The following is a 72089-nucleotide window of genomic DNA, read 5'->3' as shown; positions in this document are numbered from 1 at the left end:
CATCATGTAATAAGACAGTAGCAACTTGAAAAAAGTGGTCACATTGTATCCATAGTCAAGAAACAACAATGGGCTGGTGTCCTCGTGCCTAGTTTGATTTCTTGTTTCTCATTCCCTCCAAGAAGTAGTACCTTGCTGAGGGAGTAGAACCACCCACAGTGGGCAGTCTTCCCATTTCAGTTAATAGGTACAGAGGCACCACTGAACTTGGTCCTAGGAGTCTTACTATAAATCTCTTTCTTTATTCTTGTGGTTAAGAAAGAGAGAATCAATCAGTTACTGCTCAGTAGTTAGTAATCAGTACTAGACTTTGCTAACCAATGATTTCCAGGATGTCCTGAAGGGAGGTCTATGACTTAGCTTCTGTTGCCCGGAGAAAATATCCCCCAGTCAGTTGATCCTAGCATCTCTCCAAAGAGAGCACAAGGTAGCTTTTTGTGTTTCTCTACCCATGTTCCCAACATTTCCAGGGTTTTCCTTCCCAAGCGACTGAGGCAAATGCAGCATCTTTTTGTTGTGTGCCTAAGCAAGATGCACAGCGGCAAACGCAGCCAGAGGGCTAAGTCTGCTGGCTTGTGGTGTCTCTGTTTACTTCACACCCTTGGTCAGTTCAGCCCTCAACGTGAGCTCCTCCTGAACACGACGAGTAACCAGCTACACCCCAGCTGCTTATCCAACATTTTATTTTTATTTTTCATTTTTTGTAGCTTGCTAATAAAAACTAATTTTCAGGCTTCATAGCCATTTGGGATCCTGCCTCACAGATTTCAACCAAAACTGGAGATTTTCACAGACATTCACCTCTTTATGACTCTGGGCTGCAGGATTATAATAGTTAGCATCTTAAGTTTTCAGCATGTGACATTAAAGACTGGCAAACCAAGAATCAGATGTTACCCCCTGACTTTTGGGGGACTATGTGGGGAAGCATGCAGTAAACTGAAAAATTCTTATGATATTGGTGGTTGTTCACATCTTCATTAGCTGTGGGACTTTGAACAAAACGTGTGAGAGAATCTTTGTGAATGAGCCCCAGCAGTGACAGACTGTATACCGGGTACAGTCCAAAGTAGCATGGTGTGTAATTCAAACACAGCACCAAATCTAAACACAGAGGTGCTGAGACTCAGGTCACAAAAACCAGAGATTTTTTTTAATGCCCTGCGTTCTGGTTTCCTTTCCATTGCGATGATAAAACACTTTGACCAAAATCCACTTGGTGGAGAAAGTATTTATTTGGCTTATGCTTCAGGTCACAGTTCATCATTGAGGGAAGTCCAGCCAGTAGCTTAAACAGAAGCCCAAAGCAGAACCCATAAATAATGAGAACCTTCAGGGTCCAGTCCCAAGATTATCTTCAGGGTTCAGATTGAATGCTACAGCAAATGGAAGGGACTTTTTTTCTTAGGGTATCTGAGGGCAAACGAATGAACTCTCTCACCTGTGCTTTTCCGAATCAATCTCTTTACTGCTCTTCTGCCTCTATTCTAATTCTCCTGTCCTCTTTCTAATCCCTCCTAGCTTCTTTTTATTCTCTAGTCTAAAAGTTCTCTTCTTTGTACAGAAGCAATGAAGCGATAAAAAAAAACCACAAGAGTTACCTCTCATTAGTCAAAAGCACATTCCTTAGGTAAGCATTAGGAAGTTGAATCATTGGGTCATGGCAACACAAAGTTCCAAGTTTACAGGAGTAAGACCATGACCAGACTGGGGGCACAGGGCCCAGTGACAAATTTTGAGACATAGGTCTTGCCAGTAGACTGACAAGCGAAGATTTGGCATGGTGTTTCATGTAGCAACCTTGGCTGGACATCTGTGACTCTGACCTTGTGCATAGCTGTCAGTTTTAAACTTATGATCTATCAACAGAAAGTCTTTAGTCCAGTTTGAACTAAGTGAGCTAATTGTGTGCAGTTAGTAGTCAAAAGGAACAAAGCAGGCTTTTAAGTGTCTACAGTCCTCATGGGACAAATAGATCTAGTTATGAAACATGTATTCTATATGTCAACATTATATAGCTAAATGAAAAGTCATCTTTCTGACCACCCACAGATATATGTGCCCGTAGGACTGAGATGCAATCATGAGATTACATATCCACATCACATGAGATTACACACTACAATGTGGGTATTGGGGAGACACCAAGCAGCCTTAGCAAAAGTGAGCAGCATTTCCAGAGTCAATGATCCTAAAGGCCTTCATCTGAGTCACTCTTTTGGTGGGTGACATCTGACTTACTAACTGCCATGTGCTGTGCATTTCCATTCCTGTGACACATGGAGGAAGTTTGCTTTCTGACTCACTCTCTGGCTTACTCCTCAGCTCTTGCTTAGCTAGATATAGTCCAGGATCAGCTGCCTAAGGATGGTGCCGCCCATAGTGGACTGGGCCCTCCTGTATCCATTAATAATCAAGGCATACCTGCATCTGACATTGGCAATTCCTTAGCTAAGGCTGTCTCCTCAGATGTCTCTGACTCATGTTAAGTTGACAACCAAAGCTAACATAATATACTAAAAATACAGAACTTTTTGTGCATTAGCCCTCAAAAACTTTAATGGAGTCTTTGGATTAGGGATGCCTGCTATAATTTATTTAAAAATGATAGGAAGAGAAGTCATGCCATATAACAGGACTTACATGGGAGGTTTATTGGAAGAGGAGAAAGAAGAGGGCCAAAACTGATCCCTGGAGACAAGAATGACAGAAGAGAAAGAGATGGGAGGGAGGGAGAGAGAAAGGAGAAAGAGAGAGACGGGAGGTAGGCAAGGCCCACTTTTTAAAAGGGAACATAGCAAATGTGCACAGGGGGTGTTCTTAGTGGCTGCAGCTAAGGATGTATCTTGTCAGGAACAAGAACAGACCAGTACAGATGCCTGAATACTAACAATGCCCAGTGGAAATCTATTTTCCACATATTCCAAGCAAAACTAAAACAAAAACAACAACAAAACAAAAAAAATACCTGAAATATCAAAGGTTTCTGGTCACACACACCTTGGGCATGGGGCACTTACCAGAGCTGGTTTTCTTTCCTACTTCCTCTAATTATTCAATAGACCAGGCTTAGCACGGTCACCCTCCTCTCTGCCTCACCGTCCCAGCTCTGTGTGAAACACGGGGGACCGGCTTTCCCCGTGACTTTCCAGCTCCACACAGAGGAGAGCTGCTACAGTTGTCACCGCTGCCATGATTGAGTCTTGGCTATAGAGTTGTGGAGATATTTATGGCTGCACTAAGTAATGAGAAAGGAAAGGCATAAAGGGGAAAGAGGATGAATTAGAACCTTCCAGAAGATGTGAGAGTTGTATTAGCTGAATACAGCAAGGGGGACAGTTTATTTGAGAAGGCAGTCTGATGCCTGGATTGAAAGGAAAGGAAGTTTGAAAATTAATCTTCCTTTTGAACCTGGATGATTTAGAGTTACCCCAAGACATTGGTGGTGCTCACTTGTGAGTGTGTCCGTAGGAATGTGTCCAGATGGATAGGAAAGCCCATGAATGAGGCCTCTTCAATCGACCTGGCCTCCCATGTTCTCACAAAAATCTCCCTTTTCTCTGATGTTTTTTGATGCCCAGTTGTCATATTTCTCAACAAGGGAGTAGACTGGAACCTAACTCACGCAGTGAGGTTTTCACTATCGTGTTAGATAGGAGCTCTTCCGGAGGCGTTCTCGTCTTAAAAAGACCACTCCTTAACATGTGGGTTGATTTGCTAGGACATGTGAAACTAATGACAAGATATGACTGCCTTTGGAAGCTAATATGACATCAGGAGACAGGCATAGGAAAATAATCTCAAGCCTGAAAAAGTGTCAGTCCCAAGGCTACCCCTCGGTAGGGACCAGACTACTTCTGGGGCTTTTAGGCATGGGTCTGCACTGTGCTTTAAGAGGCACATAGACATAGTGAGATGCACTGGCACCAGTGACGAATGAGGGTTCAGGGAGGACTGCGGACGCCCTGGAGTCTTGTCTTTAGGGAAACATGAGACCAGTCCATACCACGGCATGAGGAAGCAGTGAGAAGCACAGGGAGGTGTTTTTCACACTCTGAGGATGTGAACTGCCCAGAGATGTATTCTATCCTCAGGCAGCTCTCATGGTGATTCTAGCTCAGAGGTGTCATATGAACCTTCTATGCTTTCCTGCCCTCCTAGCCTTTCCCTCTAGGTACGAAACCTGAAAGACCAGTCTGTGGATGAGAATGGCCCATTGGGTAGGAAGGGTTTCTTCTTGGGGATTTGTATCCTGTTCCCCAATCAAATGCAAGGCTGGTCATCTTCAGATGAGGGGGAAGAAGTGACCCCCAGGGGGCAAAGCTGTGTTCTCCAGTCGCCTGGCAGCAGCTGGAGGGAATGGGCCTTTGTTTACTGGGGTCCAGCATGTGTCCAGGGAGAAATCATGTTATCACTGAGGACTGAATGAATACCAGCAAGGTAAGGTGGCACAGTGCCATCTGGACACACTGTTTAGGTGATGAAATAGATTTGAATTTTGGGGGAGGGTATCAAATCAGTTTTACTTCTGAACCCAGAAATTCCTTCTTTCCCAAAGAACTCTGAGCAGAGAAACTTACAGCAGGCATTTTGAGGCCATGCAAGCATGACGCAAGCTTGCTTTTGCTTTATAGAGGAGTTGTAAGAAGTTAACTTTTCTGCAAACTAGCAAGACAGGAAAGAAAGTCACATTTGATAAGGATTTCCTACTTTGGGGGCAGCTTGGAAAAACTATCGTTGCTGTATGGACAACCTCTTATAAACTGAGAGCTCAAAATCCAGGTTGAGGTGAACATGGCCAACAGGAGAAGACAGACTCCTTTGATGTCCTTTACTGTGTCTTACTGTGCAAAGCTGGGATCTATCTACAAAAGCAAATCAGCCAGCATTTTCTGTAAGCCCCGGTTAGGGAACTCTCTAGGCTTTCTGAGCCATCGGGCTCCTTTTAAAAATTCTCAGTCTTATTGGAGAACTAAAGGAACCAGGAATACTGGATTCGTTTCTCTCTTCCTTTCCTTCTTTGTTACAACAACGAACTACTCAAAGAAGACAACACACACACACACACACAAACACACATGCATACATACACACACATTTCTTATTTGGCCATAGTTCAGGAAGCTGAACGTCGAAGATTGAGTGGGCCCATCAGTTTGGTGTCTTGGGATGCCCAGAGACAGACGGCATTACAACAAAAGAGTGTGCAGGCACAAGGGTTCGTTCCCAAAGACTGCAGTCAGAGGCCAAGACCGGGAACAGGTTCGTTCTTTTTGTTTGTTTGTTCGTTTGTTCTTTGTTTTTGTTTTTTGTATTCTTTTTTGTTTTTCGAGACAGGGTTTCTCTGTAGCTTTGGAGCTTGTACTGGAACTAGCTCTTGTAGACCAGGCTGGCCTCGAACTCACAGAGATCTGCCTGCCTCTGCCTCCCGAGTGCTGGGATTAAAGGTGTGCGCCACCACCTCTTGACTCAGGTTCATTCTTGTAACAAGTCATTTCCTTGAGAAGTAATAGGGTGGGTTCCCATGAGAACTACACTAATCCCTTCTGAGGGCAGTGTTCTCAATGCTCCAAGGACCTCAGTGAGGCCCATCTTTAAAAACTTCTTCCGTTTCTTACATTGCCACCCTGGGAACCAAATGTCCAACCCATGTGCCCCCAGAGGACAAACTGAAAGGCACCCAGACTCTGTCAAACTCTATAAACAAAGGATATGCTGAGCTCTGTTAAAACTTACTTCCACATGCAGCTGTTGGGCTGATTTAACCATGACTTGTTTACTTCTGTTCCATGCTTTAATCCATTTGCTGCTGTCTGCTGAAGCCAGGGAAGCTAGGAGGAACTGCATCTAGAGTCTGAAGGGGTCTACCTCCGGGTTTTCTCGTTCTCTCCCCCGTGAGAGGCCACATCTGACAACATGTGTGTGACTGTCCTGAGGGTTCCACTATTCAGTGCCCAGGGCTTTCATTGGTGGCTGCTTTCATAGGCGCCCACTGTGGAGCTCCCGTCAGAATTCCACGTCCCCAGGAGGAAAGCGGGTGTTTGGTACCAGCCACACTGGGTTTTTGCAGTTTGCGTGCGCTAAGCCACTCATCGCTTCAGGGACCTTTCAGCTCCCCGAAAACAATACAAGTGGCCGTTCTTGCATTAAAGATCTTGAACTTCCGACCACCTGTTTTTTGTTGGTTTTTTTTTTTTTCAAGAAACTTGAGGTCATTCTCTTTCACTGATAAAGTCACCTACAGTTTTCCAATCTTCCCTTGTTTCTCCTCTGACTCAGAAAATGAAGGATCCCTTTCACTGATGGAGGCTCCACCTCTCCTCTCTGTCCTTCCTGCCCCATCTCCACTTGATCACTTAATCTCTTCGCTCTTGTTTTCAACCTTCCCATTCTCTTGGGCTTTTACCCTCAGCACTAACACTGCCAGTCTCTCTTATCATCGAAGACCTTGTCACACAAAACATTCTAGTATTTTCTATACTCAATGTCCCTTTTCCTTCTCATTTCATTCAAATGTCTTGAGGAATTATGTCTATTAGTGACCCCTCCCTCCCGATTCAGTCTTCGTTATATTGCATTTAACTTCTCCCCACACAGTTTTACAGAAAGTGAGGTGCCTGTGAACACTTAATTGCCAAACTCAATAGCTACTTCCTCTTCATTATCTTCCTTGATCCCTCTGCTAAATTTAACCCCATGAATCACTTCTGCCTCTTTGGAACTCTTACCTTCCTCCGGTTTCCATGACGCAGGAACATAGCTGTCCTGGTTCCTCTCATCTCATTGGTGGACACCTCATCTTTTTGTTGGTGACCTCAAGATCGGTTGTGTCTTTTTCCTTTTATGCATACTTTTCTCTGGGCATCTAACCCCGATCTTTTTACCATTATCTCTCTAACCACTGCCTCCAGCACGGACAATTCTCCCAAGTCCCAGATCTGTATATTCCCTCACCATCTAGAAGTTCCAAAGGGGCTGCAGATTTATCATATCTACACCCAAATATTGTTTTCTCTTTCTGGGATTCCATATCTCAAGTATAATCATTCTCCGGATATGTAAGATGGAAGCCACTCAGGCATTTTGGTTTCACATACTCTGCTTCTTTCAAATCAACAAGTCCGATTTACCCCTAAATATTTCTTTATCTCTGTGACCAGTGCTCTACTGCTGTCCTCTGTTGTTTCTGGGATGGTTTCAAAAGTCTCCAGTGGTTCTTCCTATGCTTATCTTACTTACCTCCAACAATGCATTCACTCAACAACGTTGAGGAATATTTATATGTTCTAGGGTTTGGGGATACAGTGATAAAGGAAAGTCTCTCAGTCACATAGTTCAGCTTATGGGAGGGAGGGAGAGAGAAAGAACTCAATAATAATAAAACATGTTCCAAATATAAGACAATAGAAATGAAAGTTAAGGTGACTGACTGGTTATAGACTCTTGGAAGCAAGACTAAGAGATTCGTTTGCACCTTATAATCCCTAAAGCTGGCTTACAGTAGGCACTCATATATATATATATATATATATATATATGTAGATATATATGTAATAGATATAGATAGGTAGGCAGGCAGGTAGGTAGATGGATGGATGGATGTATGGATAGATAGATAGATAGATAGATAGATAGATAGATAGATAGATGATAGATAGTTGCTCAAACAAATCCAAGTCACAAAGTCAGTTTGCCTAGGATGTTTTGAAAGTGTCTCTTGACTAGGATGTTTGGAAGGTGTCTCTCATCACGTAACTTTGAACACCTATTTAAAGAGACACCGGCCACATTTACTTCAGACATGGGAAGCAAAGACATTAGTGATGTCAGAACAGATTAGATCAAGTGTACTTTTCTTAAAGAAGACTCTCTAATTTCTTGTAAAGTCACGCATACAATATAACACCTAGCTTTCTTCCTTGGATAGTTAGTACTGTGTTTAATTAAGTGTTAAGAACAGACTTCTAAGTGTCAAAGGCAGGTCCTCTGCTCGCATGTGCACTATTAGCAAGCGATGTGTTCATGTTCATTATCTCATTAACGCTCTGCTCTTAGTCTTTGAGGTGTTTTTATTTTTTCCAGCAAGTACCCATTAGCCCCAAACTTCTCAGAGTTGCTATATCTCTCTTATAAACACAAACAAGTTACTGTATCTGATCTGACACCACAAAATAGGACCAACAGTCCATTCCCTTCCCAGTTCCCGAGAGCCCCTGGGGGTGATGAAGGTTGAGGGATGTCAGGTGCAGGTATTGGGATGTCTTCCTAGTTATTGTGATTACTGAATATCTCTCAGACATGGGGAACCACACCAGACCCTGAAGACACTCATAACTGGACATGTCTCTGTCAACCTTTTCTATGCTCAGGGTACCCTAGGCTGCTTGAATTCAGAGTCGTTTCTGTGATTATGATCTCTTAAGAGTCCAGATGTGTCAAGTGCCCCATCATCTGGGAGCGGATACTTCCATTGCTGGGGGTGGGGAGTTTCCTACTCAGCACAGATCCCCAAATCTCGAGAGATGTAGGAAGTAGCTGTTTTCAATGAGCTGTTGGGCTTTCCTCTCCCCACAGTGGAGATGGAACCTAGGGTTTACAGTGGTAGGCAAAGCTTCAACTTGGAGGCATCTCTGGCTTGGATCTGCTAAATTCTTGAGGTGCCTGTTTCTCAGGTCGAGGAAATTTTGGCAAAGTACAGATGTTCAGCTTTTACCATGGATAACTCGTTCCTGGAGCGATGGAGTAAAAGTAGTCACTCCCTCTGGCTGTTGTAGCTCTTGGAGCACTTGTGTGGAGCAATACAGAGTAGCAGCCTGGACAGAGGTCCCCGAATCTCTTCCCCTCTGTACTGGGCAGGGAGACATTGTTTCCTCCACTGTGGGTCAAGTATTTTCTCCGGGGCGAGTTCCTAGAATCTGTTCCCCACATTTTTAGTCTCTCACTTCTGCCTTTCCTGATGTTTTAGGCAGGGTTACAAAGCGCACTGGAGTTGGGTGTGATGGTTCATGCATGCATTCCCACTTTGACTTGCTTTCTCAGCCTGAGAAACAGATGACACTGAATTTTCCAATTGTGAGCTGAACTAGAGCTCCGTTGGGGAGCACTTGCGAAGAATATGAAAGGCCCCATATTCAATTCCCAGTATGGTGTGTGTGTGTGTGTGTGTGTGTGTGTGTGTGTGTGTGTGTGAATTTTCCAAACACTTTATGGAAAAGATCCACTCCCTGCTCTATCAAGATATTCAAGGAAGAAGGAAGCATCGTACTGAGTAGGAAGGCTGCTCAGCAAGGTGGACTCCTAACTCTAGATGGCGGACAGGCTCTGACATCTTAAGGGGTTACTATCCAGAAGACAGCTCTGAATTCAGTCCGACAGGGTACCCCGAGCACTGTGGATGTGCAGGGAGACATGACCCCAGTCACTTTTCTGCTACCAGTTGACCTGGCTGCTCTGTCCTCAAGTCTGGTAGAGATCTCTAATGCCTGAAGGAAGGATCCTTGGGAGGTTCTGGTAGGAGGGGAGAATGAATCTGAGGTCTATGTAGTGTGTTCCAGCTTTGCCTGGGCTACAGTGTCTCAGAAAATAAAACAAGTGAATTGGCTCAAGTTTGCAATCCTCACTGAGTCATCTATAAAATCCCAAGTACTCAATACTAGATGCAGTGTGCTAGTAAATGCTTAACCACTAATGCTGAGGTGTAGACTTTGCCAGTTTCCATGGTGTAAATAATTGCACCGCAATTCAATTTCACACAAGCCAATTTCAAGTTCACAAGGAGAACGGATAGTCTTCCCAACATTCCTGGAAATCTAGCAGTTCGCTTTAGGGAGCTGGCATGAACTGACTCCAGCAGGGTTTGGTGAGCAAGCCTCCCTGTATGTTCTTGAGAGAGCAGTATGACCAGTACAGCAAGGGCATGGCTGCTCCCTCATCATCTTGGCTCTCTGCCTAGCTGTTGGGATGTCACTGTCGATATCAGACAATCGCACGAGGGTGGCATTGGGATGTGCAGTCCAACATGAAAACACGGATGATCCCTATTCATCAAGATGTCTGACAACTCTTCAGGGCCTTTGGCCAGTGAGTCATCATTCTTTCCTGCTTGGAGAAGGGCACACAATGACACTCAGAAATTGGATTGCCAATAAAAGCTGTCGCGAGCAGAGAAACAGACTCCCTTCCCATGCAGTGGGTGGAAAACGCTCCGAGAGAAGAATGGGGTTTGATAATGGTGCTCAGCGTAGTCTTGAATTCATTAACCAAAGCCATCTTTTGATTCTGGTCTGGCTTCGCCTTTCTATAGGTAGAGACTCATCTCTTGTTACTATTTCTGAGGGATAATGCTTTAATGTTTCTGCTTGTGTAAAAAAAAAGAAAAAAAAATATTTTTCTTCCCAAGACACACTCAGAGATGAACTCATATTTCACTCTTATTTAACCATAATTGGAAGCATAACAAAGGGTCCTGGGTTCAGTTCTGCAGCAGCAAATGGGCTTTACTGAGGATGAACTCATCAGGTCAAGGCCTGAATACTCCTTAACTGTGAGAATCTCACATAGAAAGGGCGCCCTCAGCAACTTCCGTCTTCTAATGTGGATATCTATGTCAGATGGGGCCCAGTCCTCTGTGTGATCAAGGGATCCCTCGACCCAGAGCTCAGCTGATGTGGCGGCACAAAGCCAGCTGTGCAGGTCACAGGACCTACCACAAGAATTTGGTGATGGGCAGCGAATCCGGCCTGACTCACAGTTCAGCCGTTCCAGGTTAGCGTTGGGTTAAGGTTTACGGTCAGGGCTTCTTGGACACCAAAAAGATGAATAAGGCTTCCACAGCCAGGCTGACTGAAAGGGAAGGGGCAGGGACCAAGTGACACTGGGGGATGGCCTGGATCAAAATCGCAAGCTGTGCTTTGCTTTAAGTTCCATGCTCTCATGCACAGTTTTAGAGCTCACTTTATTTAGTTTCTGTCTGTCCATTTCACTAGTGACAGCAGTTCTGTTGAGCGGGCATGGTGGTAGCAGCTGCAATATGGTTTGCCAGGAACTTGGAGGGCACTGTTGGTTAAAACCGGCTGGAGATACTGACCTTCCACTTGGGCATTTGCAGTGTGCCATGGGTGACTGTTTGACACTAGAGGACTGGAAACTCTACCATTAGATGGCACGAATGTCACCAGTATTCTTTATATCTCTCTGTGAAGAGCCATAAAATTTAATTTTTCATGCTTAGGCCATGAATTCCTTCACTTTCCCCTGCCTTCAGTCACTGGCCTCAGCTCACCTTGCTGCTTTATCCCACAAGTACCTCTAAACCGTCACTCTAAACCTGGTCAAGCTGACATACCACTTCTACCCTTGTATGCAAAACATACTCATCCTGTTTCTGAAGCGTGAATAAACTTCCCTTTCTGAAAAATTATCACCTTAGTGACTTCCATACTGTGTAGCGGTGTGGACCTCCCTCGGTAAAAGAGACTCAGAGGTAGGAAACTGAACATAGCTTCAAGCATCAGTCTTACAGAAGAATGTTGTTGAGCTCAGGGGAATTTACACAGACAAGATGAAAAGGATTGGGACATTTCATTTTCTGAGTGGATAGACACATGAGGTCTCCAGAGATTTAGAATTGGTATGATATATCTTCTCTGTCATCTGTGTATCTATGTGTTCTTCTGTACATCCATCTGCACACACACACACACACACACACACACTCTATACACTCACACTTACATACACTTTATTATCAAAAAGCTCATGGAACTATTGAGAGTGAGAAGTCCCATGATTTATTGTCTTCTAGCTGAAAACTCATGACAGGCAATGAATAATTTAGTCTAAGTCTGAAGGCCTGTGGACCAGGGGGATCATGGAATAAATCTCAGATTCAGAACCAGGGAAAATGGGGTGAGATGTCCCAGTTCAAGCAATGAAGCGGGGGAGGGGTGTGTGTAGAGAGATGAATTGCTTCTTTGCCTTTGTTTTCTTTAGGCTGCAGATGGGCTGAGTGATGTCTATCCACTGGGGAGGACTACCTGACTCACTTAGATCATGCATTCAAATGAATTCAAATGCCAAGTTCTGCTAGAAACATCTTCACAGAAATGCCCCCAGATAATGTGCAATCGGAATACTCCACGACCTGGTCGAGCTGACATACTACTCCCACCCTTGCATGCAAACATACTCATCCTGTTTCTGAAGCGTGAATAAAGCTCTCAGGAGCAGTCTGGAAGGACAGCACACCGATGAGGGACTTTCCCCAAAAGACAAAGATGGCAGCTTATTTGCAAAGAAGTGCTTTAATGAGAAAGAGAGACTCTGCTGAGTGGTACCCAAGTTAGGACGGTATTTATTGTGAATACGTGTACATGTAGCTAGAGAAATTAAAACAAAGGTAACCTAGTAGGTCTATGTGTGAGTGTTCTACAAGCCTTCCTTCCCTGACTTGATACTGTGAAAAGACACCCATAATGAGTATCTTTCTACATGACCTGATTAAAGTCAGATTTCAGAAAAGAAGTTCAATGTGGGATGGTTAGATTCCAGGGGTGTCAGCAGAGGTACAGAGGTACAATGGATAACACACCAAACTACAGACCAGGAGATTCCAGGGGTGTCATAGGAGAGCTAGGAAACAACTATCAAGAGAAGGTGAGTGCCAGTGAACCCCAGAGCAGTTTGCTGTCAGATGGCCCACCTATGGGATCTTTATGTTATTCTCATTTTATAGATGGTTTCTTGGGTTCATAGCCTTAGTTGAGATCTAAAGATGGCTGGTGTGTGGCCAGCAGAGGCAGAAATACACAGGTTTATGAAGCTGGCCATACTTCCCGTCTCTGCAGGGCTCATTTCTCCAACCCTGAAGCTGATCCACAGTCTGCCCTCAACCACATGAGACCAGAAGACCCAGCGATTAGGCACCACATCCATCCACTGCTTCCCAGAGCTCACTCTAGTAGAGAAAACCGTGAGGAGACTTTTGCAGTCATAAGTCTCAGCCTAGGGACTACCTACTTAGTTCAGGGAACACATTAGTAACAGCTTCTGATAATGGGAAAGGGTTTTGCTGACATCATGGTGGCAGCACCTCCTAGACTCACCACCCAGCCATTCTTTCACTCCCAGTTCAGTGTCATTACCCTAAACCTTCCTTTCCCAGATAGAATTACTGTTGTCTCAGCCACTTAGATTGCACCATGGACATGCCTGACTTGACACATTTAACTTCCCCGAGGTAAGAGCTTTTTCTCGAGTTTGAGGGGCTGACCTCTTCTTACAAGGCATATCTGAATAGTGGTGGGTTCACATCTGCACTTGGGAAGACAGGCTCAAGTTGAGCGAAGTCTCCGCATTCAGGAGCTCCCTGAGCTTGTTTTCTCCTTTGCAATCACAGCATTAGGGAGATCATGGCTACTGGAAGGCTCCTGGTCTGCCACCTCACTAAACCTCAGTTTCCTGCTCACCTGGAGCCCATTAGTGAGAAGATACACATTTTGTGACCTGTATTGCTTCCCACTTCTAGCCACCACGTATTCTCCCTGTTGAGTAGTGCACAGAGTTGTCAAACAACAGGCCTAATTAGCTCCAAAAGCCACTGCGCTTTGAAGACTGGGACCCCTCATGACTGACAGTTTAGCTATAGATATTACTAATGAATGTTTCAAAGTAATTTTGGAGCCCTTTTTTTTCCAGAGTTCTTACAAAATCCGCTTCTGTCTCTTCACAGGGCTGGATGTTGGCTGTGAATGTATGGTGCATGCTTGGGACAAGATGGGACTCTTACCAATCCTAGCTGCTAGTGGACAAAGGCTGCTAACATGGACATTGCTCGCCCTGGCGTGAGAAGCTAAGATTGAGGTCTAGTGCGTAGGAGAGAATGGAAGAGTATGGCTCCCAGAGCTGAAGGTCAGCTCCATTATCTTCTGGGGCTGGGAAGGATGGATGAGTTCCTCCGAGCCCAGGGAAGTGGTCTAACCACCCAGAGTAAGGTAAAACCCCCAAAGAGTCAGTTTCATCTTCCTAGCGTAGTGGTTAGGTAGTCATTGACACAATATATACACCAGTTTAACGCTTGACTTCGCTATTTCTTACCTGTGTGACGTTGGATAAGGGAAGTTATGGTTCCATGCTAAGCGCGGTTCCTACTGTGCACAACAGAATACCAGTAGTGACGCTTACCTCAGTAAGTGATTAGGAGGCCTGTGCCTTAATCAGAGTTATTTATTCCCACCCATGCTGAGTAATCTTAATTGCATTTTCATTGAGATCCAGCATCACCTAGGAGACACGCCTCAAAGTTTGTTGGTGAGGACATTTTCATAGAGGCTTAAACTGAAGAAGACCCACCCCAAATGCAGCTTCACCATTCCACATACTGAATAAAAAGGGGAAAGAGATAAAGCCAACTGAGCACCAGCATCGACATCCCTTTGCAACGTTACTGTTGACTCAATGTGGCCAGCACCTCACACTCTTGATATCACAAAGTCTCCACCATGATGGACTGTGCCCCCTTGAACTGTAAGCCAGAATAAACTCTTCCTCCCTAAGTTACTTCTTGTCCCACATTTTGTCACAGTAATATGAAAAATAATGAATACATCATCAAAATCTAGGAAGCACACTCTTTATGTCAACAGTTTTATCTATTGGGTAGGCTGCTTCCTTCTCTCCACTAAATTGTGTTCATTTTTTTTTACTGTAATGTTCAATTAAAATGCTTATTTTCTAGAAAGTAGAGTTCATCAAACCTTGTATGGCCAAAGTCAGTATTGTCTAGACACATGTGTATGTGCACAGCAAACACAAACTCATTACAGAAAGCCACAGCAGCAACTCATTTATAACTAACAGTTACATACTACCTACCATGTTAAAAGGCCTGAAGAAGACAGATAAAGTCTCTACTGTCCTAAGTTAACTGTATCCTAGTAATGGAGGCATACTGAATTAAGAAAAGCTTATTGTGTATTTATTTAAGGTAACACATTCCAGAGAGAGAATAATAAATAATTGAAAATAATTTGAGTGCCATGGGGCAGCATTTGAACTGTGTAAGAGTTGACGTATTAGCTCAACTGCTGTGACAAAACATCACAGGCTGGGTATGTGAAAACATAGGAACTTATTTCCTCTCACTTCTAGGTGCTGAAGTTCCTGCAGGGATGATTTCCTTGGAGGTTCATAGAATTTTGTCTTCTGTCTTCACATAGTCTTCCTTCTTTCCTTGTTTGTGTTTTAATCTCCTCTTCCTAGATGGACATCAGCCACGTCAGGATGCAGTGCATCATATTTTTTAACCTTAATTACCTCTTCATAGATCCTATCACTAAATATAGTGACAGTCTGAAGCACTAGGGGTTAAGACTGGCAGACATGACAAGGGGGATGGTAATGGAAAGATAAAAGATTATCTAATGATGTCACTTGAAGATCTATAGAAAAAATATCCAATGGAAGGGTTTTGGGGTATCACCTTCACTGAGGGCTCCAGTTACAAGCTTTAGCCTGTTAGGTAGGCCAGAAATGATGATGTAATTTCTTGTTGAGTTAACATAACCACTTCTGCCAACTATCTTTGATACCCTGACCATAAGACTCATGGCTCGAGTGGGTCACAGTGGGCACACAGAGCAGCTGAATATCATCTTGAAGGCTATTGGCCTCACACCACCGAGAGGATGCTAAGCAAAGAATTAGTAATTATGGAGTTATACATCTCAACCAGGGACAAACAAATCATCAGTCTACAGCCCAGGCTGGTGACTGGGTTAACACAGGAAAAACCCAAATGATGCTACCAGCCTGCAGAGGACCTTGACACTTCTATGTACATGTAATCCAGCTCTGAAAGGAGAGAGAAGCTGAGTCCACTCAGTGAGGTAGCAAGTTGGAATGATCTGAGTCAGCTTGAAGATGTAGGTGAAGGGTTAACTGAAGCTCAGGGCCAGCCACTGGAACTGGGGCCACCATCCAGGAGCTTCATCCCTGAAGAAGACTCATTCTCCCTTTCCTAGCAGTCATAGAGTGCCAATAGCTCCTTCCTTTTCATACTGGAATTTTGGCTTGCTTGATCTTGTGCATAGCAGCTATAATTACATGCAAGGAATCAAGAGTGCATAAAACAAACAAACAACAAAACAATAACAAAACAGCTGGGCGGTGGTGGCTCACGCCTTTAATCCCAGCACTTGGGAGGCAGAGGCAGGTGGATCTCTGTGAGTTCGAGACCAGCCTGGTCTACAAGAGCTAGTTCCAGGACAGGCTCCAAAACCACAGAGAAACCCTGTCTCGAAAAACCTAAATAAATAAATAAATAAATAAATAAATAAATAAATAAAACATAACTAAGCAAACAAAAAAAACAAAACAAAACCCACAAACAGATAAGGAAGGTGATTGAGGATACGAAAATAAAATTCAATAAAGGTATAGAAATTCTGAGGAAAACCCAAACAGAGAGAGGAGGTTTTAAAAAATTCAAACAAGATTTATAGTATTTCTGTTTAATGTTAGTCACCAAGGCTTATAAGGTGTAAAGGTTCCAGTGCTTTCTATACAGAGGCTTAGAGCACCTCTTCACTCCCAAGACTTGCTAACCTGGGACATGGTCTCAGTACATCTTTTCATTGAAAAGTTTCCAAGACAAGGAGCTGGTAGAGGATGGAGACCCCAGGAGTAGGTGGTGTGCTGGGTGTGTCAATGTACACAACATTGACTCACATGGACAATTAGTCCTTTCAAATCATTTTCAATCTTTTTTGATTACATAAAAAATCAGACTTTCTGGTTCTTAATATCCAGTTGAATCTTCTTTTATGATCTAGAGACAGGCTCTAGCCTGCAAGCTTTGGGACACCAGTAGAATTCAGTGAAACTTGTTATCGTTGCTTTATTTGATTTTATTCTGTTTATCCCAGGTGATAGCTTATTTTCCACAAAGAATTTTATTAGCAATTTAAGGGTAAAAAGTGATTCAGTTTTATGTGGATATTAGCTTTCAAGTCTTTAAAAATTGAGCTACAATCTGTACAACCAGAGGTTAGGTATAGAGCAAGGGAACTGGGGGGAGGGAAGGATCTCCTGAGGAAGGTAAAATATAATATATAGTTATGGACAGACAGGGCAATGGGGTTGTGGGGATTGAAATGAGAGAATTAAATAAAAGGGGGGAAGGAAGAGCTGGAAAGGGAGGGAATATGGGTAAGGACAGTTAAAACTAAGGGCCATTTGAGGGGTCATGTGGAAGTCCACTACAGTATAAACTTCTTAAAATATATACATATATGAAAGAAATATAAATGGAATCACAAAATAACAAAAGAGACAAAGCCCCAATTAGACATTTATTGTCACCAAATGAAATCTTCAGTGCCAGGAATAGGTGACATCTAACTAAGTTGTTGGCCAAAGGGGCCCAAAGGAAACCCCCAAACAACCTAGGCTATTGCCAAAGCTACTTGTTTCTGTCCACAAACTGACAGTAGGTTGTAATGCTGAAGACAATACCTACCAAATTCACTGAACATGGAGAAGTCGAGCTGGTGCCTACCTAGAGCCTTTATCCCTACTGACTAGTGTTCATGGTACTATAAGGTACTTGTGGTAGTTTGAATGTAATTGACCCCCATAAGTTCATAGGGAATGTGGCCTTGTTGGAGGAAGTGTGTGTGTGTGGACTTTGAGGTCTCCTATGCTCAAACTATCTCTAGGTCAGTTTATTTTTATGTGTCCTATGGATCAAGATGTAGGCTCTCAGTTCCTTCCCCATCACCATGTCTGCCTGCACGGTGTCATGTCCCACCATGATGATAATAGACTAAACCTAAGCTACCCCACTAAATGTAGCCTTTATAAAAATTGCTGAGGTCACGGTGTCTCTTCACAGCAATAGAAACCTAACTAAGATAGAAGTTGGTAGCAGGGACTGGGGTATTGTTGTGATAGGCCTGACCATGCTTGTGTTTGAAGGAATATGCACCATGGGACTGTGGATTAGAAAAGCTGTTGAATCATTTAAGTGCTTCTTAATGGGCCACACTAGTAGGAGCATGGAAGACAGCAGTGCTGAGTGTGACTTGATGAATTGTGGGGCCTGGCTAAAGAGGTGACAGAGAAGAATTTTTGTGTGTTGTCTAGAGATCATTTCTATGATATTTTGGTAAAGAATGTGGCTGATTTTGTCTTTGTTCAAAAAGTCTGCCTGGAGCTAAAATGAAGAGTTTTGGATTAATTCAATTGTCAGAAGAAATTTCAAAACAACCTAGTATTGACTTTGTCATCTGGTTATTAGTGTTAATCCTAATGAAGATTTATAGTGGAAAAAGAGCAATTGAATGAGAAAAAAATGTACAATTTGAGGAGAAAAGAAGCAACAAGGAGTAGAATGGAGCTAAATCCTGTGTTCAAGGAGATAAACAGATTAAAAATTTGAATAAAGGGAGTGGTGACCTCAGGGCAAGATCCCACCCAGCTAAATTAATAATTTGTGAAAATGAATTAAAGAAAAGTTTAGAGCCTGATGTGGTGATGCACAGCTCTAATCTCAACACTACAGAGACATAGGCTGGTGGATTTCTGAGTTTGAGGCTAGCAAACCTGATGTACAGATTGATTTTCAGGATAGGTAAGCTTAGGCAGTGAAGGTAACCATTGAAAACAGAAAGTTAGCAAAGTTGTAATTGAATGGGGAACCATGTTTCAGCCCAGAAAACAACAGAAATTGGCAACTTTGGCCACATGGTTCTGACTTTAAGGATAGAAGAATGGGGTTATGGAATATTTCTCTGTGACTAACGAAAGTCACCAAGGCCAGGCGTGTGTCAGGGGTGTCCCTGCATGGAGGCCTAGAGGGGCCATTGTGTGAAGCTGAAGCCTGGATTGCCTTGGAGACCCTAAGATGTTAGAGATGCCACAGCCATGTGATACCTGCTGAGAAAATCTGCTAACAGGTAGTGGAACCAGCCCAAGAGAAAGAAATGTGCTGCAATCAACAAAGCAGAAAGAGTTGGAGATCTGAAGAGCATTTGACATCAGACACAGAGATGCAGAGTTTGGAGTTTGCCCAGCTGGTTTTTGGTCCTGTTTTGGTGCAGTGTTCCTCACTATGATCCTTTCCTTTTGGAATTATAATGCCTATCCTATGCCATTATATGTTGGAAGTATGTGATTTGTTTTTTGATTTTGATTTCTTAGGGAATTATAGTTAAGAAATTGCATGAATCTCATAAGAGCCTTTGAATTTTAAAACATTGTTGAGACTGTGATAGACTATGGGGACTTCTGAAGTTTTACTAAATACATTTTACATTATGATATTGTTACAAGGTTATGGGGGCCAGGGAGTGGAATGTGGTAGTTTGAATGTAACTGGCCCCCATAAGCTCATAGGGGGTAGCATTATTAGGAGGTGGCCTTGTTGAAATAGGTATGGCCTTGTTGGGTAAAGTCACTGTGGCGGCAGGCTTTGAGATCTCCTATTCTCAAGCTATGCCTAGGTCAGTTCACTTCCTGTTGCTTGTGGATCAAGATGTAGGACTCTCACCTCTTCCAGCATCATGTCTTCCTGCATGCTGCCATGTCCCACCAGGATGATAATGGACTAAACATCCGAAACTGTGAGTTACTCCGTTAAATGTTTTCCTTTATAAGAGTTGCCATGGTCATGATGTCTTTTCATAGAGATAGAAACCCCAACTAAGACAGTACTCTTCATATTACCAAAGGAGAAAAGTAAACACCAACCCATCTACAAATCCTTCAGCCTACAGTGGTGGCTTGCCTTCATCATATCCTGATACAACAGTGGTACTGAAGTTGTGGGAGTAACCCACCACTATCTGACTGGATTTAAGACTCACTGTATAAGATGGACCTCCATGCCTGGCACAGCTTGGGTAGCCCAAATAAAGGAATACAGAAATAAAATGACTCCTCACAACATCCTGCTATTCTTCTAGATCAGTGTCTTGATCCGCCATCATCAGAGAAGCTTTGTAGATGGGAATAACTACAAAGACCCTTAGCTGGGCAATGTGCAGAGAGTACATGACCTTGGAACATTTAATCCTAAATGGAATGTTTTCATCTAATCTCTCCCCTCAGGGCTCGGGAAACTCTGGGGGAGAGGAGGTAGAAAGATTGTTACGAGTCAGTGGGGATGGAAGACACCAAAGAAACAAGACCCTCTAGACACAACAGGGCTGACAGATATAGAAACTCACAGAGACTGTGGTAGCATGTACAGGGCCTTGTTTTATTCTATGTCCTATCTTGGGTTTTCTTTCCTTCTTCACTTTGGTTGCCTGCTTGTTTTCTAATGACAGAGTCAATGAAAGGGGGTGGAGAGATTGGGATGGGTGGGGAGGTGGGGAGGATCTTGGAGGATTTGGGGAGGGGAAATGTGACCAGAATATACTGTATGAAAAAACCTATGATTTAAAAATCTAGCATGATTTTTTTTTGCTACATGTAATGTATTATTTAATAAATGTAAATGCTATAGTTCTTTTCCTCTATACATTTGTAGAAAAATTCAAAGAATATTTTCACATCCTAAAAGTTACTATATGAATGAAAGACACATAAATATTAAATATGGAAATAAGAGCGAGACAATTTTAGGAAGATGAAGCATTTTCCTTGTAGTTTTAGTGAAGTGTTGGTTTAACAGATACAAAAAAATTCAGACTATTCAGTATGATGTCAGGGAGTGACCATCAGTTACTCTCTTATTAAGAGTCTGTGAGTCTAATTTGTTCAGCTCTACATAAGATCAGTAATCTCTAGTCTAAATGTTCTATAAAGCAGATCAGCAATAACAGCTTCTTGTTATTAAAAAAGTGACTCAGTTTAATAAGCAAAAATTCTCCAAGTCTTCTGTGGAAAAAATATTCCTTGATGGTAGTGTGTGCATGGTGGATGTTTTAGAAAAACTGCAAAGTACAATGCTTCATTTGGCTATGTGGTCTACATGCATTTTCTAGGTTAGAGATTGCTCTCTTGTCTTTAGTCTCTGGAGCTGGAGGGAGAAGTCAGGACTCCTTTCCTCCCTCTGGAAGTCAGCTGGGTCTCCTGCCAGACCCCAGTGCTCTGCAGTCTGAGAGAATGCCTGAGTGTGTGCCCTCTGAGCACGACACTCAGTGGCCCCTGCTCACCGGGGTCAGCTGGGACATTCTCTTGATGCTGTTGTTGTTCTCTTGATATGGTTGCTGTGCTCTTGACGCTGTTGTTCTTGCTCTCCTATGTGTGGCACTTCATGTCAGGTGCCAGTTCTCCTCTTCCTCATCTCTCCTTTTCTTTTCTTTCCTATTTCTCACCTTGATCTTCCTTTATATTTCCTGGGTGACCTTTTCAACTTTGAACATTTGTATCTCTTACATTGCTTACTTTTGTTTTCATAAGATTACTTTCTATAGAGGTCTTTTTTTTTGTTCTAGGTATGTTTGTTTTAGGGCAAATTCTTAGTTCATAGATGCGGTATTTTATATTTCTTAGGCCACACTTTTAAAAAAATATATATTTGGCTTTGTCATACTTTCTTCTTTCTGAATGGTCTTTGTTTCTGATGGGATTCCGTCCCCCCCTTCCCCCCGATTGTAGTTTGTCTTTCATTTTCTCAAGTGTCCACTGAGCCCAATATCCACAGACTTGTAGAAGGATGCGGACACTTCAGTACCGTGATGGGTAATCTTCACTTGACGTGTTGAATAGGTCTAAGTCACTAGAGACATACCTGTGGGAGTGTCTGCAAGGGCATTTCCAGAGAGGATTGAGTAGGTGGACAGTCTGTCCTGGACGTAGGTAGCTCAACACCTAGGCTTGCGGGCCCAGGTTAGTAGAAGGGGAAAGCCTGATGAGTGTCTGTCTTCCCTTCGCTTCCTGTGCCTCTGAGACGTGAGGTGCCTCAGCCTCCAGCTGCCATGGGGCCATTTACTTCCATGCCTTCCCTCTCAGGGTGGATTTTATCCCCGTCAATCAAGAGTGACTAATGCCCTTTTTTTGACCTGCATTTTGCTGTAGCAGTGAGAAAGTTCACACAATGGCCAGAAGTAGAAGTTTGTGAGCTGCTGAAGATACGATAAAAATATAGTATCTACATAAACTCCTTGGCAGTATAAAAGGAATGGAATTCTGATCCTGGATGGATCAGAGAATGCGCAAAGTGAAATAAGCCAGACATGAAGGACAAGGGTTGCACTGTCCCGCCTGTAATAGGCATCTGGTGTGGGAAGAGTCAGAGAGACGGAAAGTGGAATATGGGTTGCTGGGGGCCAGGGGCAGGACATTGCTTAACGATTGCAGAGTTTCTGTTCAGAGTGATGGAAAACTGTGGAAACAGGTAGTGGTAATGGTGATTGCGCAACTTTCCGAATGTATTTCCTGCCAGGGAAGCATAAGCTTAAATGGCACACTTTATGCTGTATATCCACAAAAGGTAAAACAAACACAACAGAATGAGCAGAGAAGCCCTGAGCTGGTGTGTGGGTTTATCAACACATTTGCTGAAGGAACCCAGGCTGCAGATCTTGTTACTGAGAGTCCTCAGAGCTGGCTCCTTCGGGCTAAAGTTTACATAATCAGATTATATAAAGTATACAGATTTTTTCTTGATTCAATTTGTTCTTTGACAACTTCATACATGTATATAGTAAATTCTGTTTAGTCTAACTGCCCCTTACTATCTCCCTCCCACACCTATAATAATATAATATATAATGATATTCTTCCTCCTCACTCCCTATACGTCCATTTTCCATGTTCATGCCTTCTTGTTTTGTTGTGGGACCCACAGACCTTAACTGGGATGATCTGTATGGCCATGGGTTTGAAACTATTTATTAGCGTCTGGTGGGTTCACTGTTTGATACACAACTGAAGACAATGACCATTCTTTCCCCAGAATCTTTCGCTAGTTGATCAGGGAGAGGTAGAATCCCATGAGCTATGGTTGGTGGTTGATAGGTTCAGTCTTCAGCAGGTCCAGCTGCTGTGAGACTGTGTTAACAATGGCTGAAGATAGCATTTCGCAGCTTTTCTCCCTGTCCCTAGCTCTTACATTCTTTCTGCTTCATCTTCTACAGAGTTCTTTTAGCCTTAAAAGGGGCGGTGTAAATGTCCTCTTTGGCACTCAGCATTCATCTGCCACTCTCAGCATCTTGAACATGAATTTCTGTATTCATTGCCATGCACTGAAAAGAGAGACTTCTCTGATTAAGGCTGAGAATTGTCTATGGATTGAAACATAAATAGAGAACAGTTTGGTGCATACCAATTTAGCTCATCAACAACAGTGACGGCCCCTCTATGGTCTGCAGCTTACCCAGCTATGGGCATTGGCTACATTTACAGTATCAAGTGTGCATTCCCTCCCGTGGGAGTGGGTTTTAAATCCAACCAGAGTGGTTGGTTACTCTCATAACATTTGTGCGATTATTGTACCATTAGGCACATCTTATCTGTCAGGTTGGTGTTATAGTTCATTGAGTAACTAAGATCACTGACACCGTATCTCTCCCAGGACCACTAATAGCACCTACTGGCACTATGAAAACCTTCTAGGAGAGTAGAAGCTTCCAACTCAGTACCAGTATATCCTGTCTCAGGCAACAGGCTTTTAGCATCTTGTTCTTGTGAAAAATCAGGAAGAATGGTGTAGTGGTTTGAATAAAAATGGCCCTCATAGAACCATAGGAAGTGGCACTATTAGGAGGTGTGGCTTTGTTGGAAGGAAGAGTGTCACTAGGGCGTGGGCTTTGGGGTCTCAGAAGCTCAATGGCTGACAGTTCAATTCCTGCTGCCTGCTGATCCAGATCTATGTAGAACTCTCAGCTCCTTCTGCAGTATCAAGTCTTCCTGCACATTGCCATACTTCCCACTATAATGACAATGGACTAAACATCTGAACTGTAAGCCAGCCCCAATTCAATGTTTTCCTTTGTAAGAGTTGCTGTGGTCATGATGTCTCTTCACAGCAATAAAACCCTAACTTTATAAAGTTTCTTTTTAAAATTCCATCCCATATTTGACTTACTTCTATTTGTGCCATTATTTGATCTCTACTGTACTCTTCTCCTTCATTTAAATACCTACTCCTCCAAAGAAGTGTGTGTGTGTGTGTTCCACAGCACACGTGTAGTCAGAGGATACCTTGCAGAATTCAGTTCTCTCCTTGCATTGGGTCCAGGGGATTAAACTCAGGGCAGCAGGCTTGGTGGCATGTGCATTTAACAGCAAAGCCTCTTGCTGGTTCTTATCGACTAGAGTCTCTTCTGATAATACATATTTCTTTTGCTCTAAAAATTTGTTTGTGCATTGTGTGCATGGGTGTGTAGTTGTACATCAAGCACATGCATGTGTGAGAATGTGCTGAGGGTTGGGAATACCTAGTGGGAGCTGGTTCTCTCATTCCATCATTTGGGTCGTGGGAATAGAACTCAGGTCTTCAGCCTTGGTGGTATGTTGCCACCTACTGAGCCATCTTGCCAGCCCTTCTTTGGCTTTTAATTTCCCTTCAAGGTTAGACTTTCCTATACTATATCTCTTTCCCTCTATCTCCTCTATTCAGTGAACGGTGAGAGTCGTCTCTTCAGTGTTATTTATGGCTAAAGAAATACCCCAGTGTTGGAGAAAGGCAGGGGACATGGGCGGGGACACAAAGAGGCTTTGGCAGACAGTTGGGAGAGCAATCAATCATCTTCCGGGCCCCTTGCCTGACTTTGATACCCCAGTCACTGCGGTTCCCGCAGACCTCTGGGTGCTAGCATCATGGAGAATCTATTTACCTGATGAACTAAGGTCTTCTGCCCTGCTCAGGTAGAAATGATTTGAAAAGCAGCTGGCACAGCTGTCATCCTTGAAGACGTGTCCCGTTTGATTCTGTTGGCTCTCTGAATCACCAAGCATCTCCGTGAAGGGGGATAGGGCTCCCTCAATTGGCATTTGCAGTGGCAAATCATGTCTAGGAGAGCTGTCAAGGAGTTCTCAGCACTGACAACCTCCTGGGGTAAACAGACCAGCTGACCATCGTTTATTTATGCCTTCAAAGGACTCTGGAAGCCCAGGTAACAATGGGCGGAAGAACGAGCCTGTCATGTATTAATAAACAGGAAGGCGGATCATGCGAGGCAGGTTCTCTTCCAAGAGGGATCACCAAGGACTAATGGGCTCCCTGGAGCTTCAAGCCAGGCCAGCTCTAATGACTTATTAGTGAGGCTACTAGGGAGGAAAATTGAATTTTTCCCTTTCTTTTGCTACTTTTTGTTTAGAGAAATAAAGGTATTCCATTAGCAAATCCTTTCAGAGAAGGTGGAGGTACTGTCTACCAGGGATGGACTTGGGACATACACTTGGGTGCTGGTACTTTTTAAAGTAACTGAAGTATTTGAGCACCCATGGGATGCCAGACGCTGTCTAGGCATGGGGGACACAAAAATGAGGACAGTGGTAGTCCCTAGGAGTAGTTCATTCTTCCCAGGCCCAGGGAAAGGTTTTTAAAAAATTGTGTGCTTCTCAGAGACAAAGTGTCCATGTTGACTGGCAGGGGTTTATGGGCAGGCAGTGGAGTCAAGGGCAGAAGACAAAGATCTGAGCCTGGGTGGGTTAACACCACAGGAATCTGCCTCCTGGTGCTGAAGGGTGGGAGTCAGAGACAGGATGTTGGCAGGGCTGGGTTCCCTCTGACTCCAGCCTAAAATCCTTCCCTGCTTCTTCCTCACTTCTTGTGGTGGCTGTCAGTCCTCGACTTTGACTGACAGCCGTGTCACTCCAGTGTCTGCCTCCAAATTCACTTGGTAATAATGTCTCCACGCCTACCTGTCTTACAATAAGGGCCCCAGCTGTTTACAAATGGGGTCACAGTCTGAGGTCTTGGAATCAGGGACTTCAGTTTCTTTTTATGGAGGACCCAAGTGAAACTGTAATGGATGAGCGAGTAAAAGCAGGGTGTTGGGGAGGCTGAATGGAAGAGTCCTTGAGGTGGGAAAGACTTCCTGCTGGGATTTGGGCCAGCACCACGTCCTGCACCAGGGGCGGCAGTGTGAATGGGACATTAATTCAGCTCGACACTGGTGGCTTTTTGTGGAAATGACTGAAAAGCAGCTATGACTGTAGTCAAGACTTAATACAGGCTTTAATTTTAGGTGGTTACAAGAATATAAACAAAAGTGTAGTAAGCACTTTATTAGGAAAACAAGCAATGTTTAGTGTAGGTGGCTGGGTGGTGATTTCCCAGACATATAAGGCAGTTGGGGGTAAGGTCCCAGAACTTGGGTGAGATGTGATCTGGAAGGCTTTCTCTGAACAAAGTACCTGAGGAGTCAGCCAGATGGTTCAACATCCTTGTTTCTCAAACAGTTCCTGTTTCCACTCTTTAAGAAGCCTCCCTTAGGCTGGAAAGCAAACTGTCTTTAGATCTCTGAAAACCCAGCACAACTGCCTTCTCAAAATCCATCACCGGAAACAGCCTTAAAATCACTTTCTGCTTTGTGTGCCCAACCTGGATCAGTTTACAGAGCTTCCTTCGGGTTCAAGGACAGGTGCTCTTAGCATTTTGATCCCCTAAATACGGTTGGAGCTGGGGTCACTGGTATATGTATCTCTTGAGTTGCTATATATCTCTTGGAGATTTGGAAGACCTAATTGTACTTTCTCAGACCCACTGTGACTCACTAGGGGAGGGAAAAGAGCAGAGCTGAGCAAAGAGAACCTGTTAGTTTTCATCGGATGGGTGTTTGTGGATACAAGCAACTTGGTCACTGGTGCCAGGATTTTCTCTGGGTTTGCTAACAGGAAGTGCGGCTCCATAGCTGTGGGCTGAATTTGAAGGTGCGTGGTCCAGAATCCTTTATTTGGAATGTTTCCACACCTCCCCCCTCTGACATAATTAGCCCAGAGACTTAGGAAGAAAACATATATCCTCTCTCATGAGCAGGCAATTTCAAAGACAAGTCTGGAGCCAAAACCTGAATGTAAGTTTTAGAAAAGAATTGCAAGGGTTGTTTGACAGCATGACAAAACTCTAAACATAGCACGTCAGGAAGCACCAGGCAAATTCAACCCTGATAACTCCGGCAAGAGAAACTCATAACCACAGCTACCTTCCTTTGGCTCAGTACTAAGAGCAGGCCTGTTGAGACATACCTTTGACTCAGCAAAAAAATAGTGAGCATCTTGAAGGAGAAAATATACTCCAGCAAACGAAATTGTCCTGGATGAGAAAGATTAGATTAAAAAATTCTCTGATGTTTGAACAGCTAGACTTCCTCTTAAAGGCATGTCCTTTGAAATTTAAAGGTAATACTCATTTTAAAAGATGCTTCATATTTACTTATTTGTATATATATTTCTTCCTTTAAACCTTTGGAGGTGGAGGAATTTAAGTGTTTAAGATCATCTACTTGCGTCGTGGAACCAAAACACATTAGGACAGTTGTCTTGGGGAGGAATTACTTGTTTCTCTCTGGACTATTAAACAGTGCCCTGGTGAGCTCTTCTGTTGCCTGTGGGGACTGTCCACATTTCCACTGGGGTTTTTATGGACTGTTGTCCCTACGGAGGATTTATAGTGACGTGGGACATTTAAAGTTACAGAAGATGAGGTGAACTACAGGAATTACGCAAGGGTACAGTCATGAGAGGGAGGAAAAAGATAAAAATCAATTCTCCATGCCCTCTGTGTTTTGCAGAGCAAATATTGGAAACCATTTTTGCTAAGCAAGCATGGTCCTGTCCCCGAGTCCTGAGGCATTTTAAGTTCCCTGAAGAGGAGTGCTGAGCGTCTGCTTGGTTCCATTAGGACAATCAGAGCTCTAAAGCACAACTCCCCAGGGTTCCCACCCTCGCTGCCTGCCTGCCAGTGGTGAGTAGGCCGTTCCCTTAGAGGATTTCTTAGGAATATATTCCACTCTCACAAGATTCAGATCTGAGAAACCTGACCAGCAAGTCACAAGCCACTGTGACCCAGACTTGGTAGCTTGCTCAGGGGATGAATGGTGATCGTTATCAGACACCAGGAAGACAACAGGAAGAACATAATACTCCTTAAGAATTGTCACTTCAAAAACTTGGAAATTCTTTAAAAATGTAGTTACCCAGTAGCGGTCTCAAAATCAGTGTCCATTAGCTCGAAGTTATTATATTCTTCTATACAAGATGCTGTTGCTATGAATACTGCCACATGTGACCTCGAGTTCTATCCAGAACCGTACAAATAAAGGCTGTCCTTGCTGTGGCAGCAGTTGAGCTACACGGGTTGCTAGGGTGGCTGGGTAGACCTTTTGTTCCGTTCTGTCCTTTACAGCTGTGTTTCAGCGTATCCCACAGTGGCAGGGTGACCTGCATTTGACCTGTGTATTTCCATCTCACCCATCTGGGTTTGTACTAGCTTTATGCAGGGGCTTCTTGGTCAAAGGTCAGGAACACTGGCTCTCAGGTAGTGTCACGGCTCAAACATTCAGTCTTCAGCTGTACGCAGTGAATCAAAACGTCTCTCAGACGTTCATGTGTAATGGTCTGATAGCTTTAGCTCAGGACAGGGGGAATGTCTGCCACGGTCAAGCACTATTCAAGTTGCTGACAACTTTTTTTTTTCCCAACAACTCTATTTCAATGAAGTAAAAAAGCCTTGAAAAGGCTTATGTGTGTTATCTGACTTACACTTCAACAAGATCACTGGGTGAGAATGACATCATCAAGTCAGGAGCAGAAGGCGATTCTGCAATGTGGGTATCCTGGAGATCCCGGGCAGTGGACGCGCATCCACTGTAGTGGGTTCCACTCTCCACGCTGCAGGGTAGAGCTCAGCCTTCATGCTCTTCAGACTGGTGGCCATAAAATGTTTGCTGCGAGAGCAATCCCAGCTGGACCTGACGGTAGGAAGCGTGACACCGGTTCACGGTCTTTCCCAACCACTCTCTTTTTGGGGACTGCAGAGACTAAAAAGGGGGTGGAGCTTGGATAAAGCATAGGTCTTAGGAATTTGGCTATGGAGATGATAACTCTGGGCTGGTGAACTACAGAAATACTGTCTAGAACAACTGGTATGACATACATTATTATTTTTTTAAAAAAACAAAAACAAACCAAGGATCATTCTAACAGTATTGCATCCTTAGGTTCACAGTTGAACCTTCTTTCAGCCAAAGCACACTCTTTAAACTCATATGATGATTTTCTTTTTGTGTTGCGAACTTCATTTTACAATGAACATCTATTCTCTTATCTCTGGGAAACCATGCCTGGCGAGTTTCCTATTGGATGCTTTCTTTCTCTATGGCTATTTTCAGGGTTCTTTCCCTGAAAGAACCTGTGCGTCAAAATACTCCAAAGGCCCAGCCTAGAATTTGACACTTAAGACTCAGCTGAGATTTGACAAATTTGCATTTCTACCAACTTTCTAAGTTAGGGCAATGTGGTCTAGGGACCACATTCAGAGAGCACTGATCTTGCAGACAGATGAAGTCAGAGCAGTGTGGTGTACTATGCAGTGGGAAAGGTCTGTGCAGCAGCTCTCTAAAGACAAAACAAGTTGGCTTTAAGTTCACTCCTTTGAGGTATGCCTTCCACCCATGTTTACTAGCTTGCCCTTCAAGTGTTTTTTGAAGGGGCTCCATTCCTTTATGGCATTTAATCAGATTGAAGCACTTTTTTCTTTGGTTTTTGAGACACGGTTTTTGTATAGCACTGACTGTCCTGGAACTCACTTTGTAGACCAGGCTGGCCTTGAACTCACTGAGATTCACCTGCCTATGCCTCCTAAGTGCTGGGATTAAAGGTGTGCGCCACCAACACCTTAAAATGAGAATTATCTTAAAATTTTTCTGGGAACACATTCACCTAAAGTCATATCAGGTATCTGTTTATATTCTAGTCAATAACAGCGTTTGCTGTATCTTAGCACTGGTAATGTTTTTGTTTCCTTGTTTTTATTAATGGATATCTTTTAAAAGTTTTCTGGTATCAACAAGGATTACAACAGAAACAAACTGATTTCATATATAATGTGGCTCAGTTTTGAGATTCAAAGAGATCACTCATCCAGAAAAGTATACTCTAAAATGTGTAAGTGGTCATTTGATTTGGGAAATATAAGTCTTCAAGTAGCAAGCAGCAACCTAAGAGAGCCATGGAAAGGATTGCAAAGACAGCCCTATGACCCTACTTTCTTCAACATCAGTCAATAACTCTGATGCTCTATTGGCAATGTCTTGTTCTCAGTCAGTAAGGAGGGTTTCCGGACTTGTACACAACAACACTGGGAATCAGATGACTAATACTGAAGTAATCTCTCCACGAGAGCAAAATCTACTCCCATTAGGTCTTTAATATTTGATTTCTTTTCCCACTTATTTCTTCTAGAAGTGGGATAAAATCAGATTAAAACCTCAAGTCAGGCAAGTTTTTTTGGATAGCTGAAGGAAGTCTGGGAATGAAGGCGACAGTGACTGGGAGATAAACATGTTTCTGACATGTTATCTGTAGCACAATTCAAGTTTATTCCATTTGTTCTTGCAACACGAAACTTAAACACAGTATTAGTTAGCATTCGGATGTACATGAACTAGGATACTTATGAAAAACCCAACTGTGTCAAAGGAATGACATTGTGTAACCATGAACTCAGATATACCAAAAATGCACAGAGCACTAGTCTTCCTCCATACTGCTTAGAAAGATTGATTGTTTCTCCATTTACAAAATAGAATCAGGACAATTTAAATTTTTAAATTTTGCATGCAAAACACTGCAATTGCTTATTTATGTAGGAGGGCACTCTTACCAGCTTCTTCTATACACAACCAAGTATACAATATTACATGAAGAAAACAGCAGCTGAGCTGAAGTTAAAAAAAAAAATCAAGTACACACAAATTGAAGCTTCGTTATGGGGGGGAGAAGAAATGACTAGAAGGCTACTTGTTTGAGCTTCCACATGCTGCAGTTACTGCCTTTCTTCGTGTGCAGCTGCTTCTAGACAGGTGAGCTGGGATATGCAAGTGCTGTATTAGAACTCAAATCTATAGATGCCGGCATGAAGCTGTGGGGGATTTGTTAGTATGCTAACCACCAATAGGCAAATTATTTGTTTTTATTTGATACAGTGCATATGAAATGATGGATCTGATATAAAACTATAGAACATGCAGATTTTTTCTAGATGTTAAATAGTACTTTAGTGGAGAACAAAACTTAACCTTTTATTAATGCATGTAGTACCAAAAGCAGACATTTTAGCTTCCTTTATTCAAAAATATTAACATTAAGTGTCATGAATTTCTCTGCCAAGTGGTTCAGAAATACATTATAAATAACCTAGTTTTTTTATTTTTTATTTTATTTTTTAAAGAAACTGTAAATCATCCTGGTCAGTCTATCCTAGTCTATGTTTATATGCTATTTTCTCAAGCAATCACTTCATAGCTATGGTTTACAAAATGGCCAACAAGGTGGGGGGGGGGGAGGGAGGCAAAACAGCCTCTTACTGCATTACAAGGAACACCAGGATAAACTGTACAAAGAATCCTATGGTTTCAGTACCATAATGACCGTAGAAAGCAGACCCAAGGTTAGGAATGATAAGACAATATATTCTCTGCAATAGCCAACTCTAACAAAACACTCTGAAAGAAAAACCGAAAATTGTGTAAAGGGTTAAAATTCAAGCCTTTAAAATAGCAGTATGCCAGGAGGTGAAAACCAAGGTCTCAAAAACACCCTGTTCCATTACATTGATAGTTACAGACTGATGAGTGTCCTCCACTTACTATCAGGATGTCCAACTCTAAGCTTTGTGGCCTTTTGGCTAAGATCAAGTGTAGGATGTCCAACTCTAGTAGGTTGCATTAAGACAGCAGAGTTAGCCAAATACACCAAAATATTTAAACTACTGTTTCGTGATTGTTTTCTTGGACATAGAAAAATTACAGGGTCAGGCTAGTTGAAAGTGAAAAAGCCACAGGATAAAAAAGAGTTCATGGGAGAACACACACACACACACACACACACACACACACCAACCATCCATCAACTGATCAAAAGTTATTTAGCCAGGCTAACTGTTCGTGGTAATAGTTTAACTATTAATAGAAGGCTACATTGCCTTAAAAAAAAAAATCATTATTAGTTTTTTAATTATCCATAATCTGAATATAAGTCCCTATCCCACCCACCCTTTAAAAATTTGAGGTACATTCAATTATTGCATGACTTGGCTAAGGAAAGACTGTAATAGTTTTTGTAAGCCTGTATGGATGGCAAGTCAAAGAAATCCTAATACTTTAAATGTAGGATATCAAAGTTAAGGTATATTTTAATCATTTATTGTTCATGAATTAAAATTTAGAGATAAGTCTAAATTTTCTGCAGGTCCTAAGAACACCATTTTAGGGCACTGTATTCTAAGAACACAGACTGTATTGTGAAGTTGTCACTTGTATGCAATGCATGATTGTTAAGAGAAACAAAAACACTACAGAGGTGAAGCAGTGTTGGCCCAGCAAGAGTCAATCAACAGCTCAGGGAGACCTGGTAACGAGCACATTTTTGAAGGGATGAGGTTCCATCTATTCAAATAGTGCATCTCACCCCACTGATAGCTTTGGTGCACTAAAAAAAAAAAAAAAAATCAGCATCCATGGTAGGTCTCAGAGAGGCATCCCAAAGAATATTCTTCATTCTCCAAACACAACTAAGGCTGATTCACTCAAACAGCAAATGAAGACAATCTGTAAGTACTGAGACAACTGTTCTCTCTTTATAAGATACTAACACGTTTATGGCTATGATTATTTTTAAATCTCCTTTTACTACCAGCAGGAGTCTCAAAGTGTTTCAATGTTATATAAATGTCTAAGTCTAAAGGAGAAAAAAAAGAAATAAGCATACTGGAATGATTCCTCCTTTAGGCTCCTAGAATTTAACATTTTATAAATAAAACTAGTCAGTTTTATCTAACGAGACATAAAATTGATGTGAAAGGGGAGAGAAAATCCAAAGTTTAGTCATCCAGCAATTTAGGGGTGCGCCACTTATCTGAGCTTTCACAAAAATATTTAAGTCATTCAAGATTTTGGTCACTAACCATAGCAGCGCTCTTACCTAGCCAGAAACCCCCAGGAGAGTGCATTCTTAAGGCAGAAGGCTGTAGCTAATTGCTTATCTCAGCACCCTAAGTTGACATAACAGCAGCCATTACTGTTCACAGCTAGGGCTGCCCAATAAGTAGAGTTGGGCTTGTATGGTCAGACCTTCAACACACTAATTAATAAATTAGCTAGGGAGCTGAAAAGGTCCAATGATCCCCACACTGTATTTTTGCTCTCCCTTGGGTATAAGCTGTATATTTTACTAGAAATGGAAAAGAGGCTGGTTTGATCAGGAATCCCAGTAAAAGCCTGATCACATTCCCCACTGCTCCTCCAAAACATGTTTCCCCCCCTTGGTAGTCTGATTTGTTATGAATTTCTCTCTCCTCTCACCCTTCTTAAAGTATTTAGCTGAAGAAGCTGGCAGATAGAAAGTGACAGACAGACAGGCAGCAGTGTGAGGCCACAGGAGAGTCATTCTTCCCAAGTTATCAGTCCATCCATCCATTACTGGAGAAGAGCTTTGATTGCCTGGTTGTCAGTGGCTTCAAGGGCAGTCAGTCCATCTGGGCCTTTCACAGTCTTATCAGCACCCTGGAAAAGAGAGGAGGAAACCTTCATCAATTGAACTCACACTAGAGAACAGTGAGTGCCAGAGGTGGGTGGCTATGTGGCACAGGCCTTTTATACTCCGATCCTTGGAATCCTTGGTGGAAGGATTGAACCAATTCTGGAAAGTTGTCCTCTGTCCTTCGCACTGTGCTATGACATGTACATGCTCAGACTAACATATACACAGTAAGATAAAAAAAATTAAAATGCATTATTATTTTCCAGGAGTTAGACATTTTAAGAAACAAAACAACTGTCTTGGGTACTGCTCTATTGCTGTGAAGAAACACATGACCAAGGCAACTTATAAAAGAAAGCAATAAGAGTAGGTGATATGGGAGGGTCTTCTGTTTTGTGTTGATTTCATTGGTTAATAAAGAAACTGCCTTGGCCATTTGATAGGCAGCCCTTAGGTGGGTGGAGTTGACAGAACAGAATGCTGGGAGGAAGAGGGAAGTGAGGTAACTGCCATGCCTCTCCTCTCTGGGTCAGACGCCATGGAGCCAGCCACCAGGTCAGACATGCTAAATCTTTCCTAGTAAGCCACTACCTCGTGGTGCTACACACATTAAGAGAAATGGGTTAACCAAGATGTGAGAATTAGCCAGTAAGAGGCTAGATATAATGGGCCAGGCAGTATTTATATGAATACAGTTTGTGTGTTGTTATTTCGGGTGTAAAGCTAGCCATGTGGGAGCCTGGCAGGACAAAAAGCAGGACCGCAGCTCCATCTACAAGCAGACATGCCACGAGAGCAATAGCTGAGATCTTACATCTGCTCCATAAGCCCAAAGTGAGAGTGAAAGACTAGGGATGGTGTGAGTTTTGGAAATCTCAAACTCCAGTGACACATCTCCTTCAACAAGGCCACACCTCCTAATCCTCCCCAAAACAGTTCCACCGACAAGGGACCAAGTATTCAAATATGACCCTATGGGGAACATTCTCATTTTCATTTAAACCACCACAACAACTCAGCATCAGCATTAAAAATAGTGAACCAGCTTTTACTTATCATATTTATCCAACTGACTAAGTTTCAAAACAATAATATCTCTTGGTTTCTGGAGAAGGGAGAGAGGGAGAGACAGTTTTTTTTAAAGGGCATGGCTCCTGGTAGGTCAGCTGCTTTCTAGTGGATGGCCTCATATGTAGAATATATAGTCAGCACCAATTAGACTCTATGGGATGGATGGACGGATGGACAAACACACACACACACACACACACACACACACACACACACACACACACACACACACACACACACACAGAGGAGCTAGGGGGAACGGTGGGGGTGACCAAGAGGAATTGAAGCTCACTTAACTGTGGCCTCACCTAGATGAAACACCTGAAAGATTCCTGCTCCTCAAAACCCCAAGATACCTAGCTTCCACTTCTCAGGCTCTCATTAATTCTCTCTCCAGCCCAACAGCTTTTCAAAAGGTTCCTATTAGAGTGAATTTCTATTATGCCAACATTTAGTCGACAAAATACTTATAATTCTATAGGCCAGATACAACTAAATGCTAGTATTTTAAATAAACTTAAAATAATAACATAACACAAAACATGTACCAATAAATAACATAAAAATATATCAATTTGTCAACATGGGTGAGAATATTAAGGAAAGTGTTTTTTTTTTTTTTTAAAGACTAATGAAGTTACTGGAGAATTTGGGTATATCTTTAGGAAGCAAGCCATTTTTGTGCATTCATTTTTAGTTATGTGATAATTTCCATAGCTTTACATAATATATTCCTGTTCCTATTTGAGTTACCAGCTTTAACTTTTATCTTTTGATTTCCTGCTACAGAGACAGAGGAGTCTTAACTTACCACATAGCCTCTTCCTTCCTCATTCAGACTCCCATTTTCTTATAGTATCATTTTGTTGCTTCACAAACTTAAAGTTATTTGAATCTAGATTTCTTCATACATTTTGACAGTGTATCATTTCCCATAAAGTAGTATTATTAGATAATCTCCTGACTTTGTCATTCTCCCTGCGGATCTTTTCATTTGCCAAATTTGGTCTGTAAAACCTGTGTGTATGTTGATGGTCAAAGTTAAAATGTACTAACAATGTTTAGTTATTGAGGTAAGCACTGCTTACTGTGGCATGCAGCAACTACTATCCTTTGCCATCTTGTTATTCCACAATGCAACTCTGTGCAGACCTCCAAACAAGGAGCTGTAAAGAGTCCAGGACAGCGCTATACCAACAGCCAGAGGCTTCTCAATCTCATTCGTTCATTTTCAAACAACAAACTTCTGAGCCTTTATGTTACTGTTAGAGTAAACCTGTACAATAAAGTAAAAGACAAAATTCTAAGACAAAAAGGAAGAGGAAAAATAAGACATAGCACACAACTGGCAACTGACCTAAAGTGTTCTAAAAATACTTTGGAATAAGGTAGTATTGCTCTCTAAATGCTGAGTTCTCTGGGTGTTAACGTATCTGAGCAGTGGGGACAGTTAAACTCCTAACTCAATACACCCACTCTCAAAACAGGATCTTTATATTCTCTGCTGTTTGGCCTGCCCCTCATTCCTTTTGCTCAACTCCTTTCCACCCTCTCTTGTTGTCCTGTATATATTCCCCATTTATTATAGACTTGCAACACTTGTTCAGATCTTTTCATTAGTTATCTCAGGTACATCCAACCTTTATTCCCACGCTGGACAACATATCCCGAAACAAGCCTGTAATCTCTCCCTACACGCTCACTCCTTTTCAAGGAGAACTTACCAGGAATGTGAGCACATTATGAAGCCTTTCTTGTAGACTTTCCACCTAACCAATTGTTAAGGCTGCACTATCTTAGTATTTCCCAACTACCTTCTCCATTGCTACCCTTATTTTTAGCATCTTCTCAACATTTAGATGCAATAGTTTCTTACTTGGTTTAACTTCTTTATCTTGCAGCATGCAGTATGTGGGTGATCTTTCTCAAACATAATGCTGACAATTCACCTTCCTAAGAGTCTTTAGTGGCATCCTCATAAATGAGAATGAAGAAAGTAACAACAACAACAACAACAACAACAACAACAACAAAACCCTCAAGCAATCTACTTAATCTTGTCAACTTGACATACCTAGAGTCACCTGAGAAAAGGAAACTCAACTGCCTGGACCAGGTTGCCTGTGGTGATGTCTATGAGAGATTATCTTCACTGCTTTGGGTGATATCATCCCTAGGCTGATGGGGCTGAGTCATACAAAAAAGCTAATTGAGCATGAGCCCGAGAGACAGTTAGAAAGCAGTGTTCCTCCCTCCATGGTTCTGCTTCAGTTCCTGCTTTTGAGCCTGCTCTGACATCTTGATGATGACCTGGAAGTGTAAGCTGAATAAACATTTCCTCCCCTATGTTGCTCCTGGTCATGGTGTTTATCAAAGTAATAGAAAGCAAACTACAACATTACTCTCATTTCTTGCTAAATACTTTCTAGCCCACACTGTAGCTTCCAGAAAACCTATTGCAATTCCTGGTGTCTCCATCATGTACCCGAGACTTCTTTAATTGATGTTTCTGGCTTGAATGACACCTCAGTTCCCTTATAAAGATTCTCACGACACTCTCTAAGCTTCCCAGCTCCTGCTGGCTGACCTAAGAGCTGTTAGTGGTACATGGTATTTTATTTTTTTTTTTATTTTTTATTTTTTTAATTTTTTTGGTACATGGTATTTTAACGCTACCCTTTCTACCCTTCCCTGGACTTCAAGAGCATATCTGACTTCTTTGTTCAGTTCCCCCCTCTTACGTATGAGCTCTTGTCCAAGCAATCAATCAAAATATTTTCCTAACACTTGCTGTTTAATGTATCTGTTTTCCTTTATCTCTGCCCTGAACATCTACCTTGAACTTAAGCCTCACCTTCCCTCCCTATTTATCTGCTTTGCAATTTATATCGAGCCTCACAAATACCCCAAATTCAACATATCCTAAAATCAATCTGACATCTTTTCTTACACACTAGTTCCTTTACCACAGTAAATATGTTGATAGCAGGAGCCAATCCTATTAGTCTTTGCATTTTCAACGCCTTGGAAAGGCCCCAAACAGGATGATGTTGGTGATGATAAATCTTCAAAGAAATATTTAATTATGCTATGTTTACTTGACCTAAGAGAAACATATACCCTCAAATACTTAATTTTTTTTTAACATTACCGAGGCATTTTCTTTCTTTTCTGAAGTACTTGTACTTATCTGAAATTAAAATTTCTGCCTTTAGAACATGGGGTCCATGAGGTCTGAGTATGCACTCACTTGGTTCTTCTATATATTCCTGGTGCTTAAATGAAAACCATTTATTTTCCTTTATTTGATATTAAATATCCCACCAACTAAAAAATGTAAAGGAACAAAAAACTTTGTTTGTTCTCTACTCAATAATTAACTCCTATTTAGTTATTACATTCTATGAAGTCTTTCTAAATATCCCAGGCAATTGGCTCCTGTTTGTTTGTCCATGACATGCTGTCTATCATACTGAGCTGAACACTACCTCCTGGCTCTCTCGAAGGCCAGTAAAACTTCTTTATCTCTGTTTTTTCTTTACAGAGTCGAAAAGAAATGGAATTCTCAGGCTCCCTTCAAGCTAGAGGTCACCATCTGATATAATTAAAGCTTCAGTCATGCATTACTTCCTTTTTTTCAGTAAAAGCCCAGAAGAACATTCTCACCTCTTTCCCTTCTTCCTTTCCAAACTTAGATAATCTCTGCAGGTGCAATACTCATTCTGTAACCATAACAGGTTACACAGGGCTGGAAGGGTACAGAAGGTGGTTGATGACATTCATATATATATATAGAAAGTAGAGCCAGTGGCCGGGCCTTGGACTGTTACCATTAGACAGCTCATGCTGAGACACAGTCTTGTGTAGAGTCCTGTAATAGGAGGTTCTGCTACTCACAACTGAGCCCTACTCCTCTTATTACTCACTGGAGTAACAGACAACTTTTCAGACTTAGGTGGCATTCCATTATGACAGGGTCCTTATTGTAGTCATCTCTGGAACCTGACATCTTGGACAGTGACTCATAGTCACTAATGCTTATTATTACATAGTGGTTTAATGAAAAAAATCATGCCTGTCACATGGTGTAACTGCACACTTAGGAACGCTGTACCCTTGCTGGACATATTCTTAGTCACATCAGTCTCTTACTGCAGTAAACATCTGCATCCAACTTCCCTTTCCTATCATCCAATCTAAGTATGTGCCACCATTTCCTACAGTATCAGAATACTGCAAATCGGAGAAACTTTCAACTGTTTGAATGTGTATTTAAATATTACCACTGCCAAGGACCTTACAGATACTGTTCCATTTTGGAGGTATTTAGTGACATTAAAAACTATCCAAAGGGGCTGGAGAGATGGCTCACAGGTTAAGAGCACTGACTGCTCTTCCAGAGGTCCTGAGTTCAGTTCCCAGCAACCACATGGTGACTCACAGCCATCTGTAATTAGATCTGGTGCCCTCTTCTGGCCAGTAACCATATAGACAGACAGAGCACTGTATACATAATAAAACGGAGAAAAAGAAAATTTCAACTATCCAAATACGTAAACTACATACATTGTAAAATTATATTTATTGGTACAGGACTTGACAGCACATTTAAGTTGCATACTAATCCTAGATACACAATGTAAGGACAGCTTACACAGTAGTAGTTCCATGAATTTTAATTTAATACATTATTATGACCCTTACATTTTGGTAATTTGGGGTTTTTAATATATCATAGACAAATGTTACTGTTTTTCTCTCACTAGTGTTATGAAGTAGGGCACTGTTAACTATTTATATATTGGGGTTCTTAAGTTCAGAGAGATAAGAAACTTGTTTAGGATCAGTCAGAGCTTCCGATTATAAGTCCTGTATTCTGTGCCATATTTAGTAGAAAATTACCCATGGCTTTTTTTGCAAAAATGTTAGGATGAGACATAGTTCCCTTGAGATATTTGCAACTTAATTGTGTGTCTTATAAGAAGTACAGAACCTTGTAAAATGCAGAGACAGGATGTATCATCTCATCTGTTGAAGCCTGGGAAAACACATCCTCTTCCCCCAACCCGTGTGTGTGTGTGTGTGTGTGTGTGTGTGTGTGAGTAATCAAACTCAAAGACCTGTGTACTTAAGGCAAGTGCTATACTACTGAACTACATCATCAGTGCTCAGGAAAAAAATTAAAGACAATTTGTAAGTTAATTCAACAAACATTGACTGAGCTTCTATTAAGTGTCAGATGTAGTTTTGCTAATTAAAACTTCTAGCCACTCACTTGTTTGTAAGTAGTTTATGGCTGCTTTGGTGCTATGGTGGCAGAGATGAGTGAGTGGTTCATGACAGGGACTATATGTTACTATCTGGCCCTTCATCGAAATTGTTTATTATGTTGTAGGGCACTGAGGAGAGGGAAACAGTTTCTTCTACTTCACAATCTAGTTGGCACAGGAAAGGATCAAATGTACACATCTATCAGGGAGCAAGCACTATACTAAAAATAGAATGACCACTACTTTCACTGATTAACTGTTTTTTTTTTTGTTGTTGTTTTTTTTTTGTTTTTTGTTTTGTTTCAAGACAGGGTTTCTCTGTGTAACAGCCCTGGATGTCCTGAAACTAGCTCTTGTAGACCAGGCTGGCCTCGAACTCACAGAGATCTGCCTGCCTCTGCCTCCCAAGTGTCACTGCCTGGCTGATTTACTGGTTTTTAAACTATGGATCCAGAACTTCAATGTATGTCTCTGAATTTTATGGCTAAGAGTCTCCATCTGCACTACTCTTCCTGAAACAGTATACTCACTGTACAATGGAGAATGACATACATTAACTACAGTATAGCTCAAAGTTTTGATTCACCTGGTGGGCGAAGTGTTGTTGCTATTGTCTCAGCTGTTCTGTTTTTTTTTTCTTCCTACCTAATCAACTCCAACAAACTCTTAACTTTTAAAATTTGGTGTGTGTGTGTTTTATGTATGTATATGTATGCTCAGATACCAGAGGTCAATGTTGTGTGTCTTCCTTAACTGTGCTCTACTTTATTTTATGGAGACAGAGCTCTCACTAACCCTGGAGCTCACCAAAGGGCTAGTCTGGCTGGCTACTGAGCTCTAGGGATTCTCTTATGTCCATTTCCCCAGCAACTGAGACTACAATTGAGCACTGCTATATCCAGCTTTTATGTAGGTACTGAGAATCTGAACTCAGGGCCTTATGTTTGCACAGCAAGTACTTTACTGATGATTCCCTCTAGTTTCAACCTCACTTAGCTTTCAAGAGTCAAGTATTTCAAAAGCATTCCAAGTAGCTACCTCAACTCACACCTGGAGGATCCTCCCCCCACCCCGTCCACAAACACGTAAGTGCAATGTTGCACAACCTTACATTTGATTTTATTTCTTATTTGAACAAAGTGACTACTATCCATTTCTAGTTGCAGATATAATGATATGAATTTGTTCTGTTACTCCTTGTGAAATTAGATGTTAATGTCTCTAAAGTAAACCTTATTTTGGTTAAGAAGAATAAAAAGAACATTTGAAGGTTTCACATGATTTTTTCCCCCACAAATAGGATGAAATAAGTACAAATGCATCTTTCAACTGTTTTCTCCAAGGACATTCAGTACTGAGCTCTTCTAGTAGTTGGAACATCCTACATTTTAAAGGGGTGCTGATCCTTGAAACAAAGTTCTTTCAGGAAGCATGTTTCAGGGACCCCTAATTCTTGCAGCAGTAAGTTTTCTCAAGTCTGCTAAGTCTATCAAATCCTGAGTAGTCAGTATTTATTGACAAATTGCAGTGTAGCAAATAGCTTACACACACAGCACACTTGGCTGCAATGTGGTGGTTACAGAGGGTCACTGGAGCTGGGCTAGTTTCAATGTCCACACCCGATATGGCTTGAATGTGTGGCCTTGTGACAGTCACTCCTGTTTGTCAATGTGACAAAAGATGATGTAGTACAATGGCTCTTGAAAGTTATGTGTAGCATATATTCATACTTCTTAGCCTTTAAAGCCAAGAGTCAACTAAATTCTTACTCATTATCAATTAGACAGCTCATGTCATTTTGTTTAAACCATCTGTGTGAACCTGGGGTGAGTTTACTCACTCTTATGTACAGTTTTTCCTAACAATAAAACCCACCCTTTCCACATTCCTACTTCACAGGATTGTTGGGATAAATTAAGTGGCCTGATCTACTTTAAATTTTAAAAACAGTACTTGCACTTTGAAAGTGTTACTTAGATGTGAGTTATCTTATGCTCTGATGGACTGGCCCATGTTCCAATAGAGTAAACTTACAATGAGATGTTAAAGAATGTGTTCAAACCAGATCTCCTGGGAAGCAGGATTGAGGAGATGCTGTAACATACAGCACCTGTCACTAGCAGAAACCATCTGAAATAATGATGTGCTCCAGCTTCAAAGAGCTGACTGGATGAAAATATTGAACTTAAAGGGTACATTTGTTTAAGAGATTAATAAACCTATTGTAACAGTTCTTTAGTTATTCCTAGGTCAATTTTTTGCTAGTCTCTTTATGATGCAATCTCCTCTTAAAATAAGGCAACTGGGAAGGGAATGTTGGATTCTTTGAGAGTCAGAGGCCCTAAATATTATTTGAAGCCAAACTTCCAACACTTCTACAGAAATTTTTAGGTTTCAAATAATCATTAACTGTGGCTTAAGTTAGTGAATAATTTTGGCTCACCTATTTGCTTATGCTGCAAAGGGATTCCCAGTCCTTCCTTAATCTTATATATCTAATTCTCAGCTCAAGTCACAAAATACACCTGCTGCTTTACTGGTGACGACGTTGTGAGGGACTTGAAAGTTTCATGCCCAAGAGGCTGCTTGTAAAAAAAAAAAAAAAAAAGCAAAAGCAAAAACCATATTGTTAAAAACATCAATAGCAGGAACTGCAAAGTCCAGGGATAGAACCAAGACTCAGAAAGATGAACAGGAAATGTTCTTTCTCTAATGTGGCTCCTGGCTCAAAATTTTTTGTTGTTGTATGTGAGAATGAGTATGTACAGAGGTCCAGAAACAAAGGGCCACAAGATAGAACAAAAAGAATTTAAGGGACAAAGGCTGAGAAGAATAGTAGAAGGAAGACAGGTGATGACAGTGGAAGCCGAGAACACTGGTGGGGAAGGGATTAAGTGCAGACAAGGAACATGGAGAGGAAGAGAAGAGGGTAGGGAGAGCATCAACTACAACAAGTACATATGGAGACCCACTACATTTATAAGTTAGTTTAAACAACAACAATAATAAAAAATTCTTGTTAAACCGATGACAGCTTATGCTGGAGAGGATGTAGGGTAAAGGGAACACTCTTCCATTGCTGATGGGAGTGCAAAGTTGTACAGCTGCTTTAGAAATCAGTATGGAGATTTCTCAGAAAATTAGGAAAACAATCTACCAGCAATACTGCTGTCGGGTATCTATCCAAAAGACGCTCAATCTTACCACAAGGACATGTGCTCAGCTATATTCATAGCAGCATTATTCATAACAGCCAGAACCTAGAAACAACCTTGATGCCCCTCAACTGAAGAACAGATAAAGAAAATGTGGGACATTTACAATGGAGCACTACACAGCAGTAAAATAATGGCATCTCAAAATCTTCAGGCAAATGAGATGGAAAAAACTATATTGAGTGAGGTAACTCAGATTCAGAAAGACAAATATAATATGTACTCACTCACAAGTGGTTTCTAGACATAAAGTAAAGGAAAAAGAAACAACCTAGGTCCACAACCCCGGACAACCTAGACAACAAAAAGGACCCTAAGAGAGACATACATGGATCTACAAAAGAGAAAAAGACAACATCTCCTGAGTAAATTGGGAGCATGGGGGGTCACGGGAGAGGGTAGAAGGAAGGGGGAGGGAGGGGAGTGGAGAAAAATGTATAGCTCAATAAAAACAATAAAAGTTCTTGTTAACAGAGAAGATGGTTCTATTTGCTTAGCAGATTATTTTGTTTAAATCTTAACAAATGAGAGAAACAGATTACAGAGTGATCCAAATAATCATGAATCATTAAAATTAGAGCTGTACAATAATGGATTGTTATGATTCCCCTCCCACCCTCCCACTCTATTTACAAGTAGACTTCTTAAGGAGGTCAGTTCTTTGCCACAGTACGAAGCAAAGAAAGAAAGGAAAATAAGTTTCTTTTGGACGTCTTCCTGGAAGATAAAGCCCCCAAAATGTTAAATATAATTAGTAACAGAATGATGGTTTAGGAAAACAAATTAAATATGATGTCTGTTTTTATAATCTAAGATTCAGTAAAAATATAGTGCTTTGAAACTTACGTTATTGGGATGTAACATGTTTATTTAAAGGGCTTCGGATTCCTACCTTATTTGTTTGTTTTGGCTGCTTGAGACAGTTCTGATCTATAGCCCAGGCTGGCCCCAGATCTTCCTGTTTGCGTTCTGAGTTTTGGGATTACAGGAATAACTCACCTTGCCTAGCTCCTATTATTTTTAACAGCAGTGCATACCACATAAGCAATGTCGTCTGCTGACTATCAGTTTATCACAAAAAAGTAACATTTAATAGTGGCCGGTAACAGAAGTAGGGTATTTTTAGGGTAGGTATATTAAGGGTATTTTTCTATAACACCTTATACTAACAGATTTAGAAATGATTTTTTTTCCCTTAGGATTAAAGAACAAGGATACTGAACTACTTAAAAATCCTTTATTATCACTTATATAAACTATAAAAAATTATATAAATTATAAGGGATTTTTAACAAGTAATAATGTAGAAAATTTAGTACCTGGTAAATGATGTAAGAAATGTTGAACGTAACATTGTAAAGCTGCTACCGGCAAACTAGTAATATTTCTCTTGGTGTATTTTTTTTTTTTTAACCTTGAAAGTAACATATATAACTTGAAAAAACTGAGTTTGGGGCTTATAAAAGCCCATTTGCTAAAAATAGTAGAGGTAAAAAAAAAATATGGTTTTACCATCGATCCTCTTCAAATAATGTACTCATGCTATCACTTTGACACTTGAAATATGAATCACAAGAGTTTAGCAATGAACCATGGAGACCCAGATCAGTGTTTTGTGAACTCTTGTTTGGCTACATTTGTTTCCAAGAGTTAAGTGTTAACAAGTCCAAGCTGATGCACATTCAAGTTTGGAAGAACCACCTTGTCACTCAAGTTAAGGCTTTAGAATGATGCTTACTATAAAATCCAAAGTACTTGTGAGCTACAGTGGGGGCTGGACGGCAAACTAAAGTCTAAATACTTGTTTTTGTAAATGATATTTTACTTCCTACTCGATGGAATATATGGAGCTGTTATCACAAAATTATGACTAAGACCACATGGTTTGCAAAGGCACAGAACACTGGTACCCTAGCCCTAATCCATGGTTATGCTTGTTAGGGTCTCATGTAGCTCAGTCTGGTCCTGAACTCTTTAGCCTGCCTCCACTACCCAAGTGCTGAGATTACAGGAGACCTACCTATATTTTTATAGCATTGATATTCAGTGCTTACAGTTCAAAGAATTTCCTGGTAAGGACTTTTTAGGGCAAAAAGGAGAACTTCATTCAACTGAGCTAATTATAATTCTAAATGACACATGATTACAGAGTCTATTTTTGCTTTGATAAAAACAGGCTGAACCACAATGAGCTTGGCCCTTATATCACTCGATGCTGTGTTATTAGTCACTACTCTCATGGGTGTCAATATCACACACTCACTTTACCAATTCTCTGGTCTTAGTGAACATTTTGTACCTCTGGGCGAGGAGCAGCCTTGGATCAGCTCTTACCTTTGGTAAAAATCCTATCTAGAATACAGTTGAAAATGTTTTCTTTGAATCTACTTTCTTTGCTTTCTATGTTTTAAGGGTTCACTACCATTTCTTTTTTTTTTTTTTGGTTTTTCGAGACAGAGTTTCTCTGTAGCTTTGGTGCCTCTCCCGGAACTAGCTCTTGTAGACCAGGCTGGCCTCGAACTCACAGAGATCCACCTGCCTCTGTCTACCGAGTAGTGGGATTAAAGGCGTGCGCCACCACCGCCCGGCTTCACTACCATTCCTTATCTAATGTTTAATGAATCCCCTTTGTATGATCCACTATAAGGCATTAGTTCATTAATTAAAAAAGTCTTTTTGTCAGTTGGGAGAAACATCCCCCACACACATAATAAACAAACAAACCCCCAAACCAACAAATAACCCCTCCAAAAAAAAGTGGGAAGCAAGCACATGTGGTTAGATCTCAGTCTTGAAATAGAAGCCTGATATCTGTGGATCTCTGCATTTTTCTAATTTATCAGCTCAGCAATTAAACATAAGTCTGCATCTCTTTCTATCTATAGATATAGGTACGTTCCATGCCTCACAAACTGCTCTGATTAATTCCAAAGGCATTTTAAAAAAAATTTATTTATTTATTTATTTAGTATGTATACAATATTCTGTCTGTATGTCTGCAGGCCAGAAGAGGGCACCAGACCTCATTACAGATGGTTGTGAGCCACCATGTGGTTGCCGGGAATTGAACTCACGACCTTTGGAAGAGCAGGCAATGCTCTTAACCACACATTTACCTAGTTATTTTTTTGATATGGATCTAAGAGTAGAACTCAACACCAGTGTTAAGGACGCACTGTAGAGCTCTAAGGAGATACTGAATAAGTGTTAATACAAGTGTTTATCTTCCCCAGTTCTCTCTATTATATTGAAACTCAAGCAGCATGTGCAAAGCCCACCTTTAGTCTTAGTTACAATAAAAACTATTCTCTACGGATTACATAAATATTTTCCATCAGGACTTGACAAATCTTTATATATACACACTTACTAATTTTAATTTCTTTTTCTTTTTCCTTACTGCTTTCTTTTAGCAGGCTGTAATCTAAGATCCCAAGTGGAAATGAGTCAGTGTATGGTCATAAAATGCAAACTTGGTGACTTACTCTATAGAAATTTCTTCCCTTATAGAATATAACAGCTAAAATGGTTGTTAGTAATTAGCTACTCCCAAGGCTGGATCCTGTACTCTTATTGTGTATTAACAAAGACAAAAACATCAGAAAACTCCCAGACTCATCACTGCCTCAATGATATCAACAAACTAGAGAGCTCTTAAGCACTTCTGATCTTCCTCAGTATAGACTACAGAAAATAAAGTGTAAAATTCCAAACCTCTGTTAAAGTGTGCTCTATCACCTGTACCAGGATGCAAATTTACTCATTCATGGTAACCTTTTTTTTTTTTTTTTTTGGTTTTTTCAAGACAGGGTTTCTCTGTGGTTTTGGAGCCTGTCCTGGAACTAGCTCTTGTAGACCAGGCTGGTCTTGAACTCACAGAGATCCACCTGCCTCTGCCTCCCAAGTGCTGGGATTAAAGGCGTGCGCCCACCACCACCCGGCCATGGTAACATTTTTTATGCCATTAATGCTTGCTTACTTTAGTTGACTTCTTTTACTTAACAAGATTTTTTTAAGAAGGAAACTAGACCAAGCACTTTAACCATCACAAACTGGAAGCAAACAGTCTGTAGCCAGCAATTATAACTAACACTGTTCTAGATCTCAATTTCTGTGTCTGCAGTCACACTTAGTTTAGTTTCAAAGCAATGAGGGTTTTTAAAATAAGTGATAAAATGAACATTGACCTTACCTTTGACAGAAGCAATTTCACACAGGAAACATGACCCTCATAGACAGCAGACAGAAGAGGGGTAATATGATGTTTATCTGGAGCCTATAGACATCAAAGAGATAATTTTATGTACTTTTCTTCTTTTTAAATCTTCTTTCTATATCTAACTAGGGAATTCTTATGACTATTTCAAAATTAATACCATTTTTCCTTCTGTAAAAAAATTACAAGTTTCCAGTCATTTTAAAAGTTATCAAGAAGCAAAAGTACATGCATAGTGTCTTCTCTTGGCAATCAGCGTGGAGAGGAAATCTGACCTAAACTCGAATCTTTTATCTGCCCCTTATGTGACTAGTTTCTCCACACCTAGCTTCTCCACTATTGTAGAAACACCAGTGTGGTTCAGAAAGGGAGGAGGAGGTAAAAATACCAATAAGGAGACAAGACTAGACAGCCAAGTTGGGTCAACTGATATATTAAAAAGTTATCTCTTTCACTATTATTATCATCTAATCGATTTTCTAAAATCCTGAAATTACAACTCCTGCCTAATGACTTTGTCACATTTATCTCATGGTCTAGGCTAGTGTAGCCTACCACTTCCAGGTCCTATGCTCCATTACATGATAGACAGCATCTACTACCTGCAGAGGTAACTTGCCAAGCTTTAGAACTTGAAAAGCAATAGCCAAGTGGGGGAGACAATAAACAGTTCATTAACAAAAAAGAATGGTTTGTATAGGACTATATTATTTAAAGTAACTCATAAACCTATAGCAAAGAATTCCTTGAAACATGACAGACTTTTCTAGAATGACATCTATTATACATAGACCATTAAGTACTAACATATGTGTAATACATACATTAATATCTGCTCCTTTCAGCAGCAGAAATTCCAGGATTTCCAGCTGTCCACAATCTGCTGCGTAATGAAGAGGCTTCCTTCCACCTTCTAGTGTCCGGTTAACATCTTCTCCCTTGTCAGAGCAGCCAAATAAAAACAACATTTATAAGAGACTGAAGAGGGAAACAAAACGAGGCATCTGTTTTTTTTTAAAGTTTCTATAAAAACTTGAGTTTTACGAAAATTCTATTTTTTTGCAATGAAAAATGAAATGTAAAGAAGTCACAGTCTGCATAATAACATATGGTACTCAACTCACGATTAGGCAAGCTGAAAACAATTTAAGTAATAATGCTAAATGCAATGAGATGTATCATTGTTTTTCATTACCTAAAATGAGTTCAGTCAGCATACTGTCGATATGCAACCACAGAAGACTGCTAAGTTCAAGTACTAAGATTTTGTATTTTCTATGACTATATGATTATCAGAAATTAAACTTATAATCATTTAATTCTTTCAGTATTTACTAAAGCGGTACAGTAAAGCAAGCACACAGCCAGGCATTAGGAAGACAAAGGTGAACAAAAGCAGATGGTTTCCAATGAATGCAACTTACCACTTAGTGTGTGGAGATGACCTAATTTGAAAATATTAGTGTTCTATAACCAAAAACAGTAGCTCATCATCGCATGGTTACCAGAAGATCATGACTTAATCTTGATAACAGGAATGCAGTGTTAAGACATTAACTTTTCTAGTGACCAACTTCTGTATTTTTGGTACCGTGCTATATACATAATTTCTAATCTTCAAACTACCCTTGGATAAGGGCCTTTTTATACATCAAATGTAAAACTAAAAAAGAATAGTTTTTCTTTCTACAGTGCCGTGATACTTCTAATTCAAATTTGCTTCATTTTAAAGGAGAGTTCAGATTTTACAGAGTAGCAAAATGCCTAAAAGTTTATTTACTCAATAACAATACTATTCACTTAACTTAGCTTAGTCAATTCACCAAATCCTGGATAAAGACATCAAAGCCTTAACATTCCATAGCCATTACCAGCCGTGCTTTCAAGTGCCTCAATTTCCCATCCTTTTCACTTAGATCAGTGCTTTCCTTCCTTCTCATTAATGCAAGTATGATAGATTCCCTAAGTCCATGCAAATTCAAGATTTCTCTTATCCACATCATTTTTTACAGATATGGTAAGCTTTCCCTCCCTCAAAACCACAGCAATCATTTGTATAGAGTGTTTTGCCACATTTCACATGTATATTCTTTCTTTCTCAATGGGATGCAAATTCCAGGAACAGAAATCCTATTTTTCTTCTTTACCTCTTCCTACAGTATGATGTATGGGTTAGAAATACACACTTCATCACCACTAGATACTAGGCAAGTTATTTATGTTCTGTGTGTATGTGCTTTCATAATTTAAGATGGAGAGAGAGTGAAGTACTTGACTTTCACAGAACTATTGTGGAGATTAAACTGGATGAGCCAAGCAAAGCACTTAAACCCCAAACATATAGAGCACATACACTGTCTCTTTAGAAGAGCGAGTTTCACCAGAAATTAATTTCCTCTTCCGAGTTAATGGATGATAAAACAACCTTTCTGTAAGTTAACATTACTACGGCAATTGAAAGCAGTGACTTCCAACAGGCTGTTTATTTACGCCAATTCAGCCAAACATAGTTTACTGTGAGGACATTCCCTGATTTTCTGAGTTGTTTTGTAGTTGGATGATTTTGCTGTTGTGCACACATTATAGAATAGATTTTTAAAAATAAAGAGTACTTAAAAACCTCTGACAACTGCCACTCACTGGTGTTTTGTTACAGAACCACCAAGTACATATGAGCTGTTTTTGAATGGAACATGTGACACCTGATGGGAACATCTGTTCCAACAGCGACTTAAAATATATACATATAAAGACAGGCACATGGTATCTTAAGACCCCTGGAGGAGAATGGACAGTGTTCCAACTATTCCATGTAGTTCCAGGACCAGAGACTACTCACTTCCTAAACCTTAGATCCTTAACAGTAAGCTAGAGTGAAAATATCTGTACGCTCCACAATGGTTAAAGTTCAACTGTGGGGATAAATAGTATGCGGTATAATGCTTAATACAGAGCAAAATGTTTAATAAAAGTTAACTATCATTTTACGGAGCATTGGTGTTGGTTTAACCCATCTATCCATCCATCCTATCCATTAATTAATGAGTCAGGGTCTCATGTAGCTCAGACTGGAGGTCTGAATGAAGGGACCATAGGCATACACATACCTGGTTTTATGTGGAACTGAAGACAGAACCTAGTATGCTGAGCAAGAAGTCCACTAAATAGTCCTGATATTAATTTATACCATGAACTAAAAGACTATCCAAAGCCGAGTTAAAGCAAGTTTCTGCAGAATGGTTGAAATATGAACATATGGCTTAACATTATATAGTTTAGAAACAAATTTAAATAATAAAGGTGATTTGCTGTACCATCTTACATTCTAGTCAAATGAAACACAAGTCGACAAGGGGTATTGATGAGATCACTGATAAAGTTAAGTTTTCCTCCCATTATTATTATTTTCTTTTCATATCAGTATTATCTGTATGGACCATTATATTGAAACGCAGTAAATAAATACCCTTAATAAGTACCGAGGAGGTTACTTTTGTTACAATGACAATGCTCTAAATCATGTTGGATTCTTAATACAAGGCTGCAGAATACGTATGAAACAGCCATGTTTACACTTTCTCCTTTATCCCTTCACACTTGCATTACAATTCTTATTTTAGCTGACAAGTGACAACACTGCAAAGATTGTGAGTGACCAAAAATACAGGATTCTCTCTGCAAAGCAGCACTGAGAAGTATACAGTATTAAATGTACTAGAAAAGTAAAAGGCTTTAAGATAATGTCTTTTCCACATTCACCAAAATAAAATTAGAAAAAGTAAAGCAAAGCAAAAAGGACAAGAGAATAGAAGGTCAGAGTAAAAATCAGGTAAACTGAAAACAGGACACCGTGGAGAGCAATAAAAAGGTGAATCAGGAAGATCAACGCAGCTGCTCAGCTATTCTGAAACATGAACAGAAGAGAAGGGTAAAGCATATTAAATGCCAGCACCAGACTCTACAGATACCTCACAAGGAAACTTACAAATACTTTCGGAAGTCTTTGGACCTGTTCTACACACTTCAGAAAACAGAAGGGATGGGAAGATTTATCAACTAATTCTGAGGTTGGCATTAGTCTTCTAAGGAAGATGAAGACATTACCAAAAGCTTGCTTTAAGAATCACACCCTCTGAGATGTTAGGAACCCTCCCCTGGTTATTTAAATCTTAAAACTTTCATTATATGCTTACTTCCTATTTTCTGTGAAGAGATGGGCATTTAACCGTGCAAAAAGAGCTCTGTGCAGAAGCATTAGGCTTCAGGCAACTGCTGTTACCTAGCATATGGGTAGCAATACGATGTGGACCTTAGTTGGTGGCTGCATCCAAATCGTCGATAGCTCCCTTTTCTCTCTCCCAGGTAAAGGTCCTCAGATATTATGTTATTATGTTAGTCTACAACTTCTCTGCTTTCTCACCTCCTAAACCAGGAAAAACTTTTATGCACACATGGCTGCAAAAACAGTTCTCAAAAAGACAAAGTGCTACAAGTATACTTAATATTTGACATAAACAGGTTCAACAAAACAGATTTAACACAACACCAAATAAAATAGAAAAAAATATTTTCAAAGTAAAAATGTTGTTTAAAATGCACCGTTATTATGAATTGTACTTATTATAAAAGTAGACAAAGATTAAAAAAGATAAAACCTGGTACCAGAAAAAGACCTACTACCTAACTTGATTTAACTCAACAAATAGTGTTTAAATTAGACAGTTTTTACTTGCTTGAAATGAAACAGGAAGTCCTGACTGAATAAAAGAATTAGCTGCCTTTTGGGGAAAGCAAATATGAGTGCCATTAAATTTTGTGTCCTAAGAACAGCAAAATTATAGGAATTCAACCAAGAGAATGATCAAAAACTTCCCTCCCTGGCAGTTTCCCTTTTACTGTGAATTAACTTTCAGGTATCTGCGTCCCTTCTTGTTAGATTCTGAAGGCCCACAGATAGGGCCAGAGACTGCAACTTTACGTCCATCACCACGACTGGTATTACTTTCAGACCTCAACCAGAATTTACTGTGACTCTGCTTATGACTGCGCATATTCTAGGCATGTTTCACCACAAAACTAAGAATATTAACAAATGATAAAGGAGAATGCAAAACAAAAAGCAGGGATAATAATTTGTACTTAAACATGCTTAAGTTAGTCGTGTGTCTTTATGTGGACAACTGCAAGAAAACTGACAAAAACAGCACAGACAAGAAGCATGCACCCCAGTTCTCTGCATCTAAGGCACAGCAGCCATGAGTAAAAAACAGCAACATTTACCAGGTTTATTCTCCCAGTCTTCTTCAATCTTTGTCTATTTTCTTAGCTGGTCTTAACATGGAATAGAAACATGCATACAAATCTGTGGAGTGTGCACACACACACGCGCGCGCGCATGTGTAAAAACTACGTAATACAAATGGAACACTGTACGGTTTGTTTACGACCACCACTCAGATCCTGTGTGGCATACATTTAGAGGCACAGATTTCCCCTTTAACTCCAGATCTTTTCTATGGATCTTAAACTACACTAGGTTAGGTTCATGTGAACAACAGAAATAAAGACATATAAACGTTTGATATTAAATGGCCACCTGACTCCCGCTAATAACTTTCTTTAAATGAAAAGAAACAAGTATTTCTCTTCCTTTGATTTCCAAATAAGCAGTTTGTGAAACCAAGACCTAAGGCACGAGTTCACGCTGTACCGTCACAAGAGACTGATGTCCTCCAAAGCTGCTAAAAAGCAGGCTATGTCTGACAGTTTTGTAGGACAGCGTGTGAATTAACACTAGACACCTGACTGAGTATAAGCAAACAGCAAAGGTATTAAATTCTACAGCTGAGCCAATGTTCAGTCAGCATTAAGTATTCCCTGTCTCTTTAGAATTTTTAAGATAGTAAGACCCTTCTGAGATGACTACTCTGGCCCACTTCCTTCCTTCTCCCACATGTACCCTATTTTCTCACCCCACCCACCTCACTAGTTAAAACTTTCACCTCAGGATGTGATTTTGCAGAGAATTACATCACTGTACCCGTGACATTAAGAGTGTAGAGCAGTTCCAGAATTACAAATTAAAGCAGAGCAGTGGGTTCAAATCTACCTGTGAAGGCAACGCAGTCAAAAGGTGAGAAAAGCTTTGATACTTTATCTGGAACTTTCTAATACTGAAAAACTAACAACAGAAAGTAAAAAGGTATGATATTTATCTCCGACCTTTCCCCTGCCTTCTAAAAAGTTAATTGGTATATAAATAAGCTATAAATCTTCAATGTTATTAATATTATTTAGTAACATAAAGTTCATTGAAAGTAATGAATAGTAATTCCCACAACTATATTTAATAGGCACATGCTCAATTAATATATAATAATGTAGCCTCTTAAACTACTTATTACTAGTTAAAAATCAAGACCACAGTGATCACTTTCTACAGCTGAACAGGGCACTCATCTCAGACAGCTTCCTAATTGAGAGGTAGTTCACTGACAGACTACTTAAGGAACACTTCCGTAGTGGGCAATGATGGCTGTAGATCTTCTACAAAAGATCTTACAGGAAAGACAGAAAAAAATGTTACTATTCACAGTGATAATAATAAAAAAACCCCACACATTTAAAATAAAGGTTACAAAATTTGGTGAGCAAGTACTTCTGGATTCGTGTGTATGTATCTGTATATGTGTATATGATAGGCTTTTCTTATTTATATACCAGTACTAATGGAGTGAAAAATACAATGTGCTACAAAAAATTTTAAGCCTAAAGAAATGCAATGCTTAACTGTTGTCAAGTATTTTAAGGCAGCACAGTTGTAGCTATCTACCTTTCTGACCTATAATAAAAAGGGTTTGAAGAAGAACCTATGAAGTTAAGCCCCTAATGGTATTCCCCTATTCAAGCATTTACTTCAACTTAGCAATTTTTTTGTTCAAAATAACCAGTTAAGTGATTCAAATTACAGAAAATCCTTAAATTTTATACAGTTAGTTTGTTTGCTAAATGACCCTTAATTTTTCTCCTAAGGTCTGAAAGTCGTTAGTCAATCATATATTTTGCAACTAGAATAGTTAAGTTGTTTTAAAGAAAAGTTTTATTTGTGGTATAAAACTAAAAATTTAGTAGCTAAAGGTGTGTATATAATATGAAGAAATGCTTAGCAAATTAAGAAACACATGCAAAATACTACGGTTTTATCTCAGTTTGAAAAAAAAAAAAGACAAAAATGTGGCTTCATTTATAAGATACAAACTCAGTGGCCCATAATTGGAATCCCTTCTGAAAACAATTGCAGTCTGGAAAGTATCTGCTATTTTATTCAACGGATTACAGATATAAAGGTTATATTTGTAAATAAACCTGTGACAAGAGAAGGAAGCAGTGGGGATGAAGATTTTATCCCCCCCAATCATTGGTAGTCCTGACACATTCAAAGCATAATGATGGGAAAGGAACAGGAATGTTCTTTTGGAATGACTCAGATCAGAGCTGAAATCCTGTCCTCCTGTGACTTAGCTGTGAGAGCTAGGGAAAGTTACTCAGTTCTCACTTCGCCGCCGATTTCCCTGCCTAGTTAAATGACACATGTATCGATATGTATATATTTCTGTGATACATATATATCACAGTACTCAAAGAAAGGACATTCTTTTCTCATTACTGGAATTCTGATTTAAACCTGATATTTTAGTGTTGATTTTTCTTTCTATTGGAAGCAAATATAAATTTATCATAGATCTTATAGCATCTATTTTTTTAGAGTTGTATTTTACTAATAAAATGTAAAACTACTGAGTTTTACCAATATTTCATGTATTTAAGAAAAACAACTTTGGAACCCACACAGTCATTGTATTTGCTGTTTTCTTGGACGCTCAAATGAACCCGCACTGAACACATATCCTTAGAAGCATTAACTTTTGCTGTGTTCACGCTTATCTAATACTGTAGGTGCTCAACTGGTACTTGCTGAATTATGAATGAACCAGTGAAAACTGTGCTAACCAGCCTTCTCTTTCACTGTTGGACTAGAACTCAAACCAGGTCATGGGACTTGCACCAGAGCTGGGGAGAGAATTCTAGAATATTTTGCTGAACACTTTGACAGCTTAAAAGATTCTCTAGAAATTGCTTCAGTTTAAGAACTTAGGGTAATTTGTTTGTACATTTGTGAATAAAGATTTCTAATGCTCAATTTATAGAATGATCCCACATATTTTGCCCAAGTTTCAAATTCATTGGAGACTATGCTTTTTTGTTTAGAGAATTTTAGTTTAATGTCTCACATATGGCTTTCCATGCTTCGGTTTTCATTACCTTTAAACCATAAGGATTTCTGAAGTGGATTTTCAGAAACACCCTCAAAATAAAACTTCTATTTTATCATATATCTTACTTATTTTAGAGTTCAAAATCTTGATAAAGAAGAAAATTTAGTCTACTGGATGAATTCATTTTTTTCAACTTCAGTCTTATGTAAAGATGAGTAATCTATGGCTAATGGGTCAAATCAAGCCTGTTGCCTATTTTTGGTAAATAAAGTTTTACTGGAACACAAATAGCACATTCAACTCTTCAGTTGTTTACATACTATCTATGCCTGCTTCTGCACAACAGCAGAGATAGAGACCATATGGCTGACAAGATCTAAAAATGTACTAACTGGTCATTTATGAAAACAAAGCCAAGTTTGCCAGCTTCTTGCCTTAGCCTTCTCTCTAAGTCTTCCCTTAGTAAATAATCTACACAGACAACATAAATAGTAAATATTATTGCACAGCTTCAACATGCAGTGGAGATGTTGCTCTTTTTAGAAACATTTGCTGTCTCTTTAATAACTGTGTAAATTACGAGTTGGCAGCATCATGATCCTGTTTCAGATGAGAAGGCTGAGGCGTCAACAAGTTCTTTTAGGTTACTAGTAAGAAAAACCTATTGATGATTCTTACTTTTCATAAAGCATCAAATTTTGAAAACACTTAACTACAATTCCAAAATGATGGTCACAAGACAAAAGTCAAAACTGGCAAGATACGTAAACAACTACTGTCATTAAAATCATGGGGAACTGCATAAAGTTCACCAAGTTTACAACAACCAAAAGTTGAAGACAAAGGGCTATTTCTAAGAAAAAAAAAAAAGAATATCACTTACACCAACTAGAGGTATGTATGGCAAACCAACTTTGAAAACAAGGAATGGCTAGCTTCTTCAAATAGCAATTCCAATTCAATTAAAATTTAACTAAACTGTATGGTAGATAATTGTGACAATAATCAGGAATACAAAGATCATTTCTTTGTTTTCTTTTAAATAAAGATGATTTCTGTCTTTTAAAAAGACAAAAAACCAGGAAGAGTTGGCAACTAAAAACGAGCAATAGAAGCCCATTTGAACTGACTAACAAGTGTAACACACTAACAAGGCACCAACATAGTTCTCAGAACTGCTGAGCAGGTTGAAGAAATGCATAAGAAATAAGGCTTTCAGTCAAGAAATAAAAATTAAAACTGGCCATAAGAAGAGCATGGACAAGAGATGCACTACTGTGGTTCTCTAGACCGAGTGTCTTCTTGTGCACTACATCCTTTACTGCCTTCACTGTGCTTGAGCTTTTACATTCAGCTCTAGTCAGAAGCATCCAATTAGTCATATTTGGGTTTTACGCCATTTCCTGTGTGGGCAGGAGAAAGCAATTTATTTCTTGGATTTTGTTGCGGTGTGGGCCAGGCCTCACATTCCATCAAGATTCATATTGTACTGCAGGGAACTAACTCCACCAAATCAGAAAGGGGCTTCAGTTGCTTGCAAGTCTCCCTTCATGAGACAAATGCTCCACAAGATTAGCTGAATGCTTCTGGGGAAAGAGAGTTGCCTAGTTCTCAGAAGCACTATTTAAACACGCACACACAAACTATATACTAATATATATATATATATATATATATATATATATATATATATATACACACACACACACATACATATGTAGTACTAACTACTCGATATCTATAAATGCACCTTTTGGGTTTTCTTCTTTATGTTTTTAAAGCAGCCATTAAGGTGAAATTTGAATTCTCATTTTTCTCTCCTACTTCCCACTCTCCTTTCTCTGTCTACTAGAATTTATTCTGCAAAGTCAGAATTTGTCAGTTAACTCTGGCTCCCCAAAGTTCAAAAAAACTCTACAGCACAAACTCAGCAAGAAAGCTCTGTAAGAGATGTTGAGAAGCAATTCTGGTCAACTGCCCAAGCCGAGAGTTTTGTTTTACAAAACACATGAACCAAAACTCAAATGTACACAGTGACAGGATCTGGAAGTAGTTTGTTCCCTAAGGGTTCATGTGCTGAAAGCTTGGTTCTCAGGGTGGTGGTGTGAAAGCTCGTGAAATTTTGGGTGTGTGTGTGGTTGCTACTTTATTATCTATGCTGCCCCTGGGAAGGGATTTAGGTAGTTCTTGGAGAGGCCAACTATCAAAGCCTGAATCTGAGCTCTCAGCTCCCTAGCCTAGCTTCACTGTCCTGTGGCTGGTTCCCACACTCCCCCCTCCGAATCCTGCCATCACTATGATGTGACACAGCCAACGGGGACCTCACCAGAACTGAGGCAGTGTCAGCTCCATGCTCCTGAACTTGCAGAGCCGTGAATTAATTAAGCCACTTCTCCTAATACTAAGTTGGATACTTTAGATAGTTCATTCTAGCACGTTAAAAACCTGACCGACAAAAGCAGAAATTTACCAAGCAGATGGAGCAGGACAAAACCCCCAATATTCCCACAGAAGGAGTAGCTAGTATAAAGTACTCCATTCGAAAACACAGTAGTTGATTTTGAAAAAGTATATTCATTTTAGATTTAGAAAAACTAATCCCAGCACTCGGGAGGCAGAGGCAGGCGGATCTCTGTGAGTTCGAGACCAGCCTGGTCTACAAGAGCTAGTTCCAGGACAGGCTCCAAAACCACAGAGAAACCCTGTCTCGAAAAACCAAAAAAAAAAAAAAAAAAAAAAAAAAAGAAAAACTGAACTGAAGTCCCAATTCTAGTAGCAAGGTCCTAGTTAAGGCTTTTAACATGCAAGTATTCCTTATGTAAGTGTTGGACTAGATGTTACTTTTTGTTGTTTTTATTCTAAAACAATTTTAAAACTCAGCATACAAAGTAATAATCCGAATCACGGATGTTCACACATCTCTCGAATACTCTGCTCTAACTGGTCCTCTTCCCCTGCATCCCATCACAGGTTCTCGTCCTTTACTCAATTTCCTCCCTTTGCATTCACGTCCTATGGATCCTATTAGCCTATCTTCGCCCCCATTCCCTTCAGATTCCTTTCTTCTCAACATCTCCCTTCTGGTTTCAGGGCCTACACACATATGAGAGAAAATAGTACTTGTCTTTCTAAGATTTGCTTACTTAATATAATAACTTACAGTTCCATCCACTTCTCTGCAAATGTTATAATTTTACTTTCTTTACACCTATATAAATTTTATTCTGAAAATACATATTCCCTTAATCCATTCATCTGTTGATGTTCAAGTCAATTAGGTGTCTTTTAAGTGGCTTTGCTTATAAACATACAAATATTAACAACAGCTAATAAGCATTGAAAATTACCATGCGTGCTGGCTAGTTTTATGTCAACTTGACACAGGCTACAGTCATTTGAGAGGAGAGACACTCAGTTGAGAAAAATGCTTCCATAGATCAAGTTGTAGGACATTTTCTTAATTAGTAATTGGTGGGAGAGGGCACAGCCCACTATGGGTGGTGTCACCCCTGGGCTGGTGGACCTAGGTTCTATAAAATACAGCAGGCTAAGTAAGCCACAAGGAACAAGTCAGGAATCAGCACTCCTGCATCATAGACTCTACATCAGCTCCTGCATGCAGGTTCTAGCTGTAGCTGAGTTTCTGCTTTGGTTTCTCTCAATGGAATATGAATTGTGATATGTAAGTCAAATAAACCTCTTCCTCAAGTTGCCTTTGGTCATGGTGTTCCAACACAGTAATAATAACCATAACTAAGACATCATGACAGTCACAATACTATATAATTCAGTAAACTACACTCAAAGAGATACACTGGGAACAAAACTTACATGACAAAAAACTCCCTTAATTTATAGGATTCACATAATTTGTAAATGGGCCAACTATGTAATTTTATAAAATGAACGAAATGTACAAATAAGAAACGGAATCAGATGTTACGACCAGAAAGGGTAAGTCAGTTCAGGGCGAGGCTAGGCTACAGAGCAAGTTCCAGGACAGACTGGACTAAAGAATAAGATTCAAAACAAAGAAGGGGAGAAGAAAAAGAAAAACAAGTAGGGAAAGAATACAAATGGCTAATAATGTCCTAAAATGTTCACCCTTTATCGAAATACAAATTAAAGCAACATACCATTTTTTACCTATCCAATGGCAAAATCAAAAAGTTTAGTGATGGTGGCGCACGCCTTTAATCCCAGCACTCGGGAGGCAGAGGCAGGCGGATCTCTGTGAGTTCGAGACCAGCCTGGTCTACAAGAGCTAGTTCCAGGACAGGCTCCAAAGCCACAGAGAAACCCTGTCTCGAAAAACCAAAAAAAAAAAAAAAAAAAAAAAAAGTTTAGTGATATTTAGGGCTGTTCACAGTGCATTGTCCATGTGCACCTAAAGACATCAAACTTTTTAAGACTCAAAATGTGGATTTATTCTCAAAAGTTGTTAAAATACAAACACAATCACCCTAATATTGTTTAATGCAAAAATAAACTAGAAATAAAAGGCTTATCATAAATAATTCATTATATCATACCCATACAATGAAATATCACACACCATTTCAGAGTAACTAATTTCAATATATAGCATGTTTAGATAAATTAAGGAACTAAGAGCAAGTTCAGAGTGTTTAAAGAACTTTTAAGTGGAGAAAATGGACGAGTAAGTGAATTTCCAAAGTTTTTCTGAGATTAACTATACACACCACTTTAGAATGCTTAACTTTGCTCACAGCTCAGAGGCTGGGATGCGAGGTCTTCAGCTTTATGTCCCAACTGCTGCATTTTCAAATCTGTGTCTGAAGTAATCTGACTTTGACGCCCCCATCCCCGTGTGTGTGTGTGTGTGTGTGTGTGTGTGAAGGCCAGGAGTTGATGGATGTCTTCCTTGATCATTGTCCACCTATTCACTAAAGCAGGGTCTTAAACCCAGAATTTGCTGATTCAGCTCATCTAGCTAGCCAGCTTTTCTAGAGATCCTCTTTCTGCATCCTGGGGGCCAAAGAGTTCAACTCCAGTCCTCAGGCTTGGACAAGTACTTTATCTGCTGGGCCATCTCCCTAAACACCTCATTTTACTTCTTAAGATTACTAGGATAGTAGGATTATGACCTAATTTTTGTTTTCTGTATTTTTGAAAGATTCTGTTGATATTTCATCTGAGAAAAAAGAAAAAGTATAACAGAAAGATAAATATTTAAACTGCATTAAATTTCACTGATAGCACCTTTATTTCCCAAAAGCTGACAAAAGCTTTTTTACAGGCAAGTGATAAAATATAAGAAAAACACCCTGCTAGTTTAAAAATGTTTTAAAAAGTAAACAAGTTGACATAAAGCAATAAATGGAAGGTGACAGACCACTTTAAAATTGGCCTCTCTCTCTCTTTTTAGAAAAGTGGAAAAAGATCCCAGTAAATCTTGCAATTTCGAAAGATTAGATTTGATCTATCTCTTTTGACTCAAGAGATCCAATCCTTCACATGGTGAGCTCCTGTTGCTCGCCAAGCCTATTAGAGTGTAAAGGCAGATGTAATTAGAATGGGGTTGGAGAGAAACCACAGAGAAAGGAAGTTAGAGACCTAATGTATAGTGTTTCACAGCCAGAGAAACAGAAGTACACATCAACCAGAGAGTGTACATACTAGAGCTGTTGGAGAATCTACAGGCTACACACCAGCACAACTCACCAGCACTCCACTGAAGGAACCTTGGATCCTCAAAGGCTATGGTAGAGTCTATCTCTAAATAGCCTCAAGGGACCATTATCCTGCCCAATCTTTAATTTTTATATACACAGCAGCAATACATCTCCTTAGTCATCTGAGACTGTTTAGAAGTGAAGGCCAAGAGTATATGAAGTGTTAATCAAGGAATTCTGAAAGCCCTTCATAGCCTGTGAAAGTGAGTTCAAACCTCACTCCTACTACCCGCTCAAGAACTTCAAGATCTTGGGCGAATTACTTATTTTTACCTCTAAATGTCTAAAACTACACTCATGGGTTGATGTGATAATAATATCTACATACTACACCACAAAGTTCAAATATAGAAAATGTTAAGAACACATTCTTTTTTCAAAGTCTTTAAGCAATTACGAATAGACATTTCAGTAACTTAGTTACCTATTTCTTCCTAAAGCTAACACACACCATTACCTTTTTCTGGATGATCACAACTACAAACATAATAAGTTTATGATTATAAAAAAATGTTCCACAAGCTACCAAATAATCATCTTACAGACATATACTGTACAAGACAGTCTGATGAGAATTTAAATTTACCAGATACTTGTCTTTATGCTAATTATTTCTAAACTGTTGCGTGTGATAAAAAAGCCCTCTCTGTCTTCATGCAGTCAGGACTAAGTTTTTCTACCAAGCCTCTTATTTTCTTAATGGATTGACTCTAAGCCTTAGTAAGCTAAGAAAATGGAAAAAAAAAAAAAAAAAACAACCACAACTACTTCAAAGTAGACTGATACAGCTTTGAAAAAAGTATATTCTTTAGATATTGACAGCCTTTGGTTTAAATCCAAGTTGGGTTAGTCTGCAACCTTGTCAGATGAACTTCTCCAAAACTTACTTTTCCCATTCTTAAAATGGGAATATAGAAACAGGATGGTAGGCCAGTCAGTGGTGGCACACACCTTTAATCTCAGCACTTGGGAAGCAGGAGCAGGAGGCTCTCTGTGAGTTCAAGGCCAACCTGGTCTACAAGAGCTAGTTCCAAGATAGGCTCCAAAGATCCAGAGAAACCCTGTCTCAGAAGAAAGAAAAGAAAAGAAAGAGAAGAGGTAAAAAATACATTAGAAAATGAGTAAAAACTCTGAGTGCTTTCTAGCACTGTGCAACATAAACTACCCAGCGATGGTAACCAGTACAACATAAACTACCCAGCGATGGTAACCACTACCAACATAAACTACCCAGAGATGGTAACCACTACCACATAGCTAGTGAAGTTTATTAGAGCCATAGCTAAGGGAGAATTTCCTACTAGGAAGATAAACTTTTAATGTGTGAAACTCCTTAGGGTTACACTGGAGATACGAAGATGAAAAAGGACATAGCATCTACTGTCCAGAGGCTCAGGGCCTAATGCAGGACAAACACAAAGCAACATCACAGTGACCTGCAAATGAAGTAACATTAAGAAGCTGAGTTCTCTTTCAAGTTGAATTTTTTTTTTTTTTTCTGGAAGCGGAGATACTGAGGCTAGAGGACAAATACGAAGTTAGCTTGGAGGCTAACTTGTGAAGCTGACTTGGCTGAACAGGGATGTAAGTGCACATGGACAAATCTACTGCAAGAAATACACATCAAGGTCTGGAGCAGAGGCTCCAGACAGGCGAGGAAAACAGGCCCTCAACACATCACAATGGTCCAGTAAACCAAAAGACAGGGGAGCTGCAAGTGAAGCAGAGGCTAAGATGCAGAATCCACCATCAAGTTAGAGAAGGAAGTTCATTGAGAAAAATAACATGCTTAAATAAATCCAGATCCCTTCAGGTATCTGTCTAAGATGACCAGGATGGGGTTGGGCAAACTAAGTCAAGAAGACAATGTGGGCTGGAGAACTGCAGCAGCGAACCTCAAGCGGCGCTGAGACTGCAAAGTGACAACCCTCAGCTCTTCAGGAGAATTCCCCGTTTCCACCTGGGCTGAATGGTTTGGTCAGGAAGTCAACATGGAGAGGATAGGAACAATTTCAAACATATTATTTTGTAACCAAGTTCAGTTAGTCTTATTACTATTTTGTATTTCAAATCACTTAAGTTTGAGCAGGCCAGGAAAAACCAACTCATTTAGAAAGAGCAGTGTGGTGATCCACTACTGGTTGATATTTTCTTTCACCCAGCATTGAAAGAGGTGGTGACTCAGGCTCCAGTCTACAGCTAAGGTGGTTCAGAAGGCAGCCTGTCTTAAACATCCACTATACCCAACTAAGCAGATCAAATACATGGGAAAAGTCTAAACCGTAATGACATTAAGGGGAGAAAAGACTATCAGAAAAGACTTGTATAATCATGTGGTTGTTTTGAAACCAAAACACAAACAACACCCCCCACCCCAACCCACCCAATAAACCTGCTTCTGCTTGCTTTTCTACCACAGTCCCATGAAGCAGGATGCCACGGCTCACACCTTTGAAGAATTGAAATCCTGACCACAGGCTCACATTTTTGGAAGACGACCAAGATGCTCACAGCTGTCATAAACTTATACTTCCAAAAATAATTTTAAAAACTACTAATTTCTCCTTAAGATTAAAAAAGGGGCAGTTTTTAAGATCCAAAGGCAGGTTAGCTTAGAACTTTTCAAGTCCCTCACCAAGAGAACTTGTTTCTATTAATTTGGGTTTCGCTCTGAATTTGGCTTTTCTTAATCATATTTTCTTACCCGCAAATACAGCATGAGTAGACCGCAGTACCATTAACTACAAGCACACGGGCTCCAGATGAAATCAATGGTGTACCCAAAGTTAAAATGCCTTTGAAAACCTCCTCAGATTTCCTAACCACTACAGATGCCAAATGACAACCTTATCACTTGAAGAGAATAAACACACACACACACACACACACACACACACACACACGCTGTGTATTGGAGGGGAGGAAAAAGGCCACACCCAAAGTTAAGACTTCACAGTGAAGTGACACCAAGTTTCAGAAAATCAACTCTGGCTATTTTGAGCACTGCATTTCACGGTTAACGAACGTCTCCGGCTTCTTTCTATTCCCACCAGGCTCCAAGTTCAAGAAATCGTTCCGGATTCTAACTGCTAAGGTTACTTCTTAGTAACCCGCAAGTCCAAGATGGAGAACCGTCTCATTCAAAGGAAAGATTGCCGTAACGGGTCTCTTAAGGATCGAGAGAGGCCACCAAGGCGCCAGGTACCCGAGGGGGCCAGCAAGGCCACGGCCGCCGTAGCGACGCGGCGGTTACCTGGCACCGAGCGGCAGCGTCTCCCCCGCCTGCCTGGCTGCCGGCGCGCGCTCCGGGCTTCCCGGTCCCGCCACCTCCGCGCATCCCCGCTCACCTTGGCCACATAGTCCTTCACCTCGTCCAAGTCTCCGTTCTTCAGGGCCCACATGAACTCCTTGTCGCACATCACTGCAGCGGGCTGGGCCGGCAGGCCGGGCACAAGTAGCGGGTACGCCCAACAAGGGGACACGAGGAAACGACGCGCCTCGGGCCGCCGCGTGGGCGAGGCTGTGGGCCGCGACGACCGTTGGGGCGGGAGAAAGTTCTTTTGCAGTCGCTGGGCCCAGCCGAACAGGTTCCGCCTGGCTGGGGGGAGGGGGGAAAGAAGCAGGACGTTTGCACTTCCGGTTCACGCCCCGCTAGGACCCGCCTCCAACTTCCTCTTCCTCTTCCTCTCTCCGGAACGCCCAGCTCCGGACCCCGCCCCGGCTGCCTACCTCCGAGGGCCACTTGTGCGCAGGCTCAGTGTCCGGGCTTGCCAACGCGGAGAAGAGGAGGGGCGTGGTCCAGTGGGCGGGGCCGGGAGGCTGAGTGACAGAGATCCTGGAGGTTCCAACTGTCAGGGACCAAACCTGGGAGAGTTCGAAGTTTTGGGTGAGATTAGGATGCTCCCAGTCCACTACAGAAGGGAAAATGTTAGTTTTCGAGGGCTCACTTTCTAATAACGCCAAGAAGTGTTTACTTTAGGTCGTCTCCGTCTCTCTCCCACTTTAAATCATTAACAAAGCAAAACAAACAGAATAACCCACTCTCAAAAAAATTTTGAGAATTTCATCTATACGCACAATGTATTTTGATCAAATCTACCCTAGATTCTTTCCTTTCCCTCCCCATCCCCACCATCACTTTTCCTTCCCAATTTTATGCTCCCTCTCCTAAAAATACAAAAACAAACCCTCAAATAACCCCACCCCCAAAACAAACAAACAAACACTTTATTTTTATTTATGTGTATGAATGTTTTGCCTCAATGTATGTACTTATGCACACTACATGTGTGCAGGTGTCTGAGGAGACAAGGAGAGGCATCAGATCTTGGAGCTGAAGTTACAGTTGTGAGCCTCCATCTAGACCATGCTGGAAACCAAACCTGGGTCCTCTGCAAGAGCAGTAAGTGCTCTTAGCCTCTGAGTCATCTCTCCAACACTTCTTTTCGTTTTGAGCCCACCGAGGCCACTTAGTGCTTCCTGTGTGTGCATGCTGTGTGTGCACTCATGTAGGACCTGCTGTGCTTCCCCTTGAGGCCTCATAGTGGATTTCTATTCTTAGAAGTCTTTGTTTGGGTAGGGCTCTATCCTCCTTTCTCTCCTGCATCCCCATTACCACTCCTGGCTTTTCTCCTTCCTTTCCTCAACTATGCAGTACTGTTTGGGACTCCAGAACTCACTACCCACCAGAAAGAAATAAAAACGAAAGAATAAAAGCAAGTTTTGCCCAGAAGGAAATCTTCAACACACAGTTGAGACAACGATGCCAGTTTGTTTCTTTTTAAATTGTATACTTAGGTGCGTAAAGTACAGATCTATGTATGTGGGCATGGGTGTGCTACAGTCTCCACGTGGGAGTCAGAGGACAGCTTGTGGAAAGAGTTCATTCCTCCTAGTATGTGGGTCCTGAGGACTGACCTTAGGTCACCATCAGACTTTGCTGCACGAATCTCTACTGTTTGAGGTGTCTTGCCATCTCAACAATGTGAATTTAGCGCATTGGTACTAAGCATTATGTTCCGTGTAGAGACACTGAGTGTGTGATGGAGCTTAAAACTCAGTGTGTGATTTCCTAGCTAGCAAATGACATCTAACTAACATGTTCAGTATAATTCGCATTAAAAATGTGTGTGCTTTAAAAACCACTTATTTTTTAATTGATTTGTAACTACAGAACCATTTTTTTCTGAAGTCAGTTGTGTTCTTAGGATTGGACTGAAATATCTTACAATACAATCACCTGGTGGTTACTATTTTATAATCTTAATGAGTCAAATATGTGTATATACCCAGGAACACTGAGAAAAAAAATCTTCCTGAAACTATTATGCATATAGAATATTATTATCCGGTAAATAATTAAACCAAACTAGTTTACTTCTGTTCTACAAAGTCCAGAGGCTGAAAGCCCGGAGTAGAACGAAAGCCATAGGGTTTTAAGTTCATGATGCACTCTGACAGATTCTGTGTCCTCTCCAAGTTATTTAACCCACTTTGCTTCAAATTTCACAGCAAAACAGTGCTGTTTGGTGAGTACGTGTGCATTTTTTTTTTTTTTTTGTTTTTGTTTTTCGAGACAGGGTTTCTCTGTGGTTTTGGAGCCTGTCCTGGAACTAGCTCTTGTAGACCAGGCTGGTCTCGAACTCACAGAGATTCACCTGCCTCTGCCTCCCAAGTGCTGGGATTAAAGGCGTGCGCCACCACCGCCCAGCAATACGTGTGCATTTGTTATCGTTTAGTAACAATTGAGAAAAGACTTCTCATCACAAAGAAAACTTGTGAATTGTTAACAGCTGCTTACGGTGTTGTTCATTCTAACTCTGAGGGCTGAGAATATGAATCTGTATGCCCAACAACAAGTTCTTTCAATAAAAAAAAAATGATGAGGCAATTTTGATTCCTCAGAAACTTTCCTGAGAGATCTCTAAGTTACAGGCCAGGGCAATTCTTGGTTCATCACGAGACTTCTGTGTGATCTACTTTTACATTCAGCGTTTCACTCGATTGTCCCAAGCTTGGCATGTTTAAAATAGATCTTGTGACATAGATTCTGAACTTCAATAACTCTTTAGTCTTCCTGTTCTATAAATCCTACCGATCAACTGGTCACTAAAACCAGAAACATGAAAGTCACGATAGCTCCGGCTAGTCCCAACTTTCCCCTACCCCAACCTATAAAGCCCCACAAAATACTTTGAAATTGGTTGACTTCTTGTGGATTTCAGTACTGACCCCAACTTTTGCCCAAGCTGTTATTATCGCTGTATGCAAAAGAGATTGCTATAGCAGATCTCAATTTTACTTTCACCCTGTTGCAGGCCATTTTTTTTCAAACAGAGTCACTGTTTTAAGCCCAAGGAAAGCATTCCTTGTTGTAAGTGCTGAACAGCTTCCTACTGTATGTTTTGTGTGCTCTGCCCCTCAGAGCAGCTTCCTACTGTACGTCTTATGTGCTCTGCCCCTCAGATCAGGGCCTTCTGTGATCTTCCCTGGATAGTTCAATCCCATGACAACCCCCTCCCCATCACCATTGCTGCTTGAGTTTCCACGTATCTTGCCTTCTGTCATTTTCAGAAAAAGCCAGGCACACTCCAGCCTGTGGCCTTCATGTGTGTTGTTTCCTGTATAATTCTTACTGCTTCTTTTCCGTCATTGGGATTTGCTTGCAGATGTTACCTTGAAGTGAGATTTCTAAAACTACTTACTTCAGTCAGATAGCCCCCCTCTTTTGCCAATTCACAATGATTATTCTAAAGATTTTCATTATTTTTTTACTTACCTATTTTGAAAGATCTTTATGGTATTCAATAAATGCTTCCTTTTGTATTCCAATACCATTCTGAGTGCGAGAGACAACTGCTCTTCCTGCATTCTTTGTAGTTGAGTAATGTCATGTAACTAATTTTGAACTATTACTATGAGTACACGTAATAAAGACCACTTTTAGGTTGGCTGGTTCAAGACTCTTTAGCACCCAGTTTTCCCTTCTGCTGTAGCAATAGACAACATTCAGGGCAGTGACTACATAGGCAGCCAGGGGTCCTGAAGGAACATAACCACAGAGTTTGTCCCATCCTATGATGAATATGTAATACGAATAAAATAATTCTTTGGTTTAAACCAATGAGACTTGGATTTGATTCCTGGAACAGCACTGAGCCAATCTTGATGAATACAGAACCAATTTCCAGTTTGAAGAAGTGGCTGGAATAAAACCAGTGAATAAATGACTCTGCCTCAAGGACCAGCTAGTACACAGAAATGGAAGTGATAGAAGTCATGAAGATGGTGACTCATAGTCGCAGGAGCAAAAGGTTGGGAAAGACTATTATGCGAACATGGCGCGTCCTGGGAGCATATAATGTAACCCATAAACTTGTAGCTGTAGTGGGGGAGACTGGATCTGGAGGCTCAGTTCTCTGTGTTGGAAATAGTGATTACCTAAAACAGTACAGAAAACGTTCAGCATAGGAATAATTGTCCACTTTGCAAATAAAAATGTAAGGGAGCCCAAGAGATGCCTCAGCAGTTAAGGGTGTGTGCTGCTCTTGGAGAAGGGAATTCAGGTCTCAGCATCCAAGTTTGGGCAGCTTGTAAGCAACTGCCTATAACTTCAGAGATCTCATGTCTTCTCTTCTTCATTGTCACCGGCCCTCATGCATACATTCCCACACATAGATACAGGTACATACACACAGTTAAAAATAGAATATTTGAAAAACAAAGTTTATTATATGGAGTCAAAAATGTGGAAATATGAACAACTAGAAGAAACAAGTGATTTTCACTTTTAATTATTAAAAATAAGCAAAAATGAAAGGACATAGTGAGAAGAGACTGGAGGGGAGAGAGTGAGGAGAGAGAGAGAGAGAGAGAGAGAGAGAGAGAGAGAGAGAGAGAGAGAGAGCAACAAGGCAAGGGCTGGTTAGAATGTAGACTTGAGGACAGGATCGCATTCTAGATTAAAGTAGTATTTCCGTAAAACTTTTCAGTAGTACACAATAGTGCATGTATTGCTAGCCTATAGGCTAGAAGAAACAAGAAAGAAATAAGCAAGGAACGACAACGGCTGGTACACATAGAGCTTACTTGAATCAACTGTAGAAATAGCTGACTGAAGTTCTGAGACTGAGGGCAAAATACCTATCGGTCACATTTATAGGAAACTGTGGATAGTCTTGAAATGAGCCAGGGCCTCTTCCTCTGTCTACAGAAAGTAGTTTGAGAAAGTTGCTGCTTAAACTCCAGTACTTACTCAAGGTGACAGGTGAGAGCATGAGAGGACCCTTCAGGAGGGTATAGGTAAGAACTGCCCAAGCCGTGAACTGGAGGAGGAAGATGCTATGGAATGGAACTGGGACCTAATCAAAAGCCATCCCCTCCCCCAAGGGGGCTCCTTGCAACGGCTGTGCAAGGTTGCAAAATAGCCATAGACTATGATTGGTGTCTCTGTCCCATTCTTCCTCTTTCTGAATGGGAGTGGCTGTTGTGGTTATCACGTTCCCACAGACATCTGCATACTCGGTTCAAGGGAGGATTTTCTGCTGCTCAGTTCCTGTGTCTCCAGGTCAACAAGAGGCATAAAATCCCTCCCGTGAGACCCTGGATGTTGAGCTTGATACTCCACTGCTCTGTATGGTTTGTTTGTTTTGTTTTTGTTGTTCTGAGGATTTGAATCTAGGGCCTTTCACGGGCTAGGAAAGCCCTCTATCACTGAGCTATGTTACCCAGCAAACTTGACGTTCTAATAGCATAAAACTTCTGGGCTTATTTTCCTCAGAAGACATTTTACATTTATTTTGCATGTGGGAAAAAGCATAATAACCTCAATATCTAAGGACCAGAAGGACCAACTGATTATCACTAGTTTTTGCTCTTGCTTCCTCCTTTGGGGAGGTCACTTTTTGGTCCCTAGAGCTTAAGTGTGGTCTTGTGACTAGTTCTGGCAAGTGAGCTGTGAACATTTAACACTGAAGAAAACAGCTAAGCATTGTGCATTTTTCTAGTACTCTTTTCCAGATATAGTGGCAACCATCAACCCAGGATCTGGAGTAAACATGTCAAGAAGACTTTCTTGCTACCCATAATAGACATGCAATATCATCGAGGAATGTTTTATACTGAATGTCACTAAAATTTCAGGTATTGCATGCCATAGTGAAATGACACAGTCCATCTTCAATTAAGAAAATGTCCTATAGGCTTCCCTACAGCCCAATCTTATGGAGCCATTTTCTCCATTGAGAAACTAGTGACATAAAACTAGCCAGTACAGCTCCACTTCCCCCACTAGGCTCACACGTTTGAATACTTACTTCCCAGTTAGTGGAAATGTAGCTGGCAAGGTTTGTCATATTGAATTGAGTCTCTGGCACAACTAAAGATCTCTTTAAGGAAACCAGACTATCATACGAGTGTTATTAACCAGCCATCTCCCCTCATGAGTCCATCACCACAGTAGCAGTAAAGAGACAAGGTAAAGCTGCTCTGACGAACCAGGAATAGCTTCCCCCAAACAAGTCTGTAGCTGGAGGGAAGTGAACTTTCCATGAAGTGGACTTTCAACTCACACACAGCAAACCATATATAGCTATACCGTTCTTGAACATAATAGTTCTGCAATGTCTTGCCCTTTTATTTACTTACTAAAGAACACACATGTGGCAGGGGAAGCATAATTCATAAAAGCAAAATAGGCTACTAGGAAATGTGGGCAAATAGCCACTGATGTGTGTAGCTGGGTAATCAATACTGTAACTCGCCAGGTTCTGAGTAGATTGACCCATTCCATAGCCTCCGAAGCGGTATTTCTTGCTTCTTGTTCTGAGGGGTAACCCAGGGGAACAGTAGGAGGTGGAGAGAAGAGTGGGTGTCCACGAGGCTTCATGTTTTACTGTCAACTCATCAACGCCCTCCCATGTTCAACAGCAGAGAACTCTGATTGCTCCCTCTTTCATGATTATAACACATTTCCTCAGCGATTTCTTTTCCTAGTCAATGCTATATGACATGGAGAAAAATGAAGTTTCTTGGGAAATCTTCAAGTGTTTAGATTCTGCACTGAATTCTAACTGAAGGATTTTGAGCTCCAGTGTTCTGGGGAAGAGTTTGGATGATTCTGGAAGCTTTAGAGAGATTTATTAATGGAAAAACAAGATAGCAGTTCAAATTTCCATGAATTTTGTTTTTATGAAGCAAACTGTCCAAGTCACCAATAAAAATGTCTCATAAATATTAAAATCGGGAAAAATGCATCAGTGTGTATAATATATTTATAAGGAACATATTTGTGTTTTAAATATTATAAGAGTTTGTTCTTTTTATTTGTTATTTCTTTGTTCAATCTGATATAAAATTTTGCTCAGCCACAAACCATAATATTGTTCTCCTGAGAAATTTATTTTATGATGATTCATTTTATTTTCTATTCCTAGGCGCCACATAGAAAAATTCTAAACAAAATATGTGTTTTTTCCTGATAAATTTGAAGATGGTCCGATTGTATAATAACTAGTTCTCTACTCTTCTAGATATGCCTGAAGAGATTTACTGTCCATAGAGGTGGGCCAGGAGAAATAAATAATGCATGTTGTAATAGGATGTTGTGGTGTTGTGAACAAATACTTGACTGATACTTTGTCTAGTGGCTTTGTTTCAGAGGCTTAGATACATTAGCTACATGAGAGGAAAGT

At 40.6% G+C, this 72089-nt stretch overlaps 1 protein-coding gene across 1 annotated transcript; it reads right to left on the bottom strand.

The window, feature by feature from the left end:
• Positions 1-30465: 30465 nt before the first annotated feature.
• On the bottom strand, positions 30466-65039 carry Mtpn (myotrophin). The gene is made up of 4 exons (XM_057787452.1): positions 64746-65039; positions 48251-48364; positions 47403-47486; positions 30466-33677 (listed from the first exon to the last, which is right to left on the bottom strand). Exons 1-4 carry the CDS (start codon positions 64815-64817, stop codon positions 33591-33593), a joined length of 357 nt encoding a protein of 118 aa, XP_057643435.1. The 5' UTR covers positions 64818-65039; the 3' UTR covers positions 30466-33590.
• Between the last annotated feature and the right edge of the window lie 7050 nt (positions 65040-72089).

This window comes from Chionomys nivalis, chromosome 1 (genome assembly GCF_950005125.1).
Source record: "Chionomys nivalis chromosome 1, mChiNiv1.1, whole genome shotgun sequence".
NCBI classification, from domain to species: domain Eukaryota; kingdom Metazoa; phylum Chordata; class Mammalia; order Rodentia; family Cricetidae; genus Chionomys; species Chionomys nivalis.
The sequence above is the reverse complement of the archived record's forward strand: the minus strand, read 5'-3'. Positions and strand labels throughout refer to the sequence as shown.

Coding starts and splice junctions, on each gene's coding strand:
- Mtpn (XM_057787452.1), bottom strand. CDS start 64,817: ATGTGCGACAAGGAGTTCATGTGGGCCCTGAAGAACGGAGACTTGGAC. Junction 48,365..64,745: donor TGAAGGACTATGTGGCCAAG/GTGAGCGGGGAT, acceptor TGCTCTGACAAG/GGAGAAGATGTTAACCGGAC. Junction 47,487..48,250: donor TGAAAGGAGCAGATATTAAT/GTATGTATTACA, acceptor TGATGTCTATAG/GCTCCAGATAAACATCATAT.